The 71,799-nt window shown below is 45.1% G+C and overlaps 1 protein-coding gene across 1 annotated transcript; it reads left to right on the top strand.

Annotated features, from left to right (window-relative positions):
- The first annotated feature begins 1,268 nt into the window (after positions 1-1,268).
- On the top strand, positions 1,269-32,035 carry WDR1 (WD repeat domain 1). Its single transcript, XM_054999273.1, has 15 exons — positions 1,269-1,540; positions 1,793-1,914; positions 11,044-11,134; positions 15,126-15,273; positions 16,796-16,976; positions 18,383-18,460; positions 20,023-20,103; positions 21,556-21,789; positions 22,749-22,836; positions 24,111-24,267; positions 27,892-27,979; positions 29,076-29,186; positions 29,853-30,026; positions 30,558-30,702; positions 31,356-32,035. The coding sequence occupies exons 1-15, from the start codon at positions 1,525-1,527 to the stop codon at positions 31,463-31,465; spliced, it is 1,824 nt and encodes a 607-aa protein (XP_054855248.1). The 5' UTR covers positions 1,269-1,524; the 3' UTR covers positions 31,466-32,035.
- The last annotated feature ends 39,764 nt before the right edge of the window (positions 32,036-71,799 follow it).

Below are 71,799 nucleotides of genomic sequence, written 5' to 3' on the forward strand. Positions count from 1 at the left end.
TCCTCATAACTATCTGTGGACATGAAAATTGGAAATGAAGAAAACTAACATGAAACAAGTTGTTTCATTTGAAACATGGTGCCAGAAGAGTTTTATGTATACTGTAGGTGGTGGAAAACACAAGCAGGTCTTAGATCAAATCAAATCTGAATTCTCCCTGGAATGACAAAACTTGAGGCTACAACATCTACTACATCATCATAAGACAAAACTCACTGGGGGAAAAAAGACTAAGAAAAGTGGACAGTAGTAGAAAAAGAGAAAGACCCAAAAGTATACAGCTTGACTCAATTTTAGATATTATAGTCTTGTGTTGATGATGGTGCTGTTTTGTATTGTTTTTAGTTTTTCAGATGTGTATATGGTTCATGTTGTTAGCCACCCTGAGCCCATTTGCAGGTAGAGTATAAATATGATTTTTTTTAAAAAAGCCACAGCCTCGTTTGCAACACCTGAGCAAGGCTGTTAACGATAGAACATTCTGGATATTGTTTTGTTTTACCACCAGAAAAACCTTTTTTCATAGGCACACCATAACTTAGAAACAACCTGCCAGCAAACAGCACACATACAAGCTATATATAATCTTCCAAACCCCAATTGAGGCCCTTGGGATGTATCAGATCTCAGTGCTTAAAGCAAAGCTTTAGAGCCATTAATAATTATTTCCAGCAAGAATTTTGTTTCTCTAATCATGATGATTCTTCATCGTCCTCTCACACTTTAAATTTAGCTATTTTTATTAGGGAGGGTGACTTCGAAGCTCGTTGACTTGCACCAGTCTATCTTGTTTTTAACGTTGATTTGATTACAGTTTGAGAATAATTGCAGCGTTTACATTTGTGGCGACGACTCCCCTTTCCCCTCCAAGCCACCAAGCCTCGTCTAAACAAATCAACGTTTAAATAAACAAACTGCGTTTCATTTATTTCTCATAACGCGCGCCCTTCAGCATTAGCTCCTCTCAACCTCCCCCCGAAGCAGCAAATGGCGACCACGCTCCCGCGGGGCGAGCTTTAATAGCACCCCGTGCGCATGCGCACCTCCACTCGCGAGAGGCGACCAACGCCGACGCGTTCTCTTTGGACACGGTGAGGGCGGGGGAGAAGAGCTCGGGCGGGCGCGCTCATGTAAGACGCGCGCGCTCCGCCCTCGTCCGCGCGTCGCCGCAGCCCTTCGCCGCTGGCTGGCGGAGGCGGGGCTTCGGTCTTTCCGGAGCGGGCGGGCCCTAGAACTAGCAGGCACGGCAGAAGGGAGGGGGGGTCGGTCCGGCCGCTCCTTCTGCGCGCGCGGCGCGGCTCGAGCAGAGTTGACTATATATGGTCAAAGCCAGGGGGAGAGGAGGAAAAGTGGCGCGAGCGGGCGCTTCCTGGTTGGCGCCGCTGGGAGTGGAGGCGAGCGAGCCGGGCAGGAGCGCCGCCGGCGTGCGTGGCTTCCCCACCCGCGAGCAGCCTCTCGGGCTCGGCTCTCCGTCGCAGCGCGGCCCCTCGTCGCGGGAGGCAGAGCTCGGCAGCGGCCGCCAGGATGCCTTACGAGCCGAGTGAGTGGCGGCTCCGGGGCTGGCGCGGAAGGGCTGGGCGGGCGGGCGGGCGGAGGCGGCGAGCGCTTGCAGGGCCAGGGGGCGGCGGGGCTGTCAGGCTCCCCCGCCCGGGAAAGCAGCGGCGGCGGCAGCCCCGGACCGCTCCCCGCCGGCGCGTCTCCTCCTCGGGGGCCAGCAACAAGTGCCGGCGGCGCTCGCCTGCGGAGGCTGCCCCGAGTCACGCGTCTCTCTCTCTCTCTCCCCCCCCCATAGGAAAAGTCTTCGCCAGCCTCCCCCAGGTGGAGCGGGGCGTCTCCAAGATCCTCGGGGGAGACCCTCGAGGCACCAACTTCCTCTACACCAACGGGAAATGTGTCGTCATTCGCAACATCGATGTAACGTATCCTCTCCTCCTTCCCTTTTCCACCAAAATGTTTCTTTTTTGAGGAGGGGGTCCTGCGGTGGCTGGAGAGAACCCTGGAGGGGGGGGTTATTTGTTATTTCATTAAATTTATAACCCGCTTTCCCAGCAAGTGGGCAACAACTATCAAAAAGCACGTTAAGATCTATTAAATCTATTAGTTATGTTGAAATGTAATGGTTTAATTGATGTTTTAGGTATTAATGGTCTGATAGGTCATTTGTAGGGGTTTTAATCATACGGATTAATAACTGTATTACGTTTGTGGATCCGAATGTTTTAGATCTGTATTTGACAGGTTGCATAAAAAAATTTAAAAACAGGAAAAAAACATTAAAACCATAAAAATCCGTGCAAGAGGCAGCAGCATTTAGCTGTGACCCATGTGCCAAACCCGATCGAATACATCCAGTGAGATGGGTAATGGCATACCTGTTTGGTGGGTTGGGAGTGGGAGGAGGGGGCGGTATTTTCCACTCAACAGGAGACCTGCCCCCCCCAAAAAACCAAACCCAGAGCCCACCCAGCCCCCAGTCTTAGCCTGGCGGAACATCTCCATCTTGCAAGCTCAGCAAAAAGATAGTAAATCCTGCCAGGCCCTGGTTTCCACTGACAGAGAGTTTCACCAGGTGGATGCAAGGCCCAAAAAGGCCCTGGCCCTGGTTGAGGCCAGGCAAGCATCCTTAGGACCACCAACAGCTGTTTATTAGTTGACCTAAGTACGTTCTGGGGTGTATATGTTGGGCCAAGTACTAGGAATGATGCCATGGGAGCTGCTAATGAATAACGGGTGAAGCTGCAGGGGGGAGAAGGAAGAGGTAGCGGAGGGGTGCAGAGCCCCAGCGCGCCTGTTTCCGGAAAGGCCTTGGGAGGCGTGGGGCAATATTAATTTAGTCAATCATTCTATGACAATTAAGGCCCATCTCTGCTCTCCTGCTGAGTTTTTCCTCGTTTTGCAAGCCGCACAGCTGGAATCCAAGAGGCGTTTCCTACTGTAGAGTAGTATCTGTGTTCAGAGACCCACAGAGACCGTTTTTGTCTGTGAAAACCTAATTGGTAGTCATAAGTCACTTGTTAATGTTGGTGTGTCGGCAGCTGAAGTTCTAAGGGACCTTTGCTTACCCTGGTCAATTTTGCACGAACCGTAGTTGAGTCATAGGAGATGTTTCTCATGCAGGGCACTGCCCCGCGCACACCTTTCTCTCAGGTGCTCCAGTGTCCCTTATTTGGACCAAGCCAGATATGGGAAACCGGAGCTTTTATGAGTGAACATGGTTAACATTTCTAGATACTGTATGAATAGTAAATGAATGAAATCCTGCCTTCAAGTCATAGTTGACTTATAGTGATCCCTAGCAGGGTTTTCATGGCAGGAGACTAACAGAGGTAGTTTGCCGTTGCTTGCCTCTGCAACCCTGGTCTTCATTGGAGGTCTCCCATCCAGTTACTAACCAAGGCCAACCCTACTTAGCTTATGAGATCTGACCAGATCAGGTTCTCCTGGGCTGTGCAGGTCAGGGCTATTATTAAAGGATATATTAAAATATATCTTTTTTAAAAAGTGCTGAAATGTTGGTAGCTGTTCTCTGTACCACATAGACTCCATTGCTCAACTATACTACACTACCTAAAACAGGTGCCATAGGAAGGGGGTGGTCTGTAGGCAACTCCTCCAGTAGTGCAAGAGTGCATTGAACAGATCCTGCAGTAACCTGATGTTGGGTAGGAGATGACAAGGCAGGGCTCAGAGTGGCAAGCACAAGGGGAGTGGAGAGCCTTGGCCCTTCCCATGGGTAATTCCCACTCAAGCCAAGTGGTGGCAGCAGCCATTAAAGAGGAGCAAAAACCTCTGGGAGGGTGGGGGGAATACCATGTGGGTGGTACATGCCAAGCGGAGGCCTGATTGGTCACTGATGAACCCCAGAGGACAAGAAGAGGCAGTGCTCGTGGGTCAGTGGGGTACTTCTATTGAGACATATATAGTATGCATCTGTTCACACTTCTGGCATAGAGCCAAACCTTTCGTGATTTAAACTTTATTATTTGAAATTACTCTTGGAAAGTTCCTCTATCTGTTCTTAAAAGATGTATTTTTAGAAAATTACTACATTGATCTTGTGGATGATGTAGAATTGGCCAGAAACATCTAATCTGTATTTTTGTGTAGTGTTAGCTGTGAGATTCTTATAATTCTGATGTCATGTGTAGACCGAGTGCTTGTTTTCAGATGTGCCATTTTAAAAAATGGGTCCCTCAATTTTTTTTTTTGCCAAAAATGAGCACCCTTTTCCCCTCAACATGACTAGCTCAGGTCCTTCTCAAGCTCTTTGAACTCCTTGGAAAAGCAGATCCTCTGTAACAATCTCAGTGCATTTTGTAAGCCTTCAAGGCAACTCCAAAAGCTTAGTGTGATGTCAGAGAGAAGACTCGTAGAGCAGGCTGTCAGCTGAGACCAGCTAAAACTTGGGCACCATTAAGAAACACAAGGTGGTATGAAGGTTGCCCATCTGCATTATAGGCAACATGAATTTGTGACGTGCCTGGGCAGTAGCAGGCAAGCTGATGGGCCAGGCTATGAGATGGTAGAACCACTCGCTTGAGAGATCATTATCCCACCTTTCCCAGGAAAGGTGTTGGTGACAACCGTCCTGTGCCACCCTCTTGTGTGCTATAATAAATGCTGCTGCTTCTAGTCTACTGAGGCATTAAGTGCAAAGCTGTCTTTGGGTTTTTGTACAGAAGAACTTCCAGTCTATGAGATTCACCCAATACAGTTTCGTTACATTTGTGAGAACTAGGTTGGTGGGCTCTGACAACCTTTCCTGTGGCTCCATGTAGGCAATGTAAGAATTGACCTGCATTTGGGCGTGAATATAGTTTGTAGCTTTGCTTGCACACTTCCCTCACTCCTGAACTTCCCTTTACAAGAGGTCCATGTTCTTTGGGGGCGAGGGCAAGAGAGAACAGGAACCTGTGAATGCAGAGGCAAGCCATATTGGAGATTGATCACAGTTTGGTAGCAGTGTTTTGTGATGTCTGAATGCAGCCTGGACCCCTGATGGGTTGACTCTTTGTCTGCTGAAAGCTGTCTTTTCCAGAACAATCTCCCATAATGTCAGATCAACTGTTAAGTCTGTTTAGAGAAAGCTTTAAGCTGCTTTTTGATGATTAATTTCAGTTTGGGAGTGCCAGATTGCTTTAAGCAGGGGGTGAGGCAGCCGCCTAGCCTTGCTTTGTGCTTGTGAAGCAAACTGGGGGGGGGGGGCAGCGAAGATGGCTTATCATGTGAGTGTTTTATGACAGACTTTCAGAACTTTGGGGGAGGGGGTTAGAATATTGCCCTGGCACCCAAAAAAATGTGCGTAATGCATGGCATTAACAGTAGAATTTTAATAACCAGGAAGTCATGATTAGCTATCACCAGGGCTTTTTTTGTGCAGGAACGTGGTGGAACGGAGTTCCGGCACCTCTTAAAAATGGTCACATGACCAGCGGCCCTGCCCCCTGATCTGCAGGCAGAGGGGAGTTTAGATTGCCCTCCACGCAGCGGCGCGGAGGGCAATCTAAATGCCCCTCTGTCTGAAGATCAGGGGGCAGGGCCGCTGGTCATGTGACCATTTTCGCCGAGGGCAATTTAAACTTTAAAAAACTCCCCCCTTGTTCCAGTTGGCTCAAAGTGACGTCACTGTTCAGTCCTGAGTTCCACCACCTCTTTTCCCAGAAAAAAAAGCCCTGGCTATCACAGAAGTATGATGACCCACAAAATAACTTCCATTTATATGAAAAAATAATAAAATTATCCCTGAATTTTTCATCAGAAAAATTACTGGAGTATTTCAATAGTAGTAGTACAAAGTCAGCCATTTTGGGTGGATTTACAAATATTTTGTTACTATATAATTACAGTGGCAGCTGCTGCTTTAAAAAGTTTATATTGCTGTCCTTTGCCAAATGATCAGGTTGCTCAATAGTTTAAGCTACATGATCCATCTCATCAAGTAAAGCACTAAAAAAGAAGCCACATAACAGCATTAACCAGTAGGGAAAAGTTAAACCGTAATCTCTCGTAAAACACTGATACCCATTCACAGATACCCTTTCAGCTCCCAATATGCACATTGAGTGTTTCCTGATGTGCTTTCTTTGCTGACCGTAATCAGCAATCCTGGCTACATTGTGCTCCACATTAAAGTTCTGTAAAGACTTCCATAGGACTGCATTACCAACTGCATGAATATTTTACCTCCCTGGCTCCCTCGCCCAGCAAATGGACCGCAGGCTGCTACAAGTATCTCTGGTTTCAGTGCTTGAAAGGACATTGTAGGAATTAAATAGACATTAGGACATTGTAGGAGTTAAAGCTGGATGTTTGCTTTAATTGCATTTAAATCTGTTTTCTTGATTTTTTTTAAAAAAAGTCTCTGTTAAGCTTCTTTCAGACCTTTCCAGGTGTGTCTTTCTGGCATCGGTTTCTTTTTAAAATGTGTTTTCTCTCATTTGTATGTTTTCTGCTTGAAAAGGTTGTGCTAGGTAGTACTGAAATAGAAATGATTGAATCCTTTATGCTCCACCCTCAACCCCAACCTTTTAAAAGTTGATTAACTTAAATAACAAAGGAATTTGACCTTGTACTGGAATTCTCGGCTTAGTCAGTTCTAGTTCCCTCTTCTGCTTGCCACAGTAGATTATTTTTGTATCGTTTATGTTTGTCACAGACAGATCCTAACTTGTAGTTACTTAGAAGTCAGTCCTGTTGCTCACTTACTGTAGTGTCTTTTGGGGCTTACAGTTCTGGACGGCCTTCAGCAGAATCAAAATAGTAACTTTCCTGGCGAGGGTGGATGACTTGTCTTAACACTGGGCCTAACGAACACATTCATGGCGCTTCGATGACTCAGTAATGAGCAATAGAGTGATTAATCAGGCAAGCAAGTTACCTGTATGTTTGTGTAGTGGGTTGCTGGAAGAACAGAAAAAAACCCACTTGCTTCAGTCAGTGAGGCATGAATCTCGGGAAGCATTATATGTGCAGCAATTGCTCCCTGGATCAATTATTTCTGGGTGAAAATGGGAGTGAGAATGTAGATGGGCTCGTGCAGATTCTGAAAGTACAGTCAGTTCTGGCCCCACCATCCAAAGATTTGGCAGGTGGTTTCCAGTCGTTGAACCTCTGCAACTTCATACCGGGTGCACCTCTTTTTTTCCCAGCTTGCTTTTACCTGTCAGGCTCTTTCTTCTGATCTTCTGTCTTTGCCTTCAGGCTTCTTCCTGACTGCTCCCAGTTTTTCTTTCTCCTTTGCCCGGCCCCTGCCCTGTCCTAGTTCCTTCTTTCTGCCGCCTTTCTTTTGTACCTACTGTACTCCTCAGGATCTGAGCAGGTCAGCAAATGGCAGCCAGAGATTGCTTGCCCACCTGCCCCACACCTCGGACACATTAAGGCACCTCAGCCAGCTTCTCCTAGATGTTTCACTGCTACAAAAAAAATCCTTGGACAATACACTATAAGTACACAAAGTTACTGTGAAGTACTTGTTTCTTAATGTTCTAACAAATTAAACCCTTTTCAGAAGCTCATTTTTGGCACACCGGTGATACACAGGAGAAGTGTGGGGTTTCCATGATCCTGCTGACGCACACAGTTACCATTTTGTATGACCAGGACAATGCATACTTTTCCATGCCCTTAGAGTTCTGGTATGTACAAATTCATACCATTAAAAAACCTCAGTATGCATACTGAAGATGCAAACTGCAGACATTGCCCTGTTCATACAAAACGACAGCTGAGATCACGTGTAGCGGGAGGACCATGGATGGGGCACCCTGCCGTTAGTGATGGTTGGTGAACCCAAATCAGATGTTTGCAAAGGGCTTGAATCACAGAGTTGGAAGGGGCCATACAGACCTTCTAGTCCAACCCCCTGCCCAATGCAGGATGAGCCTAAAGCATCCCTGACAAATATTCATCCAGCCTCTTCTTGAAAACTGCCAGTGAAGGGGAGCTTACCACCTCCCTAGGCAGCTGATTCCACCTTGGAACTACTCTGACCATGAAAAAGTTTTTTCCTAATACCCCGCCGGTACATTTCTGCATGTAATTTAAGCCCATTGCTTCGGGTCCTTCCCTCTGCTGCCAACTGGAACAGCTCCTTGCCCTCCTCCAAATGACAGCCTTTCAGACATTTAAAGAGGGCAATCATGTCCACCTTCAATCTCCTTTTCTCCGAACTAAACATTCCCAAGGCCCTCCATCCTTGCCTCGTAGGGCTCTGTCTCCAGACACCTGATCATCCTCGTTGCTCTCTTCTGCACCCTCTCAATTTTGTCCACATCTTTTTTTGAAGTGAGGCCTCTGGAACTGCACCCAGTACTCCAGGTGCGGCCTGACCAAGGCAGTATAGAGAGGGACTATGAGCTCCTGCAATTTCGATGCAATGGCCCTTTTGATACAACCCAAGACTGAGTTTGCCTTTTTTGCCACCGCATCACACTGACTGCTCATATTTAGTTTACAGCCCACTCTTACCCCAAGATCTTTCGCATACACTACTACTCAGAAGTGTATCCCCCATCCAGTATTTGTGCTTCCCATTTTTGTGGCCCAGATGTAATACTGTGCACTTATCTATGTTGAATTGCATCCTGTTCACAACCGCCCACTTCTCCAGAGTATTCAGGTCTTGTTGAATTTTAACTCCCATCTTCTTGGGTGTTTGCCACTCCTCCCAATCTTCTTCTCTGTCTCTTGACTTAACTATTCACCAGGAAAGAGCCTGTTCTGTCTCTTGCTATCTTGCCCTTCAAGGAGTTCAGGGTAGTGAACATACCTCTCTCCCTCAGTGGTCTTTGCAACAACCCTATGAGGTAGAGTAGACTGAACACCTGGCCCAAAGTCATCCAGTGAGCTTCCAGACCCATGTCTGACAGTAGCTGCTCCATCATCCTGGCACTCTTCTGCTCTTAGAACGGCACGTAGTTCTTTTATTTTGGTAGAATGTTGTGTTTATGTATAAAAATTGCCATAAGGTTAATCACCAGTAGGGGAAAAACTGAGGGTGGATGGGAAACACAACCTTTGTATTCATGAGGCTCTGAGCTGAATTTATTTATTTTAAAATGAAAGGAGTGTATTCAAATGAATACACTCAAATACAAATGGTGATACTGCTCTAGAAACACAGTCTCTGGCCATATTTTCTTCTGAACCTCCATTGCACGATTCTAAGAATTCTTAGATATTCAGAATTTTAACATCAAGAACATGAACTTAGGAAAACCTTCACTATCACTTGCTTACTGTAAACATATGTTTAAGGTTCTTCTCAGTCCAGACTGTTTGTATTGTTTATAGTAATGTTACGGTGCTTACAGCCATCTCCAAGATATTTGGGCTAAGTAGGGAAACTTGCTGTCTTCTGCAGATAGCCTGTGTCCTTTAAATCTGCAAACCAAAGGACTGCAAAAGATACCTCTTTGCTGTCGAAGACACCAGAAACTTATTTTCATGAGTTTGCAACGATCAAATAGCAATAAAACTTTATTAATAATTTAGTAAGGTAAAATAAACAGCATAAGGCTAACAATAAACTATCTGAAGAAGTGAGCTGTGGCTCACAAAAGCTCATACCCGACCACTGATTTTGTTAGTCTTATAGGTGCTACTGGACTCTTGCTCGTTTCAGCTGGAATAAACAAAACTGCATGTCTTATATGTCAGGGAAGTGGGCAAAGCCTAGTGGGACTTGTGGTTGGTAGGGAGTTCCCACATTGAAACAACCACTGTCCGAGGAACAGGTAGGCTGTGGGCTTCCCACCAGGGGTAGAAGTAAATGTGACTGTTTTGGTGGATGGTAATTGTGAATGTTCCTTGATAACGGATAGCCCAGGTGAGCCTGATCTCATCAAATCTCAGGAGCTAAGCAGGGTCGGCCTTGGTTAGTTATTGGGTGGGAGACTTCCAGTGAAGACCAGGACTGCAGTGGCAGACCACCTCTGTTAGTCTGTTGTCATGAAAACCTCATTAGGGGTCGCTGTAAGTCAACTATGACTTGACAGCACTCTCCATCATCACCAGTTATGAACGTGGCTCTCCATGAGATGTGGAGTGAGTGCCATTGCTCTAGAATGGACTTAAAATGAAGCATAAAAACGTATCGTTTGCCACCCCAAAGATGGCCAGGGCCTCTGCTTTTAAATAGATTGTTTGTTGAAGGCCTTTTTATATGCATCATCTTTGTATAGCGAGCTTCTGAAATACCTTGAGCTGTGAATGGGTTGCTAAATCTGGCGTGTTCCGAAGAACAGTCACTCGTCTTCGAGACCAAAATTATAGGCCAATGAGACTGAGCTGCAGTGGACGGATGGACTGCCTTTTTGACCTGGTTGCTTGTTCTTGACACTAGCCCTCATCCGTAGAGGTGGTCCAGCCCCTCATTAAAGTCAGGCTTCATGGGTTTTCCTCTTCCACTACATAGGCTTTGTATGTGTGGGACCAGATTCCACATTAGAGCTTTTACATATGTGGGTTTCTGTGCAGCCAGGATTCTTTACTCCAACTCATGGAAAATATCTTCTGGGCAGGGCTACTGCGTTTAGGAAGGCAGAAAAGTTTTGTTCCATTAGGCCATCAAGAAGTTAAACTTTGTGGCAGTGACTCACTAGCCTTATACTGTTCCATTAACAGCCTTCAACCATGCCCAAATCAACACAACTGGACATGCCAGTCCAGTTCCTAATCAGCGTGGCTCTTGAGACTCTGGCGTTGACCATGGAATACGAGCGGTAGGGTAGGAGAAAATAATGCCATGATGAGCTCGGCATTGGGGCAGTGTTGGGGGCTTGATTGACGAGCCTGTGAGCCATTTGTGGTTCAGATGATGCTTGGCAGGGAGTGTTCCCAGGGGGCAAAAGTGAATCATTGGTTTTGTAACCATCAGTTAGGTTACGGCAAGCATCTTTCTTGTACGAGCTCTTCCCAAAGCACAGCGGTAGAGCAGAACTTTCGACCCTCTCTGTCTTCTGAAAGGGGCTTTGAGCAACTGAAGGGAACCTTTCTCAAATACCGATTTTCAGGTCTGCATTTTGAAATAATTCTTTTTTATAGAATCCTGCCATCGCTGATATCTACACAGAGCATGCCCATCAAGTGGTCGTTGCCAAGTATGCGCCCAGTGGCTTCTACATTGCATCTGGAGGTACAGTATCATCCCAGTCTGCATGTCTTCATTTAAAAAAAAAAAATGTGAATTCAGCCAACCTTGCTGATGCTCGCTTCCCTATGAACTATTTTGAGGGACTTCATGTTGTAAGCTTACACCTGTCGTGTGCATGATTTGAAATAATTATGTATGTGAAGCTCTTAAAACACACTTTAAAGCCCTCTGTAAATGTTATGCGGTAGCTAAAACAGTTGTGAGCCTGCAGTATATGGAATCCCTTATTTCCTTACTTCTGCAGCTAAGTAGGGACTAATAGTCCCATATCTGTGGCACTCTCCATAAAAGTAATAAATCTAATAAGCTATACATGTTATGCTAATCATGTTGCTAGGTGTGGGAAAGAGCAAGCTATAGGCATCTGCTGTGCCCATATACGGACTCCCAAATATGCCCATATACGGACTGCCAAATATTTATTTAAACAGCCTGCATCTGGACTATTTTAATGACTTTTAAAGATTATTATTGATTTTATGGTTTTGATTGATTCACTGTGTTTTATGAAGGTTGTTAGCCGCCCTGAGCCCATTTGTGGGGAGGGCAGGGTATAAATCAAATCAATCAATAAATAATAAACAAGGAGTTTAGTGGCGTACCAATGCCTTGCCCCTGTAATTGGTCTATCCTCCCCCTGGCTTTTGTTATGTCACTAGATGTTAACATTTTCAAACTTTATCTTTCCAGCCATTAGGCTTAAACGCTTGTTTTTAGTAAGGAAAAGATTACTTTGAAGCTCAGTTAGGACTGGAGTCCAGTACCAAATTCAGTCTGCGCTTGTGTTAGCCAAGCTATGTTGATAAATACCTTGACTATAACTAGTGACTTCATGGTCCAATATCAGTATGAACTTGAAAAATACGTTTGACTTCAGGGGATATGAAATCAAGATACTGTACTATTGCTTTCTTCCATTTTTTAAAAACTTGGCCAAGATGTAATATTTTTGGATGTAAACGTGAGGTTAGCTTATAAACTCAGTATCAGTTCTTTTCAGTATGAACAAAAAATGAATGTAAATATGCAGACAAGCAACTTTAGAACACTGTACAGTTTTGAAAAAGGGACGCATTACTGCAGAGCTACACAGTAGCACTACTTGGTTGGACTGCTAAGTAGCACTACTAAGAGGTGCGTTGTGATAAATGAAGGCCGCAGCACAGGCTCTTCATGTGCTGTGGTGAAAGGTAGAATCAGTTGGCTCAGCAGCCTGGCACTATGGGCCAAGTTACAAGTGACGAATGACACAGGTTGGACACTCGTCAGCTTCCCTCAAGTTTTGATGGGAAATGTAGGCGTCCTGGTCTTGCAGCTGGGCTCTCCGACTGCTGTCCAATGGACTTTTCAACTGTCACTTGCCCAACATTCTGCCAAGCTGCCTACATTTCCCGCCAAAACTTGAGGGAAGCTGACAAGTGTCCAACCTGTGTCATTCATCGGCCCTCAGGGTGAGCACATGGGTGTGGCATGAGGTCAGAATGCTGTTCTGATCCATTGAGGAGGGCAGGAGCAAGGCCTTCTTCGTAAATCTTGGTCCCAGTTTATCACCTGTTGTAATTCCAGATCTCATTATCTAATTTAAAATTGGTAGAAGACTTAATTCTTTGGAAGGTAAGATTGTTCCTCAGTAAAATGTGATTCTATGCCCCAAAGGCTTAAAATTAAAGGAATTACATTGGCTGTGCCTGTCTTTTAAGCCACTGGCTTTCTCCAACGAGTTCTGTACGGAGAGTCAAAGTCTGAACCTTCAAACAGTATTCTCGTTGGCTCCTTAGAGAGTGACCTGCTTCTTAGAAACTGCAGAAGGCTGCCTGTGCAGTGGTAGATAATGATAGGGTAGGATTTGCAAACAATCCCTGCTACAGCCTCCATTTAAATAGGCAGGTATTATATAGATCAGGAAGTCAGCAGAAGGGAAAAGCAAACTCCTCTAAGCAAGAGAGATGCTGTGCAAACATAGCAATAGTTTCCCTGCCTGGTTTGCAAAGGCTTATGCAAAACCAGGCAAATTTTGGGATACGGAGCTATATCTTCTAGCAGGCTTTTGGAAGCTCTTCTTTTTCCCTAAGTCAAATCAGCGAGTACGTATCTATCTTATGAACACTGCAAACCTAAGGGAATTTCTAATGAGCTGTAAAACATAATCAAAAAGTAATTTCAAGTGGTATGAATATGTTAATTTACATAAGGCAAGTACAAGCTTTTTAAGACCATGGTAAGCAGTGTGTGTGTGGCCCAGCAATATCCTATAATGTTTTATTCAAAAGTGCTCCAGTAGTAATTTAACATTTTATAGTATCAGTTGGGTGGCTATGTTGTTCTGCAGTGGAAAAGCAACATCTGAGCCAAGCAGCACCTTAAAGCAAGATTTTCAGGGTATGAGCTTTCAAAAGCCAAAGCCCTCTTTTTCAGTATCTGACAAAGGGAGCTTTGACTCTTGAAAGCTTACACTTGAACTGGAATCCTGCTGCTCTATAGATTCAATTGCAGTTGCCCCTGAAGTACTTGTTTCTTTTTATACCGGGTGATCTTAAAATTCTACTTGAAAGGGCTATTATCTATATGTCTGTTTTTATATATCTGTTTTTATCCCACCCTTTATCTAAAAAGTTTATGAGCAGCATACATGGATTTCACCCTGCTTTTTGCCTAGTCACAACAACCTTGTAAGGTAGATTAGGCTAACAGGTTGAAGGTTGCCCAGTTTGCTTCATGGCTAGATGGGGAGGTTTGAACTTGAGTCTCCTAGGTCCTAGTCTGCTACTTTAACCCTTGTATCACACTGTTTTATTTTTGTTGGTATTTACTAGTATTATGTTAGGAATATTCTTTGTAGCTTTTTAGTTGACTATCTTGTTCAAAAAATAATAATACTCACTTTATATACCGCCCTTCAGGACAAGTTAACGCCACGCTCAGAGTGGTTTGCAAATTGTGTTGTTGTTATTCTCATAACAATCAACCTGTGAGGTGGGTGGGGCTGAGAGAGCTGAGACTGACCCAACGTCACCCAGCTGGCTTCAAGCGGGGGAGTGGGGGGGGGGAAGTGTGAGCAAACACAGTGATTCTACTCATTTGCTTCAGGCCATGTTGAAGGGAGCTTATTGTGCTCCCATCACTAACTAGACAAAACCAGTCTCTTGTAGAAATTAGATTGTTGGACTTGGACAGGGAGTCCTGTGTTTGAATCCCTAGTTTTCCATGGAAGCTTGCTGGGGGACCTTTGGCCAGTCACAGTCTCAGCCTAATCTATCTACAGGACTCTAACAAAAAAAATGAGTCCTAGTAGGGGAGAAAGCCGAGTATAAATAAAAGTTTAAAAGGTCAAAAATAAAAATTTGCAAGTGTCCTGTCAGTCAGAATTAGAAAGGGTAGCTTGAAATGTGTTTAAAAGCATAGTTTTATCTGATGTGTGATTGGCTGTGTCCGTGCATTTTTTAAAGGTGCTAGTACTTGCCTGCTAGTGCCTCTAGTCATACTGCCAGCTGGCTCCTCCCTACCCCTGGTCCATCTGTCCAAGATGCCTCCAGTCCCCATTTTCTCTTCTGTGGCCGGTGTCTGCTGGAGGCTGGGCTGATAGCTCAGCCGTGGCTTGATCATTATTTCCCATGCTCTTCATCCCTAGTCGTTCCTGTTAATGACATCAGTGGGTCCAGTGGGATACTAGACCGTCTGCCATGGACAGGCACAAACCTCAGGCCCACTTGCCACCTACTCTGTGGCCCCAAGCTCCATGAACTAAAAAGATGTCAGCATTGGTGCACATTGGCACAGAAAAGCTCTGGCTATAGTTAGCAGCCCCCTAATACCAGCATGGGAAGCAGAGAAGCAGCTCTCAGTCATGGTCTACCTGTACATGTCAGAGTTCAAAGTGTTCCTTAGGACAGGAATATCTATCTGAATGCAGTTGGGGGGGGGGGGTTGCAAAGCTTTGTTCTTACTAGAACTGTGACCTTCTGTGTTGTGACAGACGTCTCCGGAAAGCTCAGAATCTGGGATACCACACAGAAGGAACACCTCCTGAAATATGAATATCAGCCATTTGCAGGAAGAATCAAAGATATTGCTTGGACCGAAGACAGCAAGAGGATCGCTGCTGTTGGGGAAGGAAGGGAGAAGTGAGTAGAGAATCCAAGGATCTGTGAAAAGTCTCTTTAAAATCTCGGAGGAAAACTGCAGCTCTGCTGTTCATTTAGACTTCCAGCTTCACTGTGGATAAGCTGATCATTTAACAGCTAGAGATCTTTTAATAGTACATATCCTTGGAAACAAAGGCCCCGTTGACAAAGAACCCACTCTTAAATGATACCAAGCAGTGTTGGTGGCATTTTGTGTTTTAATTGTCTCCTACTATTTTACCCTTCACCATGATAAAGGACTGCTCAAGGTACATGCACAAACCCCCAGAGTTAAGGTGCCCTCAAAAACAATTCCTCCCACTGAAATCCTAAAATACTACTTAAATATCCCCCCATGGATAGTTGGCGTATGAACTCTGTCAAATTGTGTGCATGCTTTGTGTTTCCATATTATGCGTTGCAGACTAAAATTGCAGTGTAAAAAATCCTTCTAATTGAAGACTGAGTTGGAGATGAATGCTTCAAGGGAGAGAATCTCTCTAAATAAACACAGGATGTGCCAGTATGGTGTGTACTTGACTGTGAAATGTACCTCTTAGTGGGCAATACCCTGCTTTAGGCTGGAGGAAGTTCCCCTGCTTAAGGCTCCTTCTTCTGGCTTAAGTGGCTCTCCCATTGAAGGAAGGCTTCAGATTTTGCTTAATGAAGTGGTAGGAGATAAGCTATCATCTTTAAACCTGGCTCTCCATTTTGAACCCAGTCTGGTTACTAAAGACTGCTGATGTGGTTTAGGTTGTTGTAAGTCTAAAACTTGAAAAGATCTGTACCGAAGCGGAACTGGCAGCATCCGTGCTGGTCTAAGGTTCATCTGCTTCCGGAACGCTAACCCTGCATGTGGTGCCCTGTGCTATGGCTGCTGCAGATCTGTTTTGCTCGCAGTGTGCAGAGCATAGAGGTACAAAAACAGCATGCATTTCAGGCTCCCTATTAATTAATCTTGCATAAGAGAGAGGCTTCTCTAAACCAACTGAAAAGGTAGGAATTCTTTACCACACGCTTTCCAATATTGCACTCTGTCATTTGGACACAATAAATTCACATTTCTCAAGTTTATCTTGATAATCCAAACAGCATTCCTTTCAGAAGCAATTGTTTGCTGGAGCATAAATCGAACGCTTGCAAACCATCTCCCTTTCTCTTGCATGGCATGTGTGTGTGTGTGTGTTGGCATGAACGTTTCAAGTCTTTTAAGACTGAATTCCGATGACTGGTAGTATAAGTCAGCAGATCAATCTACTACAGTATTTAATTTCAGATGATTGCTTGTTCATGTCTGAATTCCTGCAGCAAGTGTCCTATTTTTGTTACAGTTTGGATTGTGCCTAACAGAAAAGGCTTTCAAATGCCCCCGGGAGCCAGGCTGAAATCACATGAGATTAACTGGGTGACCTAATTTCCATTGTTTAAGAAGATTCAACATGCTGACTGTGCTCAAGGAGCTGAACCCCATGCTTAGCTCACCTTTGTTTTACATGGCTTGCGTCTGTTTCTCTTTCAATAGATTTGGAGCGGTCTTCCTTTGGGATACCGGTTCTTCAGTAGGCGAGATCACCGGCCACAACAAAGTGATCAATAGCGTGGATATTAAGCAGACAAGGCCTTACCGCCTAGCAACTGGCAGCGACGACAACTGTGCTGCATTCTTTGAAGGACCACCATTCAAATTCAAGTTTACAATAAGTGTTAGTTCTCATTTCTGCTTACCTGCCTGTAGTCTTTGTTGCCTGGAAATCCAGTCTCATGCGCACACACACGCATGGGAAGGTACAGTTCCTTTAGTTGAAGCCCCCCCAACCCACCTTGGAGTGCCATTCTAGAGAGCCCCCCCCCAGTTCTGGAGGAGGTGCAGGGACTACTGTTAAAGGTGGGAGCTCCAAAGCAGACGCCATGTGTGCAGTTTGAGTTAATTTGCGTTTTGGGGGGCTATACATCATTGTACTGACTTTAGATAAGCAATCCTGATTTGCCTGGCTGGAGGGAGACGTAAGACTTTTAATATTTGCCACTGTTGTCCTTGCAAATATTTACAAAAATTCTTTAGCGCATTTGGGTACTGAAAACCTCAGAGGCTTCAGTTCTTCCCAGAAAGTTTACAGATCTAATCTCAGGTAGTTTCAACTGCCTGTGTCTTGCACTTTAAAAGATTGTCTTACTCTAATTCGGATTTCTGTTGCTATCCAAATCTGTTTTGCTTACACAGAATTCTGGCAAAATAAAATTCTCTGAAGTGAGATATTCTGGCAGACTTCTAAAATATTTACATCGTCCAAGAGTGTGAAAGTATAATTATATTTAAAGTTGGCTTTAATCCATAAACTCTGCACTCTTCTGTGGAGCTGTGACGGTTTCCTACATAAAGCTTATGTTTAGTAATAAGTCTGAATCACAGCCGTCTGTCTGTAAGAAGTCATGCTCAGATAGGGTCCTGTGGAGCCCTGTGCATACAGGCCCCTGATTGACTATGAAATTCAGCATGTGGCAGGCAAGTGGAACCAGGAGCAAAGTGCCCAAGAACAACTTTGATCCTCCACTGTGCGCAGGACAAAGCCACTTCTGCATAAGGTTTTTGTGCCGTTGCAATTTCATCTCTAGTTCAGCCACGTGCATACTTCTGAAGAACTGGAAATGCAAGCAGTAACATTTCCAGAAAACTCTGTTATCCCTGTTGGAAAGGGATGTGCATTCTTGAGTCAGATTTTAGGATTAACACGTAGGCCTCAGATGATGAAGGCAACTGCTTTCTATAGTGTGTGCGTAACTGCTTCATAACTGGTTATCTGAATTTTCTTTTTTAAATACTGTTTGTGTTCCACAGAAATACAAATGCTGCTAATTACAAACAGCCCCGTTTCCCAGACGTAGTGTTCATTCTTGCATTTTTGTAATAAATTGTCCTGTTCTTTTCTTTGCTAGTTGTAACTACCACCACCCATGATTATTGCAGAAAGGACTCTTAGTGTGTTTGGGGAGGGAGGTGTTAGAATCCCTTGCACAGTCTACAGCAGACTGAAGGTAGACCACAGCAAGTAGAAATTTTCTGGAGTCATTTACCTGGGAAATGAGATTCTTACATACTTTTCCCTTACAGGACCACAGCCGTTTTGTTAACTGTGTGAGGTTTTCTCCAGATGGAAATAGGCTTGCTACAGCCAGCGCAGATGGCCAGGTAAAAAAAGGAGCCGTTCCTGACAATAAGATGCAAGTAGTGGAGGATGCAGTGGGTGGAGCCTATTAGAAATGGGCACAAACCGGAATATGAACCAAAAAAACTCACGAACCGTCCTGGTTCGTGGTTTGCAATCCAGTGGTTTGTGGAAGCTCATTTCCACAAACTGGTCTACTAGTTCATTTGGTTCATTGGTTCATTTTAAACATCAGTGCTCCTTTCCGTGCTGCTGCACAGCGGCAGGGAAAGGGGCATTTAAACCCGTGGATCATTTAAACCCGTGGATCAGCTGCTTATCGGGGAGATCCTCGACAAGCAGCTGATCATTTAAGCAATGAAGCTTGGCTGCCCAGCCAGGAGTTCCTGGCCAGCTAGCCAAGCCCCACCCACAGTTTAAATGGCCATTTTCCGAGTGGCAGGGCATGACTTCCTCTGCTCACTTGCAGAGCAGCAAACTAGGGATTGCCATGGAATGATTTAGTAGTTGTGGTTTTGTGGCTGGGCTGGCTAAAGTCACTGGTTTCACTGTTCATATCTTTCTTGACTTTAAGGTGCAATCCGAAACAGAGTTACACCCTTCTGAATCCACTGAAAACAGTGGCCTAAGAATGACGTGACTCTGCTTAGAATGTCAGTGTGAAAGAACTTAGCAGGGCACTGTCCAGCTCTTCATGGCTGCGGGAAAGAGTAGTGTCCACTGTAGCAAGAGCTGTAAAAGTTGGATCCTTTATTTAAAACATGATCCAGTTAAAAGAATAATCATTTCAAAAGTAGAGAGGATGTACTTCTGTGTAAATACTAGAAAAAATGCCTCCGGTGGAGATAGATCAAGATGAGTAGCCATGTTTGGCTGTAGCAGTAGAAAAGAGCAAGAGTCCAGCAGCACCTATAAGACTAACAAAACTTTGTGGGAGGGTGTGAGCTTTTGTGAGCCACAGCTCACTTCTTCAGATATGGTATCTGAAGGCCCAGCTTACTTCTTTAGATACGGTATCTGAAGAAGTGAGCTGTGGCTCACAAAAGCTCATATCCTCTCACAAATTTTGTTATTCTTATAGGTACTACTGGGCTCTTGCTCTTTTCTACTACTAGAAAAAAGATTCTTGTCTTCGAATATATCCCCAAGAGTTCATAGTGACCCTCATCAGCTCCAGGTTTTAATCTTTATGGCCCTAGGCCTTTGCATGCATATATCTGTATTTCTTTGAATGCTTGGGTATCTTGTCTGGAGAACATGCAAATGAATGCAAAACTTACAATGGAATAAAGGAACCCAGTAGCACCTTTAAAGGCTGATGAAATTCTTCTCTGGACTTAGTGTTTTCTAATGTCTTTAGTAGCTTTTCAGAAATGTTTTGTCCGAACAGCTGTTTGAAGCTTTCAGAAGGTGACTGTTCTCCCCGTATCTGAAAGACTAGCCACAGAAGAGCCTCTCGCACAAAGGGAAAGTTCTGCTGTTCACTGAAAGGCTCCATAGGATCCAACTCAGTTTCTTCAAAGTAATATATATTTAGGGCTACAAAACATTTTACTAACTGGTGTCTGTCTCATATTTTTTAAAGATTTTTATTTATGATGGGAAAACTGGAGAAAAAATAAGTGCTCTCGGTGGAAGTAAAGCACATGATGGGGGAATTTATGCAGTAAGTGTCTTTTTCTGTGTGTTCTCCTCAAACTGTTGTATTACCTTGCCTATTTCCCTTTGTGTGTGTGTATTTTGATCCTGTGAATCTGCTTTTGCTGTAACTGCACAAACACTGCCTTGCTCTATCACACTATTAAAACTGTGTGTTATGCTTGGTTGGGCATGATAGAGATACACAGCTAATGGACAGGAATTAAATTTGATTCTGAAAAAAACTAGTCGAAAATGGAATTGATTTCAAATCTTTGATTAGGGAGCCTGATTTCTTTTATTCTTAAAAAAATGTACATCAGTACATAGAAATACCTGAGCACTAGGCATGATCTCAAGAGACAACATCTTTGCAGATTTATGTTCTTGGTGTTTCTTTACAGAATTTGTGACTTAAGATGATGCTCTTACCAGTGAAAACTACTTATTCACTTACAATTTTAAGTAGATGAAAATGTACTTTCAGCTCAAGTTTGTGCTTGTTTACACATGTGTTGGGTGAGACTCCTGTATGAGTCACTGTGCCCTCCAAATACTTAAATTGACAACAGCTCTAATTTATATTGTAAAGCCGTTTCTTTCCAGTAGGAAGAAATGGAGGCGCTCGTTATGTTTCTGTTCTAGATTTTGTAGCTGTGTTGGGTATTTGTAAAGTGGGTGCCCAAAGCAGCTTCCAGCATCATTCTCACCTTCATTTTATTGTCGCAACAACACCTTTGCGAGGTAGCTTAGGCTGAGAATGAGTGGCTGGCCCAAGATCACCCATGCCAGAGTACAAGCATCCCATAACCAAAAAGACACCAAACTCCATTTAAAAAAAAACTGGTTCCTCCAGCACAGGAAAGTATCTGTGGCACCAAAAAATTCTGACCCACTTTCTCCACAGTAGATGGGCCACCGAGGAATAAGGTGTTGACCCTCCTAGATACATAGGGTGTGGCTATGCCGGGCTCTTCAGCAGTGTGGTACCTTTGGATGCCATACCTTTCCTGATGCCTGCTGAGTGCTTTTTAGGAAGTGGGTGGGGCACATGCCCAACTGGGCTTCTGATTGACCATTGGAGATGTAATTGGGTGTGCAGATTTTTTTAAAGTTGCTTTGGCAGCATCTGTCAGCATAGTACAAGAATCTTCACTGAAGATTCTGTGTGTAAACAAGAAAATACTTTTAAAAATATATTCATTTTAAAGATACATTCTGTTAAGCAGAGCTTCTGCCTGAAATGTTGGAAGATTTACTATTAGAGAATGAGGTTATGCAGAACTCTAACATTTTGTGGTTGGCTTCGTCTCCTGCAGTGGCTATTTTGTGTCTGTCTTCACCGCCTGCAGTAGCCATTTTAGAGTTGCACCTGCCACTCTCTGTGTCAGAATTCCAAGGTGCCCACAGCCTGAAAAAGGTTTGGGACCCCTGGGCTGTAACCTTTAAGTCTTTCCTCCTCTCTCTCCCCCCCTCACAGATAAGCTGGAGTCCAGATGGCAGTCAGCTTCTTTCTGCTTCTGGGGATAAAACCGCAAAGATTTGGGATGTTGGTGCCAATAGCATAGTGAATACCTTTAATATGGGGTCAAATGTTCTGGACCAGCAGCTGGGCTGCCTGTGGCAAAAAGACCACCTGTTGACGCTCTCCCTTTCCGGCTACATCAACTACCTGGACAAGAACAACCCCGATAAACCCCTTCGCGTCATAAAGGTCTGTTGACTTACTGAGCATGTTCTTTCCTGTGCACCAATACATATTGTTCATTTTCTCCAAGTCCGTTCGAGGGCAATTAAAGAATTGTTTTCATAGTGATGGCTTGAACTATATAACTGACACCTCGTGATACAAACGAGAAGACAATGTAGTTGACTTCATAAAAGATGACTTGGTTGTGTGCTGCTTTTGTAAACCAGTTTCAAATTATATTTCCTAACCTGGGAGAGGGAGGAAAATGTTTGTGATAAAACAACACTGGGGTGAAAAGAGCTTTTTACATCAGTTTGTTCCCAAAATAAGAGACGTTATAAAGTTATGTTGCTTGCCTGAATATTTTAGAAATGTTTCAGGCAGTGCCTAAGGTCCAGAGAACCATGCAGTGAATTCTGCATGTCAAGCCCTAAAGACCCTTGAACTGTATTTCTTAAACTTCACTGCCACCCTGCCCCCAGGCACCTTTTGGAAGTGATGGGATGTTCAGGTAAAGCTTGAGGCGCATCATAGGGGAGGGAGGGGGCTTACATTTGGCTTGCAGAACTTGTAGGCCAGGTGTTTGGATCCTGGCCAGTGCTTGAACCCCCACTGGCTCATTACCATTCTGCCTGGTAGCCTGTCTATTCTCAGCTGATGGTGTTTTATCTTCTTCCCACATGCCCATCTTCAAGCTACTGTTTACACCCTGGGGGAAAGCGTGTAGCTACTTATTTGAGACTATGTCCCCCTGCAATCTGGGCAAATGGGGGGGGGGACAGGCTAGAATGGGGAAGTGCGAGAAGGAAAGGGTTACACACTTCCAGTTGTGCTTCTTCCACTTAATCCAAGCCTCGTTCACCGCTGCTTTGGTTTGTGGGTCTCCTGCGTTGCATATGGCTTGTCCCTAAATTAACAGCAAGAAACGTCTTATTTCTTTTTTTAAAAGACTAACACTTTGCAACAATTGTCTTCTTTTGCAGGGTCACAGTAAATCTATACAGTGTCTTACGGTACATAGAAATGGGGGGAAATCCTATATTTATTCTGGAAGTCATGATGGACATATTAATATCCTTTGAATGGCCAACTGATTTTTGTGCATATAGAATATAGTACTGGAAATCTGTGTCTTCTCTGTCTTAAAAGTGTTATGACCATAAATCTCTAACTACCTAATCGAGGGGGCTGTTCTCAGTATTCTTGATGCTGCCACTGGATTGACTGACTGTCCTGTCGGAGCACAGTGGTTTGCTGCTGTGATTCCAGTTTGTTGGATTTTAGGATGCTTCTTTCCGTGACAAGCTCCAGGGATTTGCTCAAGATAGCATCCCCAAGGTGTCTTATGAAAACTCAAATGGAATTTGTTGGGTAGTTAGGCCTTGGAAATATTTTATGCCTTGTCTGGAAAATCAGGTGTACTAAGACTGAGTTGTGCCTCTTGTTCTGTGAACCTGCTAATGCTTTGCTTGTCTAGTGATGCAAATGATATGCCCATAAATTGGTTTTCAACAGAGTGGAAAAACAAAATAATGGTTAGAGTGGGTTTTGTGAGCAGTGCCAAGGGCTAAGTTGAAAGACTGTGTGTGTGTGTGTGTGTGTGTGTGTGTGTGTGTGTGTGTTGTGTGTGTGTTGTGTGTGTGTTGTGTGTGTGTTGTGTGTGTGTTGTGTGTTGTGTGTTGTGTGTTGTGTGTTAGTTAATGCAGGGAAATGTGGAAGCATCCACCAGAGACTGGAGGGGAAGATAAAGGGCTCCATATTTTTTCTTCTATAGGTAGGGAAGCAGGTGAGGTATCTTTCTGTAGCTGTGTTCCAGTCTGTGCACTTCTTGAAGATACCCAAAGAGGGATGACATTTCTCATCATATCTTGTCGCATTTGGCTGGAAGTTCCTTTGCAATCCTGAGCTTCTCTAGCCCTAAGTATCTACTAGGCCACTTCTAAGTATGTTTGCCTGAAATAAGGTTCCTTTTACAGTTGTAAATGTACATAACATGACTGTGTTTAGAAAAGCACAAAATCTTTGTCCCATTTTCCTTCTATTGTTTTTTAGGGGGGTTAAATTCAGGGCTCGTTTAGAGGGGGAACGCACTGGAACGCCATTCCGGTCGTTCACCCAAGTCAGGTGGCCCCGCCCACCTGACTTTAAAACATTTTGGGCCGTTTAGGCCTCGATTGGGGCTAGGTCTGGCAGCAGCCTAATCCTGGCCATTTTGGCTGGATCAAGGGGTGTGGCATATGCTAATGAGTTCCTGCAGTTCTTTTTCTACAAAATGAGCCCTGGTTAAATTAATGTCTAAACTGGCGTGGTCTGTGGAGTAAATATTTCCTTAATATTTTGCTCACATTATTGGGATTCTGAGACGGGTGAAAATGATAGTTTTTTGGGGAAGGGACACACCAACCAGGTTTCTCGCATGGTGGTGGACGAATCGGACCAGTTAATCAGCTGCAGCATGGATGATACTGTGCGTTACACTAGCCTTATCAAAAAAGACTACAGGTAAGTGTTTGTTCACCTCTTACCTATATTGTTTACAATAACTGTGTTATGAAAATGACCCTTTCTCCTGCTTTCATACACGTTGGATAGTGTACTTTCAGTGCACTTTTACAGTCATTTTACAATCATCTCTCTAGGCCCTTTAAAATACAATATCTGGCAATCCCATAACACAAGCACAATTCTTTTACTAGCCAGCAGTGCCCTTAACTGATGATCAGACGTTTGCGTTCTCGCTTTTTTCTGTGTTTTATCCACTTTGCAGTGCTCTGTAGCATCCATTGTTCTCTTTATGGGGTGTGCCGAAATGATTATTTTTTAATTAAATTTTATTGAGAATTTTTTAAAACCAAAAGATAAAAAGCTAACAAAAGATTAAAAAGGAAAAGAAGATAGAAATACAAAGCTAAAGAAAAGATAGAAAAGAATATAAAAAATATTAAGGGACCTGATTTTCTCTGTGACAATAACAGGTACAGCCATAAGCTTAACACTTGCTCTGATTACAAAAAATAAGGCTCTTCTTTTTCAGTTATGCAATTTCTCTTTCCCCCTACCCCTAATGATCAAATCACAAATCATCAGTTCATTTTTTTCCATTTCGTGCAAAAGGTCTATAAGGTATTTCTAGTTAGCCATAAATGTAGATAAGGTCTTTTATCAAAGAAGTATAGCCATCTCTGCAAGTTCCATCATCCTTACCAACCATTCCTCTGTTGTCACTAGGACATCAGTTACTGCTTATTAGAAAAGGATGTGACCAACAAACCTGTTTAATTGGTAAATGGCTGACACTGCTACCTGACGTCACAAGCAAGAAGTATTTTTAATGCAAGTTTGTGTATAGTCATTCAACAGGTATATCACTGCATCCACAGCCGATTAATCCATAAAGTGCATATACCTATACTTTATATCTGTAAAGTGCATATATGCACTGTATAGATTAACCAGCTGTTGAATGACTACACAAACTTGCATTAAAAATACTTTTATTATAGATCTTGATAATGCAAATTCTGCCTTAGGTAGGCTTCATGGTATTGTTTTTGTTAGACTTCCTTATCTGTGATACTCTCATACCCCTATCTGCCAGTCACAAGCAGTGAGCGGTTGCATAGCAGGAGGAAGTCCTTCAAAACGTCCCCCGAGCTCCTTTGAACTAGGACTGATCACAGAGTCCTCAAAGCCATTGAGGCAGTAGATCTCAGTCCTGCCTGGTCTTATCTCCTCTTTTGAAGTTCTCCAGCTGCATCTTCAAAATCTGGGGAGAGGGAATGGGCCTGGACTTTGTCCTGTCCTGCACTTTCAACCTTCTGAATACTTTTAATGAGGAGGTCAGGAAAGCCCCCATTCATGGTTGGTTTTCTGCAAACAGTGCAAAACCAAATTATTCAGAAAGGCTTTTTATTAGATAGGAGGGCTGTATTGTAGGGAGGAGGTCTCAGATGCTTCGCTGATGAATTAGGGACCATAGATTTCACCACCCTGTTGCCTTATACACCATCTGTTGCCTTAAGCATGTGCTTCTATGTGTGTACTTCAAGTATAATTTTACTGAGTAGTTATATGTGATCTAATGTCAGAGTTGCCTGTGTTCTGTTTTAGCATTTCTTCAACTCTGTATTGTATTCTTGCTAATGCTATGTCTTTGCAAACTTTTTATTTATTTACCCTGTGGCATTGTTTATGGAAATGCCCTTGATATTGACTGTACCGATCTCGCACTGTGTAGTCCGCCTTGAGTCTCAGTGAGAAAGGCGGACTATAAATGACACAAATTAAATAAGTAGGTTTTAGCACTCTTTCTCCTATAGATACTAACGCTGTATATCTATATCTATCTATCTGTCTAATACATGTGTACATGTGTGTGTGTATATATACTAGAATGCTCCCTCCGTAAACTCCTCTTTTCAAGAAGATAATTTTAAATGAGATGCTTTGGTTTAGTGGCTTTTTCCACAAATCATGTTCCTTCAGCTGCTATCTAAGGAGTCTTGTCTGTTAGGCTGAAAGGGCCTCAGTGGTAATTTCCAAAAGGGGTTCCAGTGCAGCAAAAGAAAAAGCAATCAAAGTAAAAAATCTTTTTGCATGCAAGCTTCCCTGGCTTATAAACTCTCTAAATCCATAGTGGATTCCTTCATGAAAAGTGTGGAGCTGCATAATGTGTACCAAATCTAAAATCTCTCCCTGTTGTCAAGACAACAATGTACTTCATGAACGATTTGAATATAAGACTTGACAGCACAGGTGTTCACTGTGTCAAATGCTGAAATGGATTGAACAAAATAAGCAAGCGCGTAAGGGCAGTTAACATTTTTTGTAAGAGAGAAGGAATCCGTAATCCCTTTTGAGACCTTAGTGTACGCAATTAAATGTTTTTTTCAGTTCTTGTTCTACCACGTTCCATTTCTCCACATGAAATGAGTCTCTTTAATGTTATTGGGGTAGCCAGGAAAGTTAGTATTCACTCACTAGTGTGTTTGTATTAGTTCCGTTTTTTTGTTGTGTGTCTTTTCAACCTTTTAAACAGAAATTGGTCCGGCCAGTATAGGCTGTTGCTCAGTATGGTTGAGGAAGGTGGTAGATACCACTACATGGTAAGAAGAGAGAGAAACATTTGTAGACTTGCAGTGTAAGGCCCTTCACTGTTGTGGATTTGGTAGGCTCTGTGTTGACTGTAGATGGCAGTATGGACGTCACTTAGTTACAAATTAAATGGTTATCTAGTGCTTTGGAGGAAGCCAACTGCTCACTAAACTGAAATCCCTGACATCTGGCCTCAGGAGTTCCATAATTTGCAGTTTTGAAAGAGAATAATTTCATAATTTGAAAGAGAATAATACACATTCAAGTTTCAAGTAACCTTGAAAAACACTTAGAAGATGAGTTACCAGCCATGAGCAGTGAAGAAATAAAGGCCATAACTACACCTGGAACAATGTTTACAAACCAAACCCCACAAACTCCCCGTGTTATGTACAGCTTAGTCCCCTGCATATTTATTTTTAAATAGAAAGGTGAGAGTCTAAATCTTTAATAACAAAGAAGTAAAGGTACTGCAGGAAGTAAGTGACTGAGAGAATATCCTTTAAATGACAATGGCCTGAGAGAAACAGTAGTTGGAAGGCTCATGAGAGACTACCACTCAACGTGAGTCTGCTTCCTGGCTACCCGATAACTAGAATTCCAGAGTTTCTGCAGCAAACCTAAGCGTCAAAGACCTGTTTGAGGGTAGATGAACAGCCAGGGCTGGACGGGCAGAACAGGAGCAACGACTGAACCATCAAGGGACTCAAAAAGTAGTCTTCAAGCACATCAGTTCCAGAGAACAGGCAGAATATTGGGTAGCAGAGGAAAACAGGTGCAAAAAGTTCAGTTGCATGAACCAAGGGCCACAATTTCTGCTCTAAATATAAAATCTGATGGAAGAAATGTCTATAATTTCAAGGTGAAGATTCCACCAGTAAGGTTGCCTTCAAAACTTCCTTTGTCACACACAAAAATCCCTGTCATCAAATGAACTTAAGATGGGTGCTGATAGGATTCTGAGCCATAATCATTGAAGATGGTGACAATTGAATTAGGACTTGTAAAAATGTTCTTCTTTTTCCTTTTCAGTGGCCAGGATGTTATAAAAATGGATGTTCAGCCAAAATGTATAGCAGTTGGACCTGGTGGATATGCTGTGGTCATATGCATTGGAGAAGTGCGTATTGGAGCAATTGATTGTGCTGTAATTTTGAACCAGAATACCAATTTTGAATGTTAAATCTAGGAAATTTTACCATTTTCCTGGATTTTTCTTCACAGTCCTTTAAATGAGATTTGATAACTGTTGCCCAGCCGGATAGACTGCTGGGCTGTTTATCAGATTACCCAAATGCATCATGCTTGCTTTAAGGTGCCATGCAATGTGAAGGCAATGGCTGGGAGCCTACACAGCACCGTTAGAAGCACACTAAGCTGAGAGATTCCCCGGCAGAAGTCCTGTTAAGACTGCTGTTCTTCTGTAGCTCAGTGGGGTGTGTATAGGAGAGGTTTGCAGTGAATCAAGTCCATTCAAGGCCAGCCTATGCAATTGCCTTGGGCACCAGAGGTAGAGGATCAGTAACCAGCCCAGCTGCAGCATCGAGGTCTGCCCGCAGGAGGTGTCTGAGCCTCAGTGGACAGAGAGCTTGGCGCTTGCTCCCTGTTCTCCTGTTGGGGGGCTGGGGAGGGCCTCCATCCGCCTCACCTGACCATGGAGGTAGGCAGTGGTTTTCTACTTTTCCTAGCATGGGGAGAGGGGAGGGAATCCTAGACTGGGGTACCCAAATTCTTGGGCCAGCCTTGAATCCCTTCTTTTGCTGATTTTAGGTGCCAGGGAATACAGAAGCAAGGAGTGCTAGGGACACCTGCTTGATTTTTTCCCTGAGTCCCTTGGACTGTGCTATGCTCATACGCTGAGAGCTTGAGTGCTTACATCTTATTCTTGTTAATAAGATGATTTAAGACTTAATCTTGTGCATCTGCACCGCTTTCCACCAACAGCAGTCACTCATGGCTGGCAGTGTTTATGAAAATCAACCCCTGTTGAAGAGCTGATCTGGTGGGTTTTTCCTGCTTCTTCTTGCCTTCCTCACAGAGTGGCAATGGAGCAGGAAAGATCCGTATGATCAGGGATACCCCTGCATCTGGTGTGCATGTGATGTAAATTCCGGTCACGGATCTCTTGGTGGTAATTGGAGCAGGTGGCTCTTGCAGACCACTTCCTCGACTAGTCAGTCGCTCATTGTGCCTTGACCGTTGCTGTGCAATTTCAGATTGTCTTGATGAAGGATAAGAAGAAGTGTTTTGTCATCGATAACCCTGGCTTTGAACCAGAAGTTGTAGCAGTTCACCCTGGAGGTGGGACAGCAGCAATTGGAGCGACGGTAAGAACTTTATTTTTCTCGTAAAAACACCGTTGGCTGATTATTAATCTCATTGTAGCTACTGCTCAGTATGGCAGCGAATGGGGAAACAAGCACTCGTTTAATGTAAAGGACTTCCAAGTGCTGTCTTCACAGCCTCTCGTATTCCTAAACAGGGCTTTTTTTCTGGGAAAAGAGGTGGTGGAACTCAGTGAGTTGCCCTTGGAGAAAATGGTCACATGGCTGGTGGCCCCCGCCCCCTGATCTCCAGACAGAGGGGAGTTTAGATTGCCCTCCGCGCCACTGAGTGGCGCGGAGGGTAATCTAAACTCCCCTCTGTCTAGAGATCAGGGGGCGGGGCCACCAGCCATGTGACCATTTTCAAGAGGTTCCAGAACTCCGTTCCACCGCATTCCAGCTGAAAAAAAGCCCTGTTCCTAAGTCAGTTAAGCTGTCGGAATTTTTTACCCATGCTTGGCTTGCCCTTCTAGTGAATGGCCAGCGGCCATTGATTGACCTTAATAGCCCCTGGTGTTTAAAAAGCCCTTAATCTTGATTTTTGTTCGTCTTTGCAATAAGGTACAAACTACTTCTGAGTACAGGCTGGAAAACTTTTTAAAGCATTGACACTACAAGGTCTGAGCCGTGTTGTGCTGAATAGGACTTTACCTATATTTCATTTTCCAGGATGGAAATGTGTACTTGTACACAATCCAGGGCTCTTCTTTAAAAAGAGAGGAGAAGACTTTGGAAGCAAAAGGGCCTGTGACTGATCTGGCATACTCTCACGATGGTGCCTTCCTCGCCGTGACAGATGCCAGTAAGGCGGTCACAGTGTTTAGTGTTGCTGATGGCTATGCGGTAAGGACCGTTCCGACATCTCCATATAAAATGTTCTGCTTTCATTTCTTGAGTATAATCATTTACAGCCTCTTCCCCCCCCCCAAAAAAGTGAATTAAAAACAGTTGATGTTACTTTGTTTAATTTCTGTTTCAAATCAGCTTTTAATTAAAGGCAGTTCTAAGGAGGCAGCAAGCTGATCCCAGTTTGGAGATGCCTGCATTTCTAGCAAGTGGCCAGTAGAAGGAGCACTGTTATGCTGCTAGGTTTATGCACTGCTGTGCCCCCCCCCCCCAATTACTGCAGGGCTTGGACGGGCGAGTAGCATCCACTCCTGCCCTTAGTGGAAAATACTTCTATAATAAAATAAAATGCCACCCATGGGGGGCTTGCCTTGGCTTCATATTTGACTGTGCTTGCATAATGGGTCACATGACCGACCAGTCATGGGAACAGCATGCTAAACATATTAAATATTAAGAATAGAAGTCAGGAACTGCTTGTTAAAAATCGCATTTCTTACGCTTTTTTTGTTTGCGCCTTCTAAATAGGAACACGACATCTTCTATGGACACCATGCAAAAATAGTTTGCATTGCCTGGTCACCGGACAATGAACATTTTGCTTCTGGGGGTATGGATATGATGGTGTACGTTTGGACACTGAGTGACCCAGAGACTAGAGTCAAGATACCAGGTAATCCCATGCCCCTTTTAAACAGGGATTTGCTTTTGAGAAAACAGTATTGGCCCCAATTTGGTAAGAGTCCTCAATCAAGAGTACCTAACTATAGGCTTGATACAGAAATACGAGTTTTGGAGAGAGGAAAGTGTAGCTCTGAAGAAAGAGCTGATAATTAGCAACTTCTAAATTAGGTTCTTGAACTAGTGCTTAACCGAGAGTACTCGAGGTAGAACTCTCCTTTCTCAGCACATCAAGAGGAGGTCTGGGGGCAGTGGTCCTTGATGGAGTCCCCCGTTTTGTTCCTTCACTGACTCCTGCCTTATGACATGATCACTTGTTTCTAGACCGGGCATTCCTAGAATTTCGTGCCTTGCTTTCAAGTTTCTTGCTCTTCCCTACCATTTCTGCTCCCAGCAGAAGCAGAAACCTGCATAGAAACAAGGAGAAAGCGCAGGGAGCTACATGCCGGGAAGATTGGCATGCAAGACCTTGGCTAGAAATATTCTGGCCCAGGTATATGAGACAAGAAAGAGGTGGTGGTGGGAGGAGTGGTATGCGCACACACATGCCTGAAAAGAGGTGGTGGTGAAATGCACTTTCATCCAGAGTAAGCCCGGCTACTGCTCTTACCTTATCTGCCTGACTCCCTCCCTTTTTTCTATCAGATGCCCACAGGTTACACCACGTTAGCAGCTTGGCATGGCTGGATGAACATACCTTGGTCACAACATCACATGATGCATCTGTCAAAGAGTGGACCATTTCCTACAAATGAATTGGGAGATCTTCATCAGGGAGTAGAACTACTGGAGTGAAACATAGCATTTCTCTTTCTTAAAAATAAAACGATTAAATCTGAAATGACCTCTGGGGTCCTATAGCATATTCTCATATCTTTGCAGAGGGTGTTCATGTCTATAACTTAAATGACCTTCAAAAGCTTTAGTCGGTAACAGTTTGCACATGTGAAGCACTTAAATTATGTCTGGAGCTTATAAAAAAAACCTTTTGTGTGCTGAACATTCCAGGAGCTGACAGCCTAGCAGGTCAGCATAGAAGACTTAAAACTGGTTTGGTTCCTTATTTTGTAATAAAACACACACACACACACACACACTTGCACGTGATATTGTACAGCATGAGAGAATTCTCATTTTTTTCTAATTGCAGAACATTTCTGTACTAACAGTCATAGTAAAAATACTAGTTGTCATCCCAAAACCGATCAAGTGGTGTGCAGCTTACTGTATATTGATTATGTTGCTTGTCTGTAATGCACCAAACTCTTTTCTCCACCAGATGACAAAACGGGGTACATCATAATAATAAACTTTCCTGTATTTCATGTTCAGATTTGTGGTTATTTTAAGTTGGATATGTGGGGGTGGGGCACGTATTTTGATTTTCTTTCAGAATTTGAAGTTTACAGGAAGAGGTCGTGTCGAGGCTTTTTAAAAAGATGCCTTCATTACCTTTTGAACAAATGAGAAAGAATCATGATGATTTTGCTGTCAGGGAAATGCTGCTTCTAAATATGCTTTAAATATACTTGTTTCTTAAAGAGAACTATGTTGATGTAAGAAAATTTACAGTAATTATAAAAAAAACACCTGTTTTCTCGTACAGGAATTAAAGTGAAATAAAAGTATTATTGTGAGTGGAGCTCCTCATTACAATGCAGAGCAACCTAAAACAGTGAAATATTTGTACTTAAATACTTGTACTTAAATATTTGTACTCTATTTTTAATAGCTTTTTATTAGTTTTCTCATAGGAATAGGGGAGGACAAGGGAAAGGGTAGGGAGAGAATATCCAGTATATATCATAGAGTCTGCTTGAGTTAGAATTCTATGTCCTCTCATCATAACACTTCATCAAGCATTTAACTGTGATTATTAATAATACATTACAGTGGTGTCTTCATATAGTTACTACATTCAAGTCAGTATATTTGTTTTTTGTCCATTCATAAAATGGTGTCCATGGGGCTGCAAAATCTTCTTCTGTTTGTCCTTTCATTAATGAAGTTAGTTTGTCCATTTCTGCATTTTCCATTATCTTCGCTTTCAATTATTCTTCTCAGGGTATTACTGCTTTTTTCCAGAAGGATGCCAACAGAGTTCTTGCTGCCATTACTCCATGGATTATAAAATATTTCTGATCTTTTCCAATTTCCTCTGGTACACAATTTAACAAAAGTATCTCAGGTTTAAAAGGGATTGTACATTGTAAAATTTGTTGTAACAGGTTATGCACCATTATCCAGAATTTGTGGACTTCTTTACATGTCCACCACATACTTGTAATCTAAAGGGCTATACCCCCACCAGTGCTTCTGTATCCATTGGTCTCCTGGTTAAGGCTTGCTTCCACCGTTATCCCCAACTTCAAAAACCAAATCACAACAAGTGAATTTGTTCATATTCTTAAACAGGAATAAAATCTTTTATCCTTTGTATAATGAAGTAAAAATTGTCCACCAACTGAAATATCCACCCAAGGGGGTGGAGTAGTATATCTAATGGCGTCTACTTGAACTATTGGAAGTGTCTCGCAGACTTCTAGAAACGAAGTTCTCCTATAACTCTATTTGTTTTGCGCCCTTCTTGCTACATAGTTAAATGGTATGGCTGGCTGTTAAATGTTGGGGCTTTCTAAACAGGCTTCACACACACACTTCTTGGAATGGAGGGTACCTTTGTGATGTACGTTTCCAAGCACTTGTATGTCACATTTTTAGATGGACTCATAAGGTGTAAGACAACGTGTCAGGTTAACTGTTTTGCTCAATACCTGCTACACGCACACTTAAATTTTAATTTTAATTTAATGCAAATAGATGGATACTTAAAAATGGAACTTTCAAGAGCATTTGCATAGCATCATTTTGAAAGCGTTGTTTGATTTCATGGTAACTCTGGCATGTGTGCAGAGAAAAGAAGTTTGAAGTTCTGCCCAAATAGCCCAGCATAGCCCAGGCTTGTCAGAGCTTAGAAGCTTAAACAGGGTCAGCCACAGCCAGAACTTGGATGGGAGACCACCAAAGAAGACAGGGTTTGCTTTGTGCCATGGCAAACCGTCTCTTGCCTGAAATGCCCCATGGATAAGGTTGCCGTAAGTCAGTTGCGACTTAAGGACATGTTTTTCTTCAACTTCAGGTAAAATGAGTTGCTGGTGTGTTGCTGATCCTGCATGGAACAGCCTCTGTAACGGAAGATTTTCAGATGCTGTTGACTTTTCCAGTTCATTGGTCATGTGATGATAGCAGCAGGTTTGATAAGTGCAACTGTGCATAAAGGGTGGGTAGTGGTGTTGGTCTGTAGTAGAACAGCAAGATATCAATGGCTGTATTGTGGCTATTTCTCTGGAAAAGACAATTATGTTAGGAAAAGTGGAAGGCAGTAGGAAAAGAGGAAGACCTAAAATGAAATGGCTTGACTTTCTAAAACAAGCCATGTCCTCCAGTTTGCAGGATCTGAGCAAGTTGTTAATGATAGGAAGTTTGGGAGGTCTTTTTTTCATAGGGTTGCCATAAGTCAGAGGCACCTTGATGGCACATAGCACACACACCATAGTGCTTCAGTATGTTTATATGCCAGTGCAAATAACTTCCATGTGCAAGGAACTTGGCTGAACATCTTTACATGTTTAGAAGTGGTCGAGCAACGGAGGGGGAGGCACTGACGCTACACCAAACTAGGGAAGGCAATCTGTCCAGGCTCACCAGTGCTAACGAACCAGATGGTCTACTCTAGAGGCTCATTTGGATGGTGAAGAAGCAGGTAATCTCTGCCCCTCTGAGCTTTTGTGGCTTGAGATTGCTGTCACCACTGCTTGAGGCCACATGGGCAGCCTAGGCATCTTGAAGAAATTTATTCCATCCACCACGAAAAACTAGTGGACTGAAAATGGAACTGGCCAAGTTGTATACAAATGGCAGAATTTTACAATGACTAGGAAAGCATTCAAAAACTGACAACTGTTCAGCGCATGTGTAGACATTTCTGTAGGCGTTACAGCCACCCAGGGGGTCTGTGTATGTGTAGGTGTTTTGAGGGGGCAATTCCCACAACAACTCCCTTGGCCCACTCTGCCTTTGGTTTCTGCAACCACCAAATTAATTCCAGCCGCCTTTCACCAGCAATTTGGGCACCGCTGGGCTGCGAGTACATTCAAGGGTAGAGATGTCCTTGGTTTCCCCACTCCCTCTTTTTCCTATTTGCTCCTAACCCAATCGGGAGTGTATATGTGAGTGTGAACAAACACATAAGTGTGCAGGAAGAATTTTGACCCTATATCCTCTCTTGAAAGAGAAAGATCTTTATGTACTACCACACAGATTCACGAGAGAGTATGTAAAACCTAGAGAAAAAAACATCCCAACACAAAAACTATTGCAGAGCTAAGAAAACGTTCTAGCTGGGCTATCTGAGAGTCAATGTTACCAGTCATTGGAACGGGTGCAAACTCCTGGGACCATAGGAAACGGAGGCAAACACCCCCCTATCCCTCCCTGCTCATGGTCCATGTCAAATACACACAAAACAGGGTGTTCAAATCTTTTAACCCTTTCTGCCAAAGGCTGGATTTCCCCTTTCCAATCCTGAGGTTTGGAAGCGATGCCCTGTTGCCACCTGGCAATCCTCCCTCCAATCACTTTTGGATGCATGGGCTGCCTGTGCCTCTGGCTTTATTGCCCAGCACAGGTTACACAAATTGCCATTCATCTTGCCCTCTTGACAGATGGGACAAATGGTTATTTCAAGACAGGAAAACCATCTCACTTCAGCAGGCAGTTAAAGCAGTTTTATGGCTCCTCTCCTTGGGAAAACTGTTATCCCAAAGATCTGACTTCCAGGTATACTTCATGCTGTCTTCTACCCTTCATTCACTACAGCAAGTATGCTGTACAATGTCATAGAGCAGCCGTTTTCTCTATGGGAACTGATCTCTGTGGCCTTGTAGATCAGTCGTCATTCTGTGATATCCAGCCACTGCCTAGAGGTTCAACCTGACAATATAATACAAGGGCAACACAATATAACAGTCAATGTAACAAATTTTATATATTAAGAAATAAATTAAGTCCAAAGAGTAAACAAGACATTGAAGCCAGTCCCCACACGGGAGACACAGGCAGCAATAGTCAGTGCAACGAAGCAACGTTATAAGGGGCAACATAAGTGCCTGGTCAGGCGCTCTGGTTTTGTAGGCGCTCTGTCGCCACGATAGAGATTCTAGGTGTTTTGCTGTTAGTAAGTACTTCTGTTTGTGGTTATTTACTTTGTTAAATTGCCTTATCGCTATGTGACTGAGTCGTAGGGGTCCTGGTACCCCGTTTGAATTTGGACACCTGCAGAGAAAAAAAACAAAGGAATAAGATTTAAAGTCTACGTCTTCAAACAAGATTTTCAGAGACTCCTACTGCACTTACGTTGCACCTTATAACGTTGCTTCGTTGTACTGACTATTGCTGCCTGTGTCTCCCCTGTGGAGACTTGCTTCAATGTCTTGTTTACTCTTTGGATTTAATTTACTTCTTGATATATAAAAAAAAAGTTTCATTGACTGTTATATTGTGTTGCCCTTGTGTTATATTATCAGGTTGAGTTGTTTGAGGGCTGCTCCATGGGCTGTTGTGTACCACCTAGAGGTTGGCAACCCTAACAGACCCTTTACTCTTCATTATTCTGGTTTCTATCACTGTCCTCAGTTTCCAGAGAAAGGTCAGTGCCTGACAGAAAAGTTATACAGCTATAATAATTAGCTAGAATAATTACCCCTGAATAGAGCCAGTTTGGTGTAGTGGTTAAGAGTGTGGGACTCTAATCTGGAGAACCGGGTTCAATTCCCCACTTCTCTGAAGCCAGCTGGGTGACTTTGCGTCAGTCACAGCTTCTAGGAGCTCTCTCAGCCCCACCCACCTCACAGGGTGATTATTGTTGTGGGGATAATAATGACATACTTTGTAAACTGCTCTGAGTGGGCATTAAGTTGTCCTGAAGGGCGGTATATAAATCGAATGTTGTTGTTGTTCTGATTAGCTATGCTGTGCTCCCTGTTTTCTCAGAGGCTTTTGCAAAGCTCTTTTGATTCTGTTATGAGCATGAGGCCCTGTTGGTGTGAGCCACTCTATTAATCCAGAACACTTTGCCTGGTATACTTGCAAGTAGGGCCATGGAGATTGAGAGGAGGGAATAGAACAGAGACCCAGGCTTCATTCTTTCTCACCCTCCTATCCAAAATAGGTAGCATGCCTGCCCTACAAGGGAATGACAAAGGCACGCACTTTGCTGGTACTAGTGGGTACACAGTTCTAGCTATGAGGGGGTAGAATATTAGACAACACCAAAACATTGACTATTTCCTCCTCTTCCCAGATACACCAAGCCAGACAAGAAACACGAGACAGTAAAGATGAAGATTAAGACAACCTCCCTGTGTGAAAGATCCAGAGGAGTTAGCCGTGTTAGTCTGTAGTGGCAAAATCAAAAAGAGTCCAGTAGCACCTTTAAGACTAACCAACTTTATTGTAGCATAAGCTTTCGAGAATCACAGTTCTCTTCGTCAGATGCATGGAGGGCAAGAAGAAACTGGTCAGACATAGAGGAGGGGGGAGGGAGGAGTAGATGCAAAGAGCTGCTTCTGATATGGAGATCAGTTTGTTTCTGTAAAGGAAATCAGTTACTTCTGATAATGAGATAACCATTAAAAGGTACACCTTAGATCTGCAGTTACGTGTTTTTGGAAGGGGGGGTGCCAGTTTGTAAGACAAAGAGAACCCGCTAAGGAGGGCAGATCTCGGTTACCTCCCTATCCCTTTCCTATCAGATCTGAATACCGATCTTATGGTCAAAAAGGAGGGAGAGTCCACTGCAAGCTGGCCTTGCCCTCTTTGTGGGGACCATTCCACACAGAATGAGGCTGGCTTGAAACTTCTCTGGACTCCGATGGATCCCCACAAAGCATTGCTGATCATTGTCTCCTTTGCAGCTTCAGGACCAGTACGCTGTGGTGGGGGGATGGATGTTGCTGTGCCACGTCATGGCATACCTCCTATTTGCTCCACTCTTTTCCATACTGGAACGAAGTGCATCCTATTCTGAGTGGCACTGTAGCTGAGTTCACAGGGCTAAGAGCGGCTATGGGGCAGTGGTTAGAGTATCAGATGAGGACTGGGGAAGCGCTGGTTGGAAGCTTGGCCCTCGCATAGAAGATGACCGTCTTTTTCTCCCGGATGCCCATAGCCAGTCACACCCCCAGCCTATCCTGCGAAATGGCTGTGAGGATGAAAGATCCAGGTATGTTGTTATGAACGCCTTGGAGGAGGGTGAGATGAAAGAGATTGGTGAATTGGATAGCCCCGCTATCCGCCTCCCACTGTCCCTGGTGGGGTGCAGATAATGTCAAATTATTACTAAATTAATACATGTTTTTTTCTTAGGATTTCAGAAGCTCTTCAGGAGTCAGATCTGTCTACAAAGAAGCTTTTGGACTAAAATTTTGCAGTTGAGCTTAAAGCAAATGCAAGCTATATAGAATTTTTTTAAATAAAGTTTATTTGAAAAGAGAAATAGAAAGGACAATAGAAAGTACAGAATAGAAAGCGCTACATTTAAGCTACAACAGAAAAGTATATTCAAAATATGTGACAACACAACTAGCATATGTAACAGTTCTCTCTCCTTGATTGCTTATACCTAAACTTTAATGTCAGTGTCAACTATTGACAAACTATATGGAATTAAAAGATTTCCACTCTTTTCCTGACTGTTGTGTTTATCTTACTTCTCTCATCAGACATTTAACAGTATGAATTAAAAGTCTATGAATTGGCTCCTTGCACACCAACTATCTGGCCATTTAACTAGCCTAACTTAATTTATTATATTGGATTTTTTTAGTCTGATCTCCCCACCAGGCGGGCTCAGGGCAGAGTACAACATTTCAGTTTACATAAATACAGTTAAAAAACAGATAAAACAGTATACAAAAAACCATTAAAACAGTATACAAATAACATTAAATACAAAAAACATTAAAACAACTTTATACGATACAGCTTTTCTTCAGATGGCGATGATAAAATACTGCTTTTCACACAGTAGTTTAACCTATCTTACCACACAGCAGTCCTTACAGCCCCCTTCCTGGGGCTTAACACTCTTAAATGAGCTGTTTTAAGAGTAATTTTAGCCCACCTGTGAAATAGACGGGTATTGGGGGTGAAGCAGTTAAGCGATGTCTCTAGAAAAATCAAGGGGCCTTGGGATGGGTGTGTGGGGTCTGATTCCATTCACTGAAATGATTGAAATACTTTGCCGAATGCCGATCTGTAAATCTCACTCGCCCTTGCAATGAGGTTAGGTGCTGGCTGGGCTAGGACTTAAAACAGTGACACACACACACACACCAACATGTGGTGGCTGCTTTCTTCCAGTAAAGAACCAATCCTGTCTTTGCTCCACCTCACTGAAGCAAGAGGTGCTTCAGACACTTTGGGGAGGCATCACTTTCGTATCTGCCTTGCTGGGAACATCTGCCTCCACCGAAAGATGCTTGGCTTGGAGCTTCTTTGTATTTTGTGACTAGTGTTCCGGCCTCCATGTCAGCCATTTTGTTTGCTGAGCTGCTGTTTTAGCCAATGCGGTGATGCCTGTGGGTTCAAATGCATGTGAGGCTGACAGGGTGACCTTGTGTCAGGCACACATTCTTCCCACTATGCAGTTCTGAGCTTATAGGAGGGGCAATTCAATATAAAGGACCTCCTTGCTGTAAGAGCTGGGTGGGCCTGTTTAAATAGGAGATGCTGAACTTGAATGGCTAATGGGTTACGTTGCTACTGTTTTCTCAGTAACTGAGTGGTTGTAGCCTGCCCATAAGCAATTTCTAGTGGTTTATTAACCACCTACCCCACTAGAGAGGAATCTTGGAAGAACCAATGAGTGGGTTCTAGTTTTTCACCCATGATTCTTGAGCGCTAGCCTGGCGGTATGCTGGGGAGAAAAAGCTTCTTTCCTTGCCATCTACGCTTGGACGCTTCTATCAGATTTCTGCAGCTGCCTGTAGTTGCATGCTTGAACTGGCAGTGTTAGAACAATCATACTGATGCTGGCGAACTTCCTTGCCTGCATGATGATTCCTGCTAATCTGCATTTTTTTAAAAAAAGACAACTAGCACTACAGCTATTCATGCCAGAGGCAGCTATTAGAAGCATTTTTTGCCCTCATCGGAGAGACCCCCGCAATTATTCCCTCCGTTTTGTCCTCATAACATCCCTACATGGTTGGTTAGGCTAAGAAGAGTGTGTTTGGCCCACCAGAATGTTTCTGAGGGCCAAGCTACACATGACGAATGACACTTGAACGGCAAGTGGATTGAGTGGAGGGCAAGTGAACAGGGAGAAATACACTTGCCGTTCAAGTGTCATTCGTCATGTGTAATTTGGCCCTATGAGAATGGTGATGTGATTGTGTGTGGAGTGGTCATTTGTGTTTGTCCTAGCAAAAACCACAAACACAGTGACACCTTAAAGAGGAACGTTTATTTCAACAGGACCTTTGGGGAGGCATGGCCCAGTTTGTCAGGTAAGTGATAGAAAACTAGTATTTTGTCCTTAAGGTGTGACTGGATTTTGTTTCCTGGTGATTAATACAAAAACGTTTTGTAAATATAGTCACTGCAATCCAACCAGTTGTGAATATGACTACCTTGTTTATAACCAGAACCAAAGGAACCACAACCTGTTAGCCAATATAACCCTCTTCCAGGCAACAGGACTCATTAAAAACAGCCATGATATCAATTTGCCTTTTTTCTTCTGTTCTTCATGGCAAACCATGTTCTCTCTTAAAGCCTGTGCTGAAAAGTTAGCAGTGAGTGGCTAAGACACCCCTCTGAATAGGGATCTGGTGTCCTACAGTGACTGAGGAGGAGCTTCTGTAATCACTGGGGGGGGGGGTCCCTCCAGCTCATATCCACTGTGGCGGAACGGGCGCTGGCTCTCAGTCCGGGCAACTGAGCCGCCGTCAATGGCCTGCTAGCCCCGCTGTCCGCTTCCCATCGTCCCTAGTGGGCGTGGCTCACACTTTGTCGCTCCCACCACTCACTGAATTGTACACCACCTGACTGAGGGGCAGCGAGACCCCTCTGGCTGAATTTCCATACTAGAAAATGAATTACCCAATTTTTGGTTGGGCCCTGAAGAATTGGCAACCCACCAAGGTCTGGCCTGATCAGTTTCTCCCGGGCTCCCTCCCTTCCTGTGGCGTGCCAAGTGGGGGAGGTTATGTAGTCAGAGCAGCACAAGGTCTTTTATATTCAAAAAAGTATAATTTATTAACTATATACAGAGCACTTGCACACAAAGCAGGTAAAGGAACAACACATAGGGGTAGCCCCCCCCCCTTTTCAGAACCCCTAGGGCAGAAAATCAAACTGAGGAGAACCGCCGTCTGCTTTCCCTACCCCACTGTTCCCTACTCTACCTTAAGAGGGTGGGGGTCTCAGGGAAGAAGGTTCCCCCTTCCGTTCCTTTCTGCTGCCTCCCAGGCCCTCCACATTCAGGGCCCAGGCACCCGGGTCTCACCCAGCAGCAGGAGCCTCTCCTTCTCCAACCAAGAAGGAGCCTAACTCCCTCTCAGGATGGGCTGGGTATTTCTATTCAGGCTCCACCCCTTGTTTTCCCCGCACTTCCTTGGCCCCGGGGCAGCTGGGAGTTGTAGTCCAGGAAGAAGGGCGTCCCACACCCAGACCCCTGCAGGCCCCTCCCTGGCCCCACAGCCCATCAACCCTCAGGGGGAACATTTCCTCTCCTTTCTTTAAAGACAGATTAACAGCAACTGGCACTCATGTCACCCCTGGAAACCATTTCGTTACATCTACTATAACCTCTGGAGGTCGTGTTAGGCTAGCCATTTTCTCAGCCTCATCTGTAAACTAGGGCTGATACTGGCCTGCCTTATAGGGTTGTTGTACAGGCTACAATAGGCAAAGCGCTTTGGAACACCGGATGCTGCAGAACTCCCTTGTTTTTAGTTATAGGTGTTTTGTTTTTTTAAGTTAGATAGCTGTATTCATCTGTAGCAGCAAAATCGCAACAGGAGCCCAGTGACATCTGAGAGGCTAACAATGTGTTCCAGTTTAAAAAGCTTTGGTGATCTCATTTCATCAGGAGTCTCTAATCCATGAGACCTATGTGTTTATTTATCCCCCAGATCTGAAGTTGTTTCGGCTGAGTGCAACACACCCAAGATTCCCACCAAAGGGATGTTCTGAGGGGAACTGAAGAGGGATGGTGGCAGGTTTCATGGTCCAGAGTAAACACCCTTCCCTCCTCCATCATGCAGAGCCCAAGAAATCAGAGAAGAGGAGCCTCTCCTCAAACTGCACCCTCTTCAGGCCTCACCCCAAATCCCCAGGAATTTCCCAACCTGAAACTGACAACCCTATGGCCGGCTCTGGGTTAGGAAATACCTGGAAATTTGGGGATGGGGCTGGAGTCTGGGGAAGCCAGAGTTTAGGGAGGAGCTGGAACTCAGCATGTTCTAGCGCCGTCACCCACCAAAGCACCCATTTTCTCTGTGGCCTGGAGATCAGGTGTGATTCCAGGAGATCTCTAGCCGTCACCTGGAGATTCACAACTCAAGCTGGAAACCCCATTATGTTCCCTTTTGCAGGAACCATTTGCACCTTTGGCAACCCTCACCATCCCTGCCACTGCCCACCTGGTATCTGGAGCTGGGAAGGGGAGACCACAGGGGAAAGGGTGGCACAGTGGAAAGGCCCCAGCTCAGAGGATCCAAGGCCCCAGCGTTCAGTCTCCACATGGGAAGGAAAAAAAGAGATGGTCCTGCTTGACCTCCAGTCACTCTTGAGATTTTCCCCTGTGTCATGTTTGTCTTTACTTTTTGCTGCTTCTCTGTCTTTGGGACCTGAGGTGTGGGTTCTAGTCTACCCTCTGCCTCTTCATCTGCTACCCTTTGGCCTGTTGCTGCCTCGCAGAAGCAAAGTGTTGCCTTTTGGCTGGAAATTGAAACTGTGCCTCCCATCTCCCAGATAGCTGTCTTTCCTTAGTGAGCTCTTGAGTCACGGTACAGTTGGACGGTCTCTTGTGGCTGTCCCAGGCCCTGCACTCTCCTTGCCTTCCAACAATTCCGCTCTAGAGGGAGACCTCTAGCGGAGCGCTCCGGTGCTCCTCCCTCCCCAGTCCTGCTGCCCAACCATCGTGGATGGCAATGGATGAGTCTTCCTCCCTCAGCCCTGCCTGTATTCAGCTGCTCCACGTGTCAGCAGGAACTCCTCAGGAGGCTGCCTCTGCATTGGCAGCTGCAATTGGCTGTGTTTGTCCCATGATTTTTTGCAGATTGCTGCCCATGACTTTTTCTGTATTGATTTCCTCTCTGCAAAACAGCCATAAGCTGCAACTTGTGGGTCCAGCACTCATCAGAGAGAAGACAGGAAAGGATGCAGAATGCGGATGGAGAGTGGAGCTGAGCACCAGCCTTTCACAGCCCAATTGCAACTCTAAGGTCCGGAGAGCATCCTGGTGGCTTCCGCGTAGTCCCACATGGGTTCTGTGCGTGCACAGCTCAGCCCCAGATGTCCCCCAGCTCAAAAAGGCTCAAGACACTGGGCTCTTTCCCTTCAGACATGGCTATAAAAGCATGCGTGAGCAGCACCCTGCCTCAGTTCTTCTCTCATTGCTGAAGACGGATGTCTCCAGAGCTCCTCCTCAGAATCCTTCTGCTTTAAGACATGGTGGAGTCTCCCTGTACCTCTGGCTTCCTCAGGCCCGGAGATCTCCAGTATCCCATTGTGTCATGACTCCTCAAAGGAAGGGTGCCAGTGTGCCCCTGGTTCCATGCCCCCAGGCCCCGATACCTCTGCTAATCTCTTGTTGGGCTTCTGGAGGATAAAATCACACTTCTGCCACACACCAATTTAGGGCATTGTCAGGCACATGATAGATTCACATACCAACCTTTTATCGAATGCTGAAAAATAACAGAGTGCTTTATAATAAATTTGAAAAGGCCGAGGGTCTACAGGGGTCTACAATGCTGAAGCTCCGAGGAGGGATGGAAAGGGAGGTAGAGGAGCCTCTGCTTTGATTCACATCCTTTCCCTGGGCAGCATTCCCCTGCCTGCCCGGTTTCAAATTCACCAGCCCAGCCCACAAGCCTCTGGCCCCAGAGATCAGCCTCTTCTGCCCAGCTGGTGGAACTACGGAACCTCCAGGCACTGATGTCACCATTCCGGGGTTCCGGCATCCATGGCGATGGAGAACTGTGAAAGATGCTTCAAACAGCCGTTAGGAACTGAACAGGAGTCAGCCTCAGGCTCCGAACCGAGTCAGGGTTGACAAGACAGGCACGGAAATGCCTGTCTATAGGAGAGAGAAAACTCACCGGGAGAGTAAATGGCGGGTAAGAACAAACGTGTTCTCAGAGTGGATGGAGGAGTGAGTGGTGGGAAGTCTGGCGTTTCGGCCAGAGGGGCAGATTTGGATTGGGTAGGGATAGCAACTTAGGGCAGGAGCATGGGAAAGACGGCCCTTTCACAGAGCTGCACTTTTTGGGCCAGTCTCCGCTTTCAGGAATGGCCACTGTTTTCCACAGGGGTGAAGAAAATAATGGCAGTCTAACTGCCACGCAAGTCCAGATGTTTGGGAGTTGAATTAAATGGTTGGGTTGAATTATAGTGGAACTATAGTGGAGGTTAGCAATCTCCTTCCTGACTTGAAGAAGAAAACTGCAGACAGGCGCTCCCAAAAAAGTTTGCAGAAAGATGACTGGATGGGTGATGGGATCCAGAGAGTTTGTGGAGAGTCTGGTGACATAAATTTGGTGTGCACCATAACCTTCTAAGTCCCACCTTCTTTGTGTTTGATATCAAAACAGGGAGTTTTGGGGACGGCTGTTCACTGTGTGGCTGCTCCATCCCTTTTCGCCTTGAGATGGTTGGCAAGATGGGTGGACTATGTGATTCCTCGCGGTCGCACAGAAGAGAATGGTAAGGCACTATTGTCTTAGGGGAGGAAGGGCCATCTCTTTCGGAGAGGAGCCCTGGGGAGATAGTGTGAGCAGCTCCAAGAAGCAGGGAACGATCTCTCACATGATATCGCTGGATCGGTCCACTGCCCGTTGAGACATCCCCTTAATTCCACCTGTCAAGGCATCCCAGTTCCCTTGGCTAGCATCAGAGAGCTCTGCTCCTTGTAGGGCTGGTATGGAGGCTCTTCCTCTTGCCCATCAGAGAAGAGTCCTCTTGACTTGGGTGGGAGAAATAAAGGGACTGGGAAGGGGACTGGGAAGGGGGAGCTCAATGGGTCCCACCTTTCAGACCACTCAAAGCCCCCCTTTTGCTTGCTACAGTCCTCTTAAAGTAGCAAGTTACTTGAAGTCCCGCATAATCAAAGTCTTGATCAAAATTTTCCACAGATCTGCGAAGAAGGCCCCCTAAGGCAAGCCACGTTCCAGAGCCAGTGAGTATGACTCATAGTAGAAGAAATTGTTCTAAGCAGGACTAGTGATCCCAGGAGTCCTGGTCCTTCAACTAGTAGCATTGCAGGTATAGCCTGATAGCATGCCGTAAGAGCGCATAAGAGCTTTCCAGAGCAAAGTAAATGAAGCCAGTTGCTTGCCCCAAGAATCTCCTTTAGGTAATAGAAGAAGAGAGGAAAAGAAAAGGGTCATTAATGGATGTGCCAAACCAAGTTGGATTCAGAGCAGGGTCTCTCGTCAGTTTAAATCCTCAGATCTGATTCTTTAACACTGGAAGTAAAGACTACAGAAGACAATTCCACTGGTTCCAATGGCACTTGAGAAAACTCATACACCTGGTGGCGGGGCGGGGTGGGGTGGCTAAGATTGCCTGGTCCCTCCGCATTGCAGGCAAGATCAGGATCAGGCCCCGAAGGCAGTCCTAAATGGCCCACCTTCAGCTCGAAATGGGCCCTGGCTTCCACCGGTCTGACCCACGGATGCTGTAATGTCTCCCTTGTCTCTCAGCTATCAGACCTGAACGATTCCCAAGCCCACAATTCCACTGGCTAACTTGGAGGCCTGCTTACATAGATCCTGCATCTCTGGGGTACATTTCTGAGCTCTACCTGTCACAAAAGGGACTTCGATGACTTGAGAGAAATGACAGATAAGATCCCATTGCTAAATGGGTCTCCCATACGAAAGGAGCCCAAGATGGGAAGGCGTGATTGAGAAAGGAATTGGTGAAGGCATAATGGCAAACAGTCGTAATGGGGAACGACAGAATAGTCAGCCTGACGCTGCTACAGGGAAGGTGCAACAGATTCTAAAGCCCTCAATCTGCAAGCATTGTGAAAAGAAAGCACTTAATAGAAGCCAGCATGGCTTTTTCAACCATAACCAGGGCTGTGCAAGCCCTGGTCGCTTCGGGTTTCCAGCTTCGGGTTTACCTGAACCGGGAAACAGCTTCAGGTAAAGCTGCTTCGGAGATACTGCTTCGTATAGCTTCGGGTTTGCCTCGGAAAGATTCCGGTGTCAATTTCACTTCCGGCTTTTGGGTGCCCTGGGGGGGGCAATTTCTTTCCGAGGCAAACCTAACTTGGTGGAGACCTTCTCCTACCTCTTCTCTAACAACCTCCCAAGATTCGGAAAGTTTGGACTTTCCGTCCATCCTCCTCCATTCGCCATTATTCCCTATGGGAAAAACAGGCGACATTTCTAGGTTGATAGACGTGGCATTTTGCAAGCTAAATGCACCCAACCCTCAGGGGACCTCCTCCCACCTGTCCTCCCACCCCCCACCAAGGCTCAACCTGCTCCCACTTTGGGGGACCATTTTATGGCCCCTCAAAGAAGGTACCCCTATCCTCGCCTTGTGCATTATTTCCTATGGGGAAAAAATGAAGATGCTTGTGTGGCTAGGGGTGGCATTTTGCATACGAAATGCCGCCAACCCTCAGGGGACCTCCTCCCACCTGTCCTCCCACCCCCCACCAAGGCTCAACCTGCTCCCACTTTGGGGGGGCCATTTGAGGGGGGCTAACCTGAAACCCCCAACAGCCCCACACAGCCCCAAGGACACCCTCCCCAACATTCCCAGTCTTTCCCCCTACCCCAAGAGCAGGCTGGCCAGCCATCTCCCATTGTTCCCTATGATGGGAACTTTTAAACTCTTTTTCCCAGGGCAATTATGCACATCCCAGGGGTGCTATAATGGAGGGCACACTCCTGAGTGCAAGCTTGTCCCTGTGAAAGCACACCTGAACCCCAGACACCCTCCCCAAAATTCCCCCACCACCTACAGAGAGGGCTGGCCAGCCAGACCCATTGTTCCCTAAGAGGGGAACTAACCTAATACCAAAGAACAAAACCACAAACACACAATGAATAAAGTTTAAAATCTTTATTTTTCAACCTTCAAATACAGAAAAAAGGCACAGTAGTGTGGCACAGCACACCATTCCCCCACCCCACCCCAAGGGAACACAACTCACTACACACCAGAGAATCTGAAAAACACAGTTACATGCAAAAAATCTTTATTTCCTGTTGTGATTCGAGTTACACAGCAAGAACACAACACTGAGGGCATCGCAGCCGCCCCCCACCCCAAAGGAACACAACTCACTACACACCAGAGAATCTGAAAAACACAGTTACATGCAAAAAATCTTTATTTCCTGTTGTGATTCGAGTTACACAGCAAGAACACAACACTGAGGGCATCGCAGCCGCCCCCCACCCCAAAGGAACACAACTCACTACACACCAGAGAATCTGAAAAACACAGTTACATGCAAAAAATCTTTATTTCCTGTTGTGATTCAAGTTACACAGCAAGAACACAACACCAAGGGCATCGCACCCGCCCCCCCCACCCCAAAGGAACACAACTCACTACACACCAGAGAATCTGAAAAACACAGTTACATGCAAAAAATCTTTATTTCCTGTTGTGATTCAAGTTACACAGCATGAACACAACACCAAGGGCATCGCAGCCGCCCCCCCACCCCAAAGTAACACAACTCACTACACACCAGAGAATCTGAAAAAACACTTACATGCAAAAAATCTTTATTTCCTGTTGTGATTCAAGTTACACAGCAAGAACACAACACCAAGGGCATCGCAGCCACACACCCCCAAAGGAACACAACTCACTACACACCAGGAAACACCCCTCCTCCCCCCAACCCTTTAAAATCTTAGCTTGGGGCAGACACACAGACACTCACACACACACACACACACCAGGAAACACTCCCCCCTCTAACCACACACACACACCAAATGTAGAAAAACATTAATTTTTTAAAAAAATATTCACTCCCACCCAGTCAAGCCCTTAATCCTCCCCTCCCCTCCCCACACCCACCAAGGCAACCCCCCTGAGAAAACCCGGTGAGTCACTGACTTGCTCACCACTCCTGCAGTCCAGCGATGGTCAGGCGACAGGCAGGAATTCAACGGGGGAAGTCCTCCACAGCAAGACTGCAGAGAAGAGATGCTCGACCAGCCACATCAGCAGCAGCAGGAGTCTCTCAAGTCTCTCCGTCTAGGAAAGAGCAGAATGGAAACTGGTTATTAAATAAGTATATTAACTCTTTAACAACTACTTCTAAATTCTAAGCCCTCAGTCCCAAAGTGTGGAAGCCAGAGTAAAAAACTAGGCCAAAGCCTTGGCACACACCAGGGAAGCCACCCACTGTAGAAATGAAAGGCACGCACAGTAAAAAAACCAACTTTAAACAGAGCAGCAGTGGGCCAGCTTCAAGTTAACACCCCCCCCACACACACACACACACCTAGGCCAAAGCCTTGGCACACACCAGGACTTGGCATGAGTCTGCCCCTGGGAAGCCACTGTTAAATTAAAAAAAATAAAAATAAAATGCAAACTTAAAACAAATCCTTTCCCAAACCCATTGCCCCCCAACCACCCCCTCCCCCAAAGATCAAAGAATCTTGTGAGTCAGTGGGACTCACTTACCCGTGAGATGCAGGGCCAGTCAGCAGCGCTCCGCAGCAGGGTCCTCCTCTTCCAATTTCTGTCCAGGCAAGCTGCTCTGTCAATGTCAAGGTAAATTGGAAGATTCCTAAAGGGAAGCCTCCAATTTATAGCCCTGCAGTGCAGCATTTTAAAAAAGACACTCTACTTTCAGAGAATGCCCATTGGCTGGGCTGGAAGGAAATTGCTACTGCAGGATTGGCCACTCCTAACCCCTCCTCCCCCTTGCACTCATTGCAAAGTCTGCAAACAGTGCAAAGAATCTCTCCAAATGTGCAGGTTTGCACTGTTTGCAGACTTTGCTTGCTGCTTGCATTGGCAATGGAGATCAAGCAGCAAGCAAAAACTCCCACCACTTTTTCAGGGATGGGAGGGGGAAGGAGGAGGTTAGAGTGAGTCACTCACTACTCCTCCCCCTCCCCTCTCCAAAGCCGGAGCTGGAAGCCTTGAATAGGCTTCAAAACGTTGCCTTTTTTTTTTTAAGCAGAGGAAGCTTTTTGCTTTCTGCTGCTGATCTCCATAGCGGCTGCTTGGAATTGCAAGTAGCCAGCAATGGAGATCAGCAGCAGCAAGCAAAAGCTTTCCGTGCTAAAAAAACAAAAACAAAACGGCGCTCGGAGCCCAAGCGACACGAATCGCTTCGGGTTGCTTAGCTTCAGTATTTCCGAAGCGGGGCCATCTTGCTGGCCCCACGTCGGGAAATTCCGAAGCTACACGAAGCGGGTAGCTTCGGGTAACTTTACCCGAAGCGAAACCCAAAGCGACCAGCCCTAACCATAACCCCTGGCGGACAAACCGTACGGCTTTAGGGCCAAGGTACAACTGACAAATGACACTTGAATGGCAAGTGGATTGAGTGGAGAGCAAGTGAACAGGGAGAAATACACTTGCCGTTCACTTGTAGCTTGGCCCTCAGGGTTTGGGTGACTGTCCTAGATGGTGAGAACGTCACTGAGCAAACATATCTTTTTTAAAAAATGAATTTATTTTTCAAACATTTTAAGACACTTTTCAAACATTTATCTTGATTTCAACAAGACAGTTGACTTGGTCCCATTTATATTTGAGCAAGGAAATGGGTTTGGTGTGGGCTAGACAACAGCATCATTGGGTGGATTCATAGGTGCTTAGAAAGTTGGACTCAAGGAGTGTTCATTAGTCGAGACGGAGGGAGGTCTTTGATAAATAAATCATATGTTGGCCACAGAAACCTAATTAAAGGATTCCATATTTGGGCTGTTAGCAGGGTTAGCAGTGGAAGCATGATTATAGGTGGTTGTGAGCTGGTTCTGCTGGCTGGTGTGGGTGCAGGAATGAGTGTGAACAGAAAGGGCCTCCTGTTGAGAAGGTATGAAACATTCCAGTGTGGTATAGCCTGCTTCTTCCAGGAGACCATTGAATCTTTTCCTTGAAGACATGATTTAGCAACCTAAATTTCATACAGTGGGTTATCAGCCATTCGAAATGAACCTCAGTCCAGCAGGATATGCACTGCTTGGGCCATAGCCATTGTGTGCCTGAGTTAACATTAGTTAGAGATACAAGCAACACACCAGGGATATAAGGTCCTTGTGGTCATTGAAGAACGTCAAAACTGACCATTCCGGCAGCGGAGAGTTTGGTGTACGTGACACATCTTTCTTGCCTCAAGAAAGAGGCCATCTTTCTTGCCTCAAGATGTAAACATGGGAAGGTTTGAAAAGATGGCATTTCAGTGGAGACACTCTGGAGAGAGAGATTACTCCATCCTTCTTAAGCTATGGGTTTCACTGGTGACAACTACCAAAGTTCCTGGGAAACACCTGGCTAGTTACATGAAATAATCTGCGGTTTCAGCACTGATAATTTCAGTTTTTCTCTCCAGTGGACCGCTTGTTTGGTTCCATAAAGAAACTAGCCAGCCTCGACTGTTGCTCAAGGGAAACTTTTAGAGGATGGTGAAAGCGGGGCTCAGCTCCAGGAGAGAATAGATAATGGCCCTCAGAAATCTGATTTGGGAAAGAATTGTCTCTGTCTGAGAGCCAAGCTACAAGTGACGACTTTCACAGGTTGGATACTTGTCTGCTTACCTCAAGTTTTGAGGGGAAATGTAGGCATCCTGGTTATACAGATTGGCTCTCCATTACAGCTGCAAGACCAGGACGCCGACATTTCCCATCCAAACTTAAAGGAAGCTGACAAGTGTCCAACCTGTTTAAGGCGTCACTTGTAGCTTGGCTCTGAGATGCTGGAGACCTGCTGCCAGGCAGGGTAGACAATGGTCGAAGCTGATTTCATTTGTCCCTAACTGGAGGTGGTGTTAGAAGTGTCATGTTTTGAATTGCCAACATGTTTTTTCATAAATAGAATCCACAGGCATGCCGATCTTGGACAAGGATGTCGTCGATGGACAGATTAAAGAATACGAGCGGACCAGTCATGTACAGAAAGGCCACTGAGTGTGAACAGAAAGGGCCTCCTGTTGAGAAGGTATGAAACATTCCAGTGTGGTATAGCCTGCTTCTTCCAGGAGACCGTTGAATCGTTTCCTCGAAGACATGATTTAGCAACCTAATTTTCATACAGTGGGTTATCAGCCATTCGAAATGAACCTCAGTCCGGCAGGATATGCGCTGCTTGGGCCTTAGCCTTTGTGTGCCTGAGTTAACATTAGTTAGAGATACAAGCAACACACCAGGGATATAAGGTCCTTCTGGTCATTGAAGAATGTCAAAACTGACCATTCTGGCAGCGGAGAGTTTGGTGTACGTGACACATCTTTCTTGCCTCAAGAAAGAGGCCATCTTTCTTGCCTCAAGATGTAAACATGGGAAGGTTTGAAAAGATGGCATTTCAGTGGAGACACTCTGGAGAGAGAGATTACTCCATGCTTCTGAAGCTATGGGTTTCACTGGCAACAACTACCAAAGTTCCTGGGAAACACCCGGCTAGTTACATGAAATAATCTGCGGTTTCAGCACTGATAATTCCAGTTTTTCTCTCCAGTGGACCGCTTGTTTGGTTCCATAAAGAAACTAGCCAGCCTCGACTGTTGCTCAAGGGAAACTTTTAGAGGATGGTGAAAGCAGGGCTCAGCTCCTGGAGAGACTAGATAATGGCCCTCAGAAATCTGATTTGGGAAAGAATTGTCTCTGTCTGAGAGCCAAGATACAAGTGACGCCTTTCACAGGTTGGACACTTGTCCGCTTACCTCAAGTTTTGATGGGAAATTTAGACATCCTGGTTTTACAGCTTGGCTCTCCATTACACCTGCAAGACCAGGACGCCGACATTTCCCATCCAAACTTGAAGGAAGCTGACAAGTGTCCAACCTGTTTAAGGCGTCACTTGTAGCTTGGCTCTGAGATGCTGGAGACCTGCTGCCAGGCAGGGTAGACAATGGTCAAAGCTGATTTCATTTGTCCCTAACTGGAGGTGGTGTTAGAAGTGTCATGTTTTGAATTGCCAACATGTTTTTTCATAAATAGAATCCACAGGCATGCCGATCTTGGACAAGGATGTCGTCGATGGACAGATTAAAGAATACGAGCGGACCAGTCATGTACAGAAAGGCCACTGAGTGTGAACAGAAAGGGCCTCCTGTAAAGACGGTATGAAACATTCCAGTGTGGTATAGCCTGCTTCTTCCAGGAGACCATTGAATCTTTTCCTCGAAGACATGATTTAGCAACCTAATTTTCATACAGTGGGTTATCAGCCATTCGAAATGAACCACAGTCCAGCAGGATATGCACTGCTTGGGCCTTAGCCTTTGTGTGCCTGAGTTAACATTAGTTAGAGATACAAGCAACACACCAGGGATATAAGGTCCTTCTGGTCATTGAAGAATATCAAAACTGACCATTCCGGCAGCGGAGAGTTTGGTGTACGTGACACATCTTTCTTGCCTCAAGAAAGAGGCCATCTTTCTTGCCTCAAGATATAAACATGGGAAGGTTTGAAAAGATGGCATTTCAGTGGAGACACTCTGGAGAGAGAGAGAGATTACTCCATCCTTCTTAAGCTATGGGTTTCACTGGCAACAACTACCAAAGTTCCTGGGAAACACCCGGCTAGTTACATGAAATAATCTGCGGTTTCAGCACTGATAATTTCAGTTTTTCTCTCCAGTGGACCGCTTGTTTGGTTCCATAAAGAAACTAGCCAGCCTCGACTGTTGCTCAAGGGAAACTTTTAGAGGACGGTGAAATCAGGGCTCAGCTCCTGGAGAGACTAGATAATGGCCCTCAGAAATCTGATTTGGTAAAAAATTGTCTCTGTCTGAGAGCCAAGCTACAAGTGACGCCTTTCACAGGTTGGACACTTGTCTGCTTACCTCAAGTTTTGATGGGAAATGTAGACGTCCTGGTTTTACAGCTTGGCTCTCCATTACACCTGCAAGACCAGGACGCCGACATTTCCCATCCAAACTTGAAGGAAGCTGACAAGTGTCCAACCTGTTTAAGGCGTCACTTGTAGCTTGGCTCTGAGATGCTGGAGACCTGCTGCCAGGCAGGGTAGACAATGGTCGAAGCTGACTTCATTTGTTCCTAACTGGAGGTGGTGTTAGAAGTGTCATGTTTTGAATTCCCAACATGTTTTTTCATAAATGGAATCCACAGGCATGCCGATTTGGGACGAGGATGTCATCGATGGACAGATTAAAGAATACGAGCGGACCAGTCATGTACAGAAAGGCCACTGAGTGTGAACAGAAAGGGCCTCCTGTAAAGACGGTATGAAACATTCCAGTGTGGTATAGCCTGCTTCTTCCAGAAGACCGTTGAATCGTTTCCTCGAAGACATGATTTAGCGACCTAATTTTCATACAGTGGGTTATCAGCCATTCGAAATGAACCTCAGTCCAGTAGGATATGCGCTGCTTGGGCCTTAGCCTTTGTGTGCCTGAGTTAACATTAGTTAGAGATACAAGCAACACACCAGGGATATAAGGTCCTTCTGGTCATTGAAGAATGTCAAAACTGACCATTCCGGCAGCGGAGAATTTGGTGTACGTGACACAGAGTACATGACACAGCTCTAGATGATAGAGCAATGGTCTATCATGTGTTTATGACTGGAAGTGGTGTTGGGAGTTCCATTTGTGGAGTTGCCAATATTGTTTTCTTTGTCCCAGGTTCCTGGGTACGTAATATGTGTCAGAAAAAGGAAAAAGGATGATGAGAAAGAACAAAAAAAGACTGCCTTTGCACAGGTAATGTATCTAAAATTATTATGTTCCCTGTCAAGTAGGAGGGAGAGCCAGCAGCAGTGGGGCCACATTGATGTTAGTAGTCAAAACCATCTTTTTCAGTGGCATTTAGGAGCTGGCGAATCCCTGAATTGTCTAGAATTTCTCCTTTTGATTCTGGGCAAAGGGCAACAAATGAAGCATTTGGCAGAAGAGGTGGGGGGAGGGGAGACAAAGGAGATTCACTTTGAGCCTCCATGAGAAAAACGAATCACTAACAAAGTCAATACAATTACAGAGGAGTTAGCCGTGTTAGTCTGTAGTAGCAAAATCAAAAAGAGTCCAGTAGCACCTTTAAGACAATTACAAAGATTGATTTCGGTGGCACCTCTCCCCCCACCCCCTCCTCCCCCCGCCCCCACTTGGGTTTGGAGTTATAATCATCTAATATCATTGAGCTGTGTTATTCTTTTAAAGAAGAGGCATGGCCAAAGAGATGTTGGTCTAGTGCTAAATAGGACTTGATTAAAGAAAAATATGTGAGTTGAAAAGGTCAACCGTTGAGTGCAAGAGATTGTTTGGCCTATTTAGGCTGTTGGGACCCTCTGACTGCTTTGCTCGGATCCCAGAAGAGGAGCAGACCAAAAAGTGGTGTCAGATAACCACAGGCTCTCAATTGCCTGCTCAGCCACTGTCCCTCAGACATGCTTTAAAAGAATCTTTTGTTGAAGTGGTTTTCCTTTGATAAAATAAGTACGAATAGGAAACAAACTGGGAACTTGGGCAGTAAAATGAAAGAACAAAAGAAGTTACCAAGGAAGATGAGCACATGGTGACCTTGTGAGACAATCTTCTTCCTCATCCTATTTCCCCAACTCTTTGGTTCGGTGGTATTTGGGAGGAATTTTTGTCTAAAGGTGTAGGATAAAAACGGTTCACGTTAACTAAAGGGATCAAGAGATAAACCTTATAAAATACACCTTTGGGGTGAAGGGTTTGTTAAAGAAACCCTACCGGTATACTCGTGTCCAGGACTTTCCCTTGAGGCTTATCTGGGCTTCAGACTTCAACGGGGTTAATAACAATTCCCCTCCCCAGGAAACCCTAGGGGTTCCCAACCTTATTTTAACCTGTGGGCACCTTGAGAATTCTGAGAGGGAGCAGCAAGCGAGACCCCAGATGGGCCGCTGAAGGAAGCAGAGCCAAATACAGTGTCTCCCTCCTCCCTTTGGAAAAGACATTCAGAACGGGAGTGACAAGAACCGGAAGAGAGCCTGGGATGAGGAAGGGAGAAAGAAGGGGGGAGGAATGAGAAGAAAGGGAAGTGCTGAGAGGCACCAGGGTGCCCATTGGGCAACTCTCCACTAAACACGCTGAAGTCTGCAAAGGAATTGTTTTCCAGATAACGAACAGTCAAGTTCTCAATCCTTAGTCTTTGTGTACCTACGTTAACATCAGTTCGAGATACAGGCAACACACCAAGGATAGAAGGTCCTTCTGGGCATTGAATAATGTCAAAACTGACCATTCAGACAGCCGAGAGTTTGCAGGGGAGGGAGGAATAGGAAAAATGAACGTGACTTTGTGGGGATACACAAGCTGAGATTCCCCCTGGTCAGGGCATTTTTTTAGCTGGAACGTGGTGGAATGGAGTTCCGGAACCTCTTCAAAATGGTCACATGGCTGGTGGCCCCGCCCCCTGATCTCCAGACAGAGGGGAGTTGAGATTGCTCTCCACGCCGCTGGAGTGGTGTGGAGGGCAATCTAAATTCCCCTCTGTCTGGAGATCAGGGGGCAGGGCCACCAGCCATGTGACCATTTTCTCCAAGGGCAACTCACTGAGTTCCACCACCTCTTTCCCCAGAAAAAAAGCCCTGCCCCTAGTAAAGTTGGAGCTTGCGGGGCATGGATGTACAAAGTGGGCCAACAACATCATCTATACTGTAGCAGTCTCCTGGAGGTTTATGCTCTGGTATGGGAGTGCAGCAATAAGCATCTGAAATTGCTTGCCCACTTCCCCCACGTGTGAAGGCCAAGGAGATACAGCAATGTACTAGGAGCTTGTGGAAGACATTCCCTGCCCCCTACCCCAGCAGTTATAGTTGCCCTTGTGCCTAAATGGGAGGTTTGAAACCCTTTTTTCTGGAATGATGTTTGAAGAACTCTGGGATCAAGGCTACCAAATCATTGCTGCAGTCCTCGGGATGTTTCTTAGGAAACCCATCTCAATTGCTAACCTGCAGCGGGTATTTGAGGCAGAAAAAAATGCCAAGTTGCCTTATCGGTCTCTGATGCACCGCTTCCTAGCACCCCACATTTCCCAGAAAGACAGTGGAGCATCAGTGCCTAAACAACAAGGCCTAGCAATGGGGATTCTAGCTGCGGGACCGAGGCCCTTGGTTTTGCAACTGGGAGGAAGCTTGGCAGAGGAGCTGATGGTCTGCTCTTCAGCACCTTCACTCTGGGTGGCCACTGGTAGTATTACAGCAACACATATTCACAGGGGTCATTTCGTAGAAAAAGAGCTGCAGGAACTCATTAGCATAACTCATTAGCATATGACGCACCACTTGACATCACCGGAAGTTTGTCATTAGCATAATTAATTTGATCGGGCCCAAAATGGCCAGGATTTGTCTGCTGCCAGATGGGGGAGTGGTCCCCCACCTGGCAGCGGCCTGATCAGGGCCTTTTTGGCCCCAATTCAGTACGATACTCCCCAATCCAGGCCGAAATGGGCCCAAAATGCCTCAAAATGGCCATTTTGGGCACATTTTGGCCTGGATTGGGCCCAAAATGGCCCAAATCAGGTTGGTGCCAGTCAGGGGAGGGGTTTGGGCCCTAATCCCAGTGGAAATGGGCCCCAAAGGGCAAGAAATGGCCATTTTGGGCCCGTTTGGGCCCGTATCAGGACCGAACCGACTGGGACCAGGTTGGTGCCAGGTGGGGGAGGGTTCCCCTGCCCAGCACCGACACGATCCAGGCCGTTTTGGCCCCAATCCAGGCCAAAACGGGCCCCAAATGGCCAAAAATAAGGTGGGTGGGGCCACCTGATACGTGACCTCTTGGGAGAACTGCTGGAACTGCGTTCCTGTGTGTCCCCCCTCAAAATGAGCCCTGCATATTCAGGATGGAACAAGTGATAGAACAGGGCTGGTAGGGCTATGGGTCGCACTACAAGTGACGAATGACACTTGCCTGGCAAGTGAAGAGACTCACGTGTACTCCTCCCTGTTCACTTGCCATTCACTTGTGCTCCATTTGATCAAGTGGAGAGCAAGTGAATAGCAAGTGAACAGGGAGGAATACACGTGAGTCTGTTCACTTGCGAGGCAAGTGTCGTTCGTCACTTGTAGTGCGACCCTATGTCTAGTGCAATAACACTGTGGACTTGGGACTGGTTTCTTATGTTAGCTGAGAAGTCTAACCTAAAGAACATCCCAATTTTTCTGGGTTGAGTAAGGTATTCTAATTACCTACTTCCCACCCCAGAAATGTCATTAAGTGCTCAAAACTCAGACGCAAGTAGAAAGCTGACACTTAACAGCCAAAGAGTTTTAAAGAGACACACACAAATGAGAAAGCAACTGGATATTTGATTTGTAAATTGTGTCAGATGTTTAATGTGTACTAAGGGAGTTCTTCAGAACATTATTCTCACCAACGGTATGAGATACCTTCACAAATCAGGGCTGCACCACGAATCTGTCCGATCCCTTTTTCTAGCCAAACATGTCAATGTCTTCATTGTGCATAGAACGACATCTTGTTGTGAATCCTGAATCCACACTGCCCTCATTCAGCTTCATTGGGTGCCCCCTCAGTTCTGGTCTTAGAGGGGAGAGGACCTGGTTCACATGCAGAAGGTGTAATCGCTAGTGGAAGGGACTCAGAAATCTGGTTTGGGAAAGATCTTGGCCTGCCATAGAAGCCCCTTGGCACAGAGTGGTAAGCTGCAGTACTGCAGCCCAAGCTCTGCTCATGACCCAAGTTCGATCCGGCAGAAGCTGGGTTTAGGTAGCTGGCTCATGGTTGACTCAGCCTTCCATCCTTCCAAGGTTGGTAAAATGAGTACCCAGTTTCCTGGGGGTAAACTGTAGAGGACTGGGGAAAGCAATGGCAAACCACCCCTTAAAAAGTCTGCCAAGAAAACGTCGTGATGTGATGTCCTCCATGGGTCAGTAATGACTCGGTGCTTGCACAGGGGACTACCTTTACCTGTATCTGGCCTGCCTTAGATGCTGGAGACCTGCTGTCAGACAGAGTACATGACACAGCTCTAGATGTTAGAGCAATGGTCTATCATGGTCTATCATGTGTAGAGGACTGGAAGTGGTGTTGGGAGTTCTATTTGTGGAATTGCCAAGATTGTTTTCTTTGTCCCAGTTTCCTGGGTTCCTACTATGCACCAGAAGAAGGAAAAAGGATGATTTGAAAGAACAACAAAAAATCGCCTTTGCACAGGTAAAGCACCTAAAATTATTCTGTTCCCTGTCAAGCAGGAGGGAGAGCCAGCAGCAGTGGGGTCACATTGATGTTAGTAGTCAAAGGCATCTTTTTCTTTTCTTTTTTCTTTTTAACATTTTTTCTTGGGTAGAGTAAAATAGGTATTACAAATTACGTAAAACATCCATTTAATTTCCCACTCCTACAAATTAATGGTCTTACATTTCTTAAATCAACATTTCCCACCCACTTCCCCCCTTACCCTTGACCTCCCACAACACTAAAACCTTTTTAAATCTTAATATATTCCTCTATTCTAGTACTTCTAGTTCTTCTAATTGTTCAAGGTAAAGTTCTTTTTTTTAACCTTCTAATTCTGTATCCTATAGACATCAATAATTATCCATCGACCGTAATTGACCTTTTACATCCCATTCATTTTCCAAGTATTCTTTAAATTTTTCCCAGTCCTTTAAAAATTCATTTGTACTTTGTTCTTTCAGCTTTCTAGTTAATTTGTCCATCACCACCATATGTAACAGTTTTTGTATCCGTTCTTCAATTCTCTGGTGTTTCCTCTTGCTTCCAATATTGCGCATATAATAATCCTGCTGCCACTGTCATATACCATATCAATGTCCTATCTGTTAATCTCACTTTTTCCATTTTAAGTCAAAGTAGAAATAATTCAGGGCTTTTCGGTAAATTACCTTCTATAATTTTCAACATCTCTGCATGTATTTTAGACCAGTATTGCTTGGCTTTATCACAAGTCCACCACATATGATAAAAAGAGCCTTCGTGTTATTTACATTTCCAACATTTGTTTGACATAACGTCAAAGACATCTTTTTCAATGGCATTTAGGAACTTGAGAATTCCTGAACTGCCTAGAATTTCCCTTTTTGATTCTGGGCAAAGCTTTGAGCCTCCATGAGAAAAACAAATCACTAACACAGCCAATATAATTACAGAGATTAACCTATGTTTTGGTGTGGGATTACAGCAATAAACTGTAAGATTTTGGCGGCACCTTCCCCCTCTGTGGCTTGGATTCTATAGTCTTTCTAGTCTGGAGTTATAATCATCTAATATCATTGAGCTGTGTTATTCTTTTAAAGAAGAGGCATGGCCAAAGAGATGTTGGCTAGTGCTAAATGGGACTTGATTAAAGGTCAACTGTTAGTGCCAGAGACTGTTTGGCCTACTTAGGCTGTTGGGTCCCTCCGACTGCTTTGCTAGGATCCCAGACCACAAACAGACCAAAAAGTGGTGTCAGGGTCAAGCTACAAGTGGCGAATGACACTTGCCTGGCAAGTGAACAGACTCATGTGTTTTCCTCCCTGCTCACTTGCCATTCCCTTACGCTCCACTTGATTTAAGTGGAGAGCAAGGGAATGGCAAGTGAACAGGGAGGAATACACTTGAGTCCGTTCACTTGCCAGGCAAGTGTCGTCACTTGTAGCTTGGCTCTTAGATATCCACAGGCTCTCAGGGTCAAGCTACAAATGAAAGAACAAAAGAAGTTACCAAGGAGGATGAAACCCTACCAGTATACTCGTGTCCAGGACTTTCCCTTGAGGCTTATCTGGGCTTCAGGCTTCAACGGGGTTAATAACAATTCCCCTCCCCAGGAAACCCTAGGGGTTCCCAACCTTATTTTAACCTGTGGGCACCTTGAGAATTCCGAGAGGGAGCAGCAAGCGAGACCCCAGATGGGCCGCTGAAGGAAGCAGAGCCAAATACAGTGTCTCCCTCCTCCCTTTGGAAAAGACATTCAGAAGGGGAGTGAAAAGAACCAGAAGAGAGCCTGGGATGAGGAAGGGAGAAAGAAGGGGGGAGGAATGAGAAGAAAGGGAAGTGCTGAGAGGCACCAGGGTGCCCATTGGGCAACTCTCCACTAAACACGCTGAAGTCTGCAAAGGAATTGTTTTCCAGATATCGAACCGCCAAGTTCTCAATCCTTCCCCCAAATTAGACGTCTTTGGTTGTTCTTGGACTTGTCTAAACAGTTCAGCTGGTATAAAACAGGAAATCTGAACACTCCAGTTACTGATCCAAGCTTGAATCTTTCACACACAGGAGCGTCAGAAACGGGAGATGCTCGCATCTCAGAAGAGAAAAATCCAGGCCCAGCATATACAGAAGCGACTCAAACTCTGCGATTCACTGGTAACACTGATAATATTCCTTTTTGGACAAGGAGATAGAGGATGCAGAAAGAACAATGTACAAAAGCCGCAAAGGCTGACATTGTCTCTCCGTAGCTGCCAAAAAGGTGATGGTGCTTGGTACTTACGGACAGGGCCTTTTTTTCTGGGGAAAGAGGTGGTGGAACTCAGTGGGTTGCCCTTGGAGAAAATGGTCACATGGCTGGTGGCCCTGCCCCCTGATCTCCAGACAGAGGGGAGTTTAGATTGCCCTCCATGCCGCATGGCACGGAGGGCAATCTAAACTCCCCTCTGTCTGGAGATCAGGAGGCGGGGCCACCAGCCATGTGACCATTTTGAAGAGGTTACGGAACTCCGTTCCACCACGTTTCAGCTGAAAAAAAGCCCTGGTTAAGGATATCATAGAAATTCCTTTTCAGCGCTCCAAAAGGAACTTCAGGAGCTGCCACGTGTAAAGTGGCTGACTTGCGTTCTGGGCAGTATTCATGCACAATGGAAATGAGGTGTTCTGCCACTCTCTCAAGGACTTAACCTTTCAAGAGACTGGGATCTCACAGAGTGGTAATGCCAGTGGCGCTCTCTGATCTTATTTTACTCAGGATAAGATGTGATTGTTCAGAAAAAGGGACACCAGTAAAAAGGGACAATCCTTGCTTGGTAGGGGCTGTTGGAGTGGATGGGGGCAACAGTGGAGAAAGAGGATAGACCGGTGGAGTTCAGACTTGATCAGAAAAAGATTTAGGGAGTGATCTGGAACAGTGGCATAAGATTTAGAAGCATTTTAAGAACCAGTTTTTCTTTTCTTTGGATGTTGGTTTCTCTGTAGAGTGGGAAAAGATATGGCCCCATTTCAATCATGTGTTACCAAAGAGGAAGAGGGACCAGTGCTCAATGAATATGGCAAAAAGAAAAGGGTCAGTCGATCCTTACCAGGCTTCAATGGGTTTAACAGTCTTGGCCCCTACCAGAGAACTCTAGGTTCGAAGATAGAGTTTGCAGTACTCTCGCCCTGGTGTCAAAGCCGGTATTGTGAAAGTGGGCAAAATAGGTCTGCACCCCTTTGCACTCAGCATATGTGCAAAAATGTTGACTGTTCTGCGGCTGTACCTGGAGTTGCAAAAGTAGGGCATGCAGAAGTGGGCACCGCAACTGAAATGGTATGTGGGTCCTTCACCAAGAACTTGAGGAAACACCAGTTCAAACCCCAAACTTTCCTCTGCAGATCGATCAGCTGTGGCAGGACAAGACAGGGCTCAATAGCGGGAGCAGCAACACAATGGAGGTAGGTAATGCACGCAAAGGGCTCCCATTCCTTAGAGGAAAGGCAAGAGAACAGAAGATGGAACTAGGTTCCGATCTGAACAACATCCAAACAGGGCAGTCGTTTGGGTGAAAGGGATTCTGCTACGAAGAGAGAGTTCTAAGTATCCTATCTAGAGTTCCAGTCTCATAGGAGGGCCAAACTAACGTTCTCTCTTTGAAGAGGTGAGTTGGCCTTTCTCCAGCTCAAACTGATCTTCTCACAAACAGACTGGACATTTGGCACGCTGCACCGGATGCGGCTCAGGAGCGCAGCAGGAGGAGAGGCTGGGCTTCAGCCTTCCCGCGAAGCCCCACCGCGTTTTAAATATGCCCCCCCCCTCATGATTGTTCCAGTTGAGGAAAATGGCACCGGGGGGGGGGGAGGCCAAAGCTCCTCTCCCTTGCACCAAGCTTCCAGTCTGAATTTGGGGCCTGGCATGCTTGGGAATGTTAGTTCCTTGACACCTGTCTGTGAAAAGGACAGTGCTGGGTTATGCACGGTGCCTTCCTTTCATACTATTGGATTTACACAAACTGGCCTCGATGTGTCTGCCTATATGCTTCTGTTCAGAGCATTCTCTTGGCTTCACTCATGCTACAGACATGAAGTAATTTAAAAATTATTCCATTTTTCAGGAAACGGAATGAACTGCAGTTCAATACAAGCAATTAGGGATTTCTAATCAATTTTCAGAGGTTTCTTCACCAGCCTTTGGGAGCCATGGCTGTCCTCCTGTACTTCCAGGAGTATAGACAGTATGTCACCTTTGAGCTCTGGACAGGGCACTTTTACAGTGGCATTTTGCCCAAATGCTGAGCATTCCTGGCACGTGGCTGGAGTCCCAGCAGTTGGCTCTGCAATATTCAGATCCATGGGCCAAATGCCGTTGGTATCTTCTTGCTCCAAGTCGTGAGGAAACAGAGCTGCAAAGCTTCCAGTGACTATTCCAGGCATGCAACTTTCTTCCACAGGTCCAGCAGCACCGACGCACATGGCTCCAGTACCGAAATTCAGGGGAAACCGTCCAGCGGAGGCCACCGGAAAGTCCAACACTCGAGAGGAGGGATTCAGGGCGACGTGAAGGAGAAACCCCACCACGGGCAGAAGAAGACTTGGAGGTAATTCTTCCCAAGGTCGTGTTGTTGGTCAAATCTTTCCCAAAGATGACTGTTCTTCTAGTTCAAAAGACAAGAGAACATTGGTCTCTGCAGCTTCAGCCAGTGAAAATATACCTGCATTCATTGACTAAGTGGGGCTTTGGGAGTAATCGTGTAGGGTTTAATCACTTTGTATCCCCTTTTCTGTTCCCTAGTATATTCTGTCTGGTTTGTGGAAAGAATACCCCTGCCTTCTCTTTGGTTCATAGTTATAAGAATATAACAATACCACGATACTAGAACTATGATTCAGCTTAATTTTCTTTGTGTCTCGGTGTGTGTCTGTGTAAGAGACATAAAGAGTAACTGGTGCAAATGGTGATGGTTCAAAGAGAGTAAGTGGGACTAAGGGTATTTTGGTCTGTGTACACTGATATGCATTGTACAGACAATCAAAGCCAGGAGCAATGAGGATGTCAACGAGACATGATGGTAGCTGACAGCAGACATCACTTGGTTGCTAATCTGGGCCCTTCTTACTGTGACTCTGATCTCAAGTTGGCTGATGGGATTTTGTAATACCCAATAAACTCCAACTCAAGTTTCTCTGTGGACTCTACCTTGCAGACCCCATCAAAAGGGGAAGGTCCCCCCAAAAAGGGGAGGGTCTCGATACCAGGGAACTCTGGGATATATAATTCACTGGGATTTCTCCAACAAAGAAAGCTCAACAAACTTGGTAGGATTCATTAGGGAAAGCCAGGGGACCTAAACTGGTATGAAAACCAAATCAGTTAGTAGTTCGCACAGGCCCTTGGACATTGTGGAGGGGTAGCAAGGGTTGGCTGTGACTAGAGCTTTTTGCCAACTACTGAGCATTCTTGCAAAGTAGCTGCAGATCCAGAGGCAGGAACGGAGTTGGAACAAAGCAGATGGAAATGGCCTGACCCCTTCTAACATACAGTCTCCCCCAGCCAGCTTGATACTGCAGATATGTCCTTGGTCATTGTGCAAGTTGGAGGAGAGCAGGTGATTATTACAGCTTTCTCCAAAAACGCTGAGTGTTCCTGGGATGTAGCCGTAGTTCCAGAGGCAGACCCTCCTTGCGGAAGAAGAGGGATCCTTTGGTCTATCCTCCATTTCTCCCCTTTGCGTCATGCTGAGTAAACACAAATTCAAACAGTTTTCCAAACTTCGTCCACAGATTCAGCAGCTCTTTGAAAATCTGTCCCTGAGTGAACCGCCTATAGAAAGAGAGGTGAGCCAGCAGACCAGCGTTGAAATCTCAGGGGCACAGAATAGCCCTTCAGAACAAGCTGCCTACAAGACAGAGCTCTGTGATTTGGAACCAGCAGAGATTGCAGCTGAGTTTATGATGGCATTCTGGAGGGAACAATCTCAGATGTCTCCTTTTTCTTAAAGAGGATAGAAAAGTACCACCAGAAGTCACAAGCGCATGTCCCAGGGAGGCTTTATCTTTTTGAAAGATAAGCTACACTAACCTAATTACTCCCATAGCCACTAAGATTTCTTCATTACATTGCCCAAAAGATCAAATGCTCCCCCCCTATAATGCAGGATCCCCAAGACGCTGCCTCCATCCGCTCTGCAAGGCTTTGGGCAACGGACCCTGGCTCCAAGCCCAACAACCCTGAATGCCATAAAAAAAAAACCTGAATGCCATGGCTTGCTTTTCCTTGTCTGCACCACACTTGGGCAGAGACACTCCCTCCACTGTCACACCATGCAGAGTGAAGGGTTAAGCGTTGAGGAGCAGCCCCAAGCAAGTCCCACCCCCACCTTCTGCAACCACACTGCCGTGGCATCACACACCCATTCTTGCCATCCCACCCACCCCAACCCACTTGGCTGTTCCATGGCTTTGTAATGCAACCACAATACTTAAAATAGAAAGAAAACTGAGAATATCTACGAGTTTGCAAGAACACTCTAGTCAGTCATGTGCTTTCACTACAGAGCATCTACTTCCTGGCTCTTTCCATTTTAGACAGCCTCTGAAATTTCAGCAGATATTCCCCACACGCTCCTGTAAGAGGGGTTCTTTGGTCTGAATGTACTGATGGGCATTCTACAGACAATCAAAGCCAGGAGCAACGAGGATGTGACTGAGACATGATGATAGCTGACACCAGACATCACTCAGTTGTTCACCTGAGCCCTACTTCCTGTGACTTCACTCTCAGATTGGCTGATGGGATCTTGTAATACCCATATATACTCTAGATTCTCTGTGGACTCTTTTCCTTGCAGGCCCCATCAAAAGGGGAAGCTCCCCCCCCCCAAAGGGGAGGGTCTCAATGCCAGGGAACTCTGGGAAATATAATTCAGTGGGATTGTTCCAACAAAGAAAGCTCAACAAACTTGAAAAGATTCATTAGGGAAAGCCAAGGGACCTAAACTGGTATGAAAACCAAATCAGTTAGTAGTTTGCACAGGCCCTTGGACATTGTGGAGGGGTAGCAAGGGTCGGCTGTGACTAGAGCTTTTTGCCAACTACTGAGCATTCTTGCAAAGAAGCTGCAGATCTAGAGGCGGGAAATGAGTTGGAACAAAGCAGATGGAAGTGGCTGGACCCCTTCTAACATACCATCTCCCCCCGCCAGCTTGATACTGCAGATATGTCCTTGGTTATTGTGCAAGTTGGAGAGAGCAGGTGACTATTACAGCTTTCTCCGAAAACGCTGAGTGTTCCTGGGGTGTAGCCATAGTTCCAGAGGCAGACCCTCCTTGCGGAAGAGGAGAGATTCTTTGGTCTATCCTCCATTTCTCCTCTTTGCTACATGCTGAGTAGAAACACGTTCAATCAGATTTCTAACCTTCATCCACAGATTCAGCTGCTTCTTGAAAAACTGACCCTGAGTGAACCGGCTATGGAAGGAGAGGTGGGCCAGCAGACCAGCGTTGACATCGCAGGGACACAGAATAGCCTTTCAGGACAAGCTGCTGACCAGACAGATGTCTTGGATCTCGAGGTAATTCATCTTTATTTCCTTTTCAGAAATGGAGGAACCAGCAGAGATCACAGCTGAGTTTATTTCTTAACATCATCCAAAGACACTATTGGTCTTTGGATGACACATTTACTCTTGTGACTCTAATCATCCTCCAGTAGCTTGTCAAGAATTCAAGAAAATTCTCAGCAACTGACATTTGGTGGGAAGTGCATTGCATGGGGCTTCAGTGATCTGGGAAATATAATTCAGTGGGATTTCTCCAACAAAGAAAGCTCAACAAACTTGATAGGATTCATTAGGGAAAGTCAAGGGACCTAAACTAGTATGAAAACCAAATCAGTTAGTAGTTTGCACAGGCCCTTGGACATTGTGGAGGGGTAGCAAGGGTCGGCTGTGACTAGAGCTTTTTGCCAACTACTGAGCATTTTTGCAAAGTAGCTGCAGATCCGGAAGCAGGAACAGAGTTGGAATAAAGCAGATGGAAATGGCTGGACCCCTTCTAACATACAGTCTCCCCCCAGCCAGCTTGATACTGCAGATATGTCCTCGGTCATTGTGCAAGTTGGAGGAGAGCAGGTGACTACTACAGCTTTCTCCAAAAATGCTGAGTGTTCCTGGGATGTAGCCGTAGTTCCAGAGGCAGGCCCTCCTTGCGGAAGAAGAGAGATCCTATGGTTTATCCTCCATTTCTCCACTTTGCTACATGCTGAGTAGACCAGTTTTCCGAACTTCGTCCACAGGTTCCGCAGTTCCTTGAAGAACTGTCCCCGAGTGAACCAGCTGTGGAAGGAGAGGTGGGCCAGCACACTAGCGTTGAAATCTCAGAGATACAAAATAGCCCATCCGAACAAGCTGCCGACCAGACAGACCTCTGTGATCTGGAGGTAATTCGTAGACTCATAGAATCACGAGTTGGAAGGGGCCATACAGACCATCTAGTCCAACCCCCTGCCCAGTGCAGGATCAGCCTAAAGCATCTCTGACAAGTATTCATCCAGTAGCTTGTCAAGAATTCAAGAAAATTCTCAGCAACTGAAATTTGGTGGGAAGTGCATTGCATGGGGCTTCAGTGATCTGGGAAACATAATTCAGTGGGATTTCTCCAACAAAGAAAGCTCAATAAACTTGGGCCGATTCCAGATTACTAACCTTAAGGCATCGTCGCGCAAAACTCGCGCGAGGAAACGCGATACTTTGCAATTTCCCCGTTGCGATCCGGAAGAGGGTGGCATGAAGCGCCTTAAGGTTAGTCATCTGGAATCGGCCTTGGTAGGATTCATTAGGGAAAGCCAGGAGACCTAAACTGGTATGAAAACCAAACCACTTAGTAGTTTGCACAGGCCCTTGGACATTGTGGAGGGGTAGCAAGGGTCGGCTGTGACTAGAGCTTTTTGCCAACTACTGAGCATCTTTGCAATGTAACTGCAGTTCCAGAGGCAGGAACTTAGTTGGAACAAAGCAGATGGAAATGGCTGGACCCCTTCTAACATACAGTCTCCCCCCAGCCAGCTTGATACTGCAGATATGTCCTTGGTTATTGTGCAAGTTGGAGAGAGCAAGTGACTTCTACAGCTTTCTCCAAAAACACTGAGTGTTCCTGGGATGTAGCCGTGGTTCCAGAGGCAGGCCCTCCTTGCAGAAGTAGAGAAATCTTTTGGTCTATCCTCCATTTCTACCCTTTGCTACATGCTGAGTAGACCAGTTTTCCGAACTTCATCCACAGGTTCCGCTTTTCCTTGAAGAACCGTCCCCGAGTGAACTGGCAATAGAAGGAGAGGTGGGCCAGCACACTAGCGTTGAAATCTCAGGGACACAGAATAGTCCTTCCGAACAAGCTGCCAACCAGACAGACCTCTTGGATCTGGAGGTAGTTCATCTTTATTTCCTTTCCAGAAACGGAGGAACCAGCAGACATCACAGCTGAGTTTATTTTTGAACAACATCGAAAGATACTATTGGTCTTTAGATTACACATTTAGGCCATTTCCACACTACTCACCTTCATCTGAAATGCTGCAGAAAGTCATGAGAAAAAGTGGAAGATTGTGTCTTCTCCCGTGAGTTTTGCACAATCTCGCGCAAGTAGGAAGACACTCTCTTCCCCATTTTTTTTGTGAACGTTCCGCAGCATTCCTAATGAAGGTGAGTAGTGTGGAAGCAACCTTTGTGTTGTAATTTTAATCATCCTGCAGTAGCATGTCAAGAATTCAAGAAAATTCTCAGCAACTGAAATTTGTTGGGAAGTGCATTGCAGGAGGCTTCGGTAATCTGGGATATATAATTCAGTGGGATTTCTCCAACAAAGAAACCTCAAAAACTTGATAGGAGTCATTAGGGAAAGCCAGGGGACAAAACTGGTATGAAAACCAAATCAGTTAGTAGTTTCCACAGGCCCTTGGACATTGTGGAGGGGTAGCAAAGGTTGGCTGTGACTAGAGCTTTTTGCCACTACTGAGCATTCTTGCAAAGAAGCTCCAGATCTAGAGGCAGGAATGGAGTTGGAACAAAGTAGATGGAAATGGCCAGAAGATTTCTAGCATACAGTCTCCGCCCAGCCAGCTTGATACTGCAAATATGTCCTTGGTTATTGTGCAAGTTGGGGAGAGCAGGTGACTACTACAGCTTTCTCCAAAAACGCTGAGTGTTCCTGGGATGTAGCCGTAGTTCTAGAGGCAAGCCCTCCTTGCAGAAGAAGAGAGATCCTTTGGTCTATCCTCCATTTATTCCCTTTGCTACATGCTGAGTAGACCAGTTTTCCAAACTTCGTCCACAGGTTCCTCTTTTCCTTGAAGAATTGTCCCCGAGTGCACTGGCTATGGAAGGAGAGGTGGGCCAGCAGACTAGCGTTGAAATCTCAGGGACAAAGAATAGCCCTTCAGGACAAGCTGCTGACGAAACACACCTGTGTGATCTGGAGGTAATCCATCTTTATTTCCTTTCCAGAAACGGAGGAACCAGCAGAGATCACAGCTGAGTTTATTTCTGAACAGCCTCCAAAGACACTATTGCTCTTTGGATGACACATTTACTCCTGTGACTCTAATCCTCCTCCAGTATCTTGTCAAGAATTCAAGAAAATTCTCAGCAACTGAAATTTGGTGGGAAGTGCATTGCATGGGGCTTCAGTGATCTGGGAAACATAATTCAGTGGGATTTCTCCAACAAAGAAAGCTCAACAAACTTGGTAGGATTCATTAGGGAAAGCCAGGAGACCTAAACTGGTATGAAAACCAAATCAGTTAGTAGTTTGCACAGGCCCTTGGACATTGTGGAGGGGTAGCAAGGGTCGGCTGTGACTAGAGCTTTTTGCCAACTACTGAGCATCTTTGCGATGTAACTGCAGTTTCAGAGGCAGGAACTTAGTTGGAACAAAGCAGATGGAAATGCCCGGACCCCTTCTAACATACAATCTCCCTCCAGCCAGCTTGATACTGCAGATATGTCCTTGGTCTTTGTGCAAGTTGGAGAGAGCATGTGACTTCTACAGCTTTCTCCAAAAACGCTGAGTGTTCCTGGGATGTAACCGTAGTTCTAGAGGCAAGCCCTCCTTGCGGAAGAAGAGAGATCCTTTGGTCTATCCTCCATTTATCCCCTTTGCTACTTGCTGAGTGGACCAGTTTTCCGAACTTCGTCCACAGGTTCCGCTTTTCCTTGAAGAACTGTCCCCGAGTGAACCGGCTATAGAAGGAGAGGTGGGCCAGCACACTAGCGTTGAAATCTCAGGGACACAGAATAGCCCTTCAGGACAAGCTGCCGACCAGACAGACCTCTTGGATCTTGAGGTAATTCATCTTTATTTCCTTTCCAGAAATGGAGGAACCAGCAGACATCACAGCTGAGTTTATTTTTGAACAACATCGAAAGATACTATTGGTCTTTAGATTACACATTTAGGCCATTTCCACACTACTCACCTTCATCTAAAATGCTGCGGAATGTCATGAAAAAAAGTGGAAGATTGTGTCATCTCGGGTGAGATTTGCACAATCTCACGAAATACTCAAATAGGAAGACACTCTCTTCCCCATTTTTTGTGAACGTTCCACAGCATTCCTAATGAAGGTGAGTAGTGTGGAGCAGCCTTTATGTTGTAACTCTAATCATCCTCCAGTAGCTTGTCAAGAATTCAAAAAAAAAAAAAAATTTCGAGACTTCCGGTTTGGGATTCATGGAGGTCTAACGCAGCTCCACTTGCGGAGCTGACCGGACTGCCGTTTTAACCAGCCGGTGGGGTGAAAATAGCCCGCGGCCGACTGCTCTCAGGCGGGGAGCAGGCAAAGAACGCTCAAGACCCTAGGGTGAGCTAGATCTCGGACGAGGGGGGGCTCTACACAACGGGTCCCCTCCCGATCCTTGAGGTCCCACCTTGCGACGGGTCGGCTATAATCTCTGCGGCAGTTTTGGGGCCAATTCGGCTGGCATAAGACCTACATACCCAAGCTTCGATTGGGGGAAGAAGCTGAGAGGAGAACTTAAAATCGAAACAGCGATTACAACCCGAGAAAAGTGAAGAGAAGGTAAAGATCATTATCTTCCGATACGGGACAGATTGATAAAAACAGAGAAGGGAAAAAGTAGATTTTTAAACTGCAACAGACTAGTGAAAAGGAGGGGAAGACTCGGCAGGAATTGTATTTGAAAAGAGACTAAGCTTAAAGAAGTTATTAAAGAAATCGGACTATTGTTTTGAATACCTGTGGCTTTGGAGCTGTGAGAAAAAGACACCATCGCGAGATCTGCTGTGGGAAGACGGGAGACAGGAAGTGCGTAATAACAATAGAGTGGCTGGAGAGAAGCGGCCCTTGCTGGAGGGCAGGAAGTAGGGAATCGCCATTTTTGAAAGGGGAAGGGTCGCGGCTTCAGCGGAAGAGGAAGTAGGCCATCTTGGATTACAAAATCATAGAGAAACCATAGAGAAAAGACGCCCGACATTTTGGACTATTTAAAATTTAACTTTTAAAAGAAGATTGGGACATTTAAAACAGAAAAACGTTAAATTTTACGCCACGGAGTTAAGGAAGAGAGCGGATTCGTGGGAGCGAGCTAAAGCAAGCCCCACGATGTCAAAAAAAGAGTGGCAATCGGCTATAGAAAACCTGGATAAAAACTTGGATAAAAAACTGTTAGATATGATTAAAGAACTTAAGGACACGAAATTGGAGCTGATAAAAGAGGTCAAAGAGGTTACACAGACAGTAAAATCAGAGCTGTCAGAAGTGAAAAAAGGCATGGAAACAATACGAAGTGAATTACAAGGAACGCAGCAGAGAGTTAAAACAGTAGAAGACGCGATGGAGAATTTAGCAGACACGCAACAAACAGAGATGAGATTGGTGAAGGGGAGAATGTCAGTTGCAGAAACTAAACATATGGAGAAGCAGCTACGTTTTCGCGGCTTGCCAGAAGTGGAAGGGAAGTCAGCGCAAGAACAGATGACTGAGGTGTTGGCTGAATACCTGGGGAAGGAGGAGGAGGAAGTTGTGGCTATCCTAGACGTGGCATACCGTGTGAATTCGAGAATTGCAACCCAGAGGAAATTACCAAGAGATGTGATTGTGCAGTTTACAACACGAAACATGAAAGAGAGGATTGTGACAAAACAGTTTCAAGATCCATTGGAGATTGATGGCAAGACGATTATTATAATGAAAGAACTGCCCAGATCAGTGTTATTGGACCGGAAAAAATATAAAGTGCTAATTCAGATTTTGAAGGACATGAAAATCAGGTACAGATGGGAGTTACCGGAAGGAGTGTCCTTTGAGTTTGGAGGGGCAAAAAAACGTATCAGATCTGAGCGAGAGATGGAGCGATTTATTAAGGACAATGAAAAAGACTTACCATCAAGACTATGAATATGGAGTGTAAAGTATTATCTTGGAATGTAAATGGACTAAACTCACCGAATAAGAGGAAAAATATTTTTCACTGGCTACTAAAACAAAAAT

This window comes from Eublepharis macularius, chromosome 15 (assembly GCF_028583425.1).
Source record: "Eublepharis macularius isolate TG4126 chromosome 15, MPM_Emac_v1.0, whole genome shotgun sequence".
NCBI lineage: Eukaryota > Metazoa > Chordata > Lepidosauria > Squamata > Eublepharidae > Eublepharis > Eublepharis macularius.

What these genes read in the sequence shown, in the direction of transcription:
- WDR1 (XM_054999273.1), top strand. An exon ending in CAGCCAGCGCAGATGGCCAG is followed by an intron (nt 18,461 to 20,022) that starts GTAAAAAAAGGA and finishes TATTTTTTAAAG; the next exon opens with ATTTTTATTTATGATGGGAA. An exon ending in CAGCAGCAATTGGAGCGACG is followed by an intron (nt 29,187 to 29,852) that starts GTAAGAACTTTA and finishes TTCATTTTCCAG; the next exon opens with GATGGAAATGTGTACTTGTA.